Here is a 60,648-nt window from a genome sequence, read left to right as displayed (position 1 = left end):
GGGTCTTTGAAAATTAACAACAGCATTTGATATATAAAAATTTGATATATAAAAACATCGATCGGAACTAAAATGCAAGCGTGTTTGTTTTTTCTGGGTGTTAACCAGGAATTATAGTCCAAGACCAAACAGATTAGTGGGTTCCAAAACAGATTAACACGATTATCTCTTTCACTCGGATTCAGCACATGTCCTCTCCTAGGCTAGACATGCCAAAAACACTTAGCTCTTGTTGATAAAGTGCGCGGATATATTTTTAAACTAAACGGAACAAAACCTCAACAATAAAATAATGTGTGCACGGACCGGATCTTGACAAATGGATTATTCTTAAAAGACGAAATCAAAAAAAACAGCAGCAAATAGACCCGTTCGGCAAAAGGAAGATCAAACCAAACAAAAATATTTCAACGTTCATATCTTTGCGCCCAATGCAGTTATATGGTCCCATTAGTATCCTTCTATTTCAGTAAAATGCCTGTTATTTATTTCAATTTGCAACGATATTTAAACATGTTTTAAATGCGTCCGTATTATCGGAGTGTGCGTATTATAGACCGTGTTCTCGAGGCGACAGTTGACTGCAGTATAGAGATTATACAAACTTGCCTTTTAGGCAGGTTTTCAAACCTATGACGAAGGTCTGAGTTTAACATCGCATTGATAATACATCGTTTACAACAAATATATTCATTTTTTCATTATTATTTGATCTTTCTCATTCTTGCTCTCGTCATCTCGTAAGGATAAGAGCTGCTGTTTCTTTTCATTTATTTTGCCTCGTGCCGTTAATTTTCCTCTTTTCTTCTTTTCGTAATTCCCCAGTACTCCGATACCAAGAGAACTGTCCACAAAAAGAAAAAAAAAACAGTGGACAGGACAGTAGGCAGCGAGATGTCTTCTTTGCCCTTTGTCGCCGGAAAAGGAAAAATGGTACACCCGATTTAGTGAGAAGGAGGTGTGAGCGGGGAGGGGAGGGGCAGGGGCGACTGATTCGTCCGTCTGGGGCCCTTCTGATCTTAATTTCCAGTTTATATTATCAACATTTTATTTTGGAAGGGAACCGATTAAAGACTTGCTCACTCTCATTTTTACATGAAACACTTGGCTTGTTCTTAAAATGGATTCGATATAGGAGTACTCTCAAAACATCTTTGAGTGGCGCCGCACTGGCAAACGAAGGCAGGTGGAGTTCACATGATAATTTTATGCTTGCTTCTCCTACGCAATACGTCCAAACGGTAAAGAACATACTGAACATACATCCTTTCTTCTCTCGTTCCCTATAAGCAACAGCTCAAACATGTAGTTGCACAAAGGTCTGTTAATCATTCAAAATAGCGCTAATATACTTATCGACATACTAAATGACACAATCGAGAACACAAAATGATGAATTTGACATGAGCTTCTAGTCGCTCTCAAACGAACAAATAAAATTAAAAATAGAACACATCGGCATTTAATTTGTGAAAAGTTCTGACCTCCACCCGTTACCTGCTTCGTTTTCTGAAATGTTTTATTTCAAACGCTTGTGGAGAGAATTTTATTCAAAACGTCTCTCTTGTGGCCCAAGATAAACACGTGGCATAAGAAAGCAGCTACACGTTAGGCCATAACATTTTAGGGGGAGTTTATGTTTTAATATCCTTGCGGAGAATTAGCCAGAAGTCGGAAAGGAATTTATTGATTAGTTACTGAAACTTTCAAGAATCTAAGTAGGGTGAAGTACGTGCATATCAAGACGTCCATTTTACATTACGGCGACAACAATCAGCACAATGACGGCACTTTATACTGAAGCTTACTGAATACTAATTTAAACTTGGGGGCGTGTGCATAGTAAAGATCCATTTACCTTCAGTTGCTGACAAAGTCTTTAGCAGTAGTATCAATTGTCGCCCGGAAATTCGTCTTTCTCCGTCGCAGAGTACTCCGAGTCTAATGGATGATTATAGCAGCATTTAAATAACATGCGGGAATCGACGGCAGTATTGTCGTAAACAAGTGATATTTGATATTTTACTCCGCGTTCCTTCACGACCTTTTGTCGCATCAGGTCATCAGTTAAAACACAGGCAGCCCAAGCTCAGTCGACAGTATGAGAGTTCAATGATAAATACGCTACATCTCTTATTGCGTAATCCTCAAAATGGCCGTAAACATAAGGACAGGGGCACCCAACGAGAATTTAGCTCAAAACCACTTATATTTTGAACATCGCATTGTTGAATGTATTTTAGTATTTAAACGGTAGATATAGGCATATTTTTATCCCCTAAAAATTTTTCATCTGTTCGGATTCCCTAACTGAAAGTCTAGTGATCCGAAAATTATAGGGATTAAAACTTACCTTTTCGAAAATTTCAGCCAGAAAAAAGGCTCCCGAAAACTCATTTACCTTTTTAAGGTAAAAATCCGTTAAAAATGAGCAATTATACCATTTTTTAGATGTTCGAAAATCCTAGGAGAGGCAGGCAAGCAAGAAATTTTACCAACCTCGTCCCCAGGGCTTTTCCCTTAAAAAATGGGTGGGGCGGGAAAAGGCCCTGGCATCGGCTGGTCACGTGTACAGCCTAAATATTCCTGAGAAGCTAATTTATATGCAACCCGCTGGTTTTGCGCTGACAGAAGTCGAACGGAGCAACAATGGAAAATAATATTTTAAATGGACCCAAGTCTTTCTTTGTTACCAGTCGTTTGATACCCTGGGTGCCAGAGACTATTCATGCGCGGTTTCCGGTTTCGGTCAAGTCTCGCAGAGGTCAATGAATTTTTTAAAAATACAGTCATACAAGATAAGTCTAAACCAACGCGTATCGCTATGATGATATGGCTGAGAGTTAAGGTGAATGGAACTAGGTTGTGTATGGCGGTCTACTTCGCAAGAAATAAAATAAAATATCAAAAGAAGTCGCGAAAACGAACTTTTCCGGTGAACTTTATGCATGTACGATAGCTTGTTTGTCATTTATATCGCTCTATAAAGGAAGTTTTACAAATGTTACCACTCCCCGTCCTCTTCATAGAAATCGGAGGAAAGCAAAAAATTACCATAGCCAGTATCTGTGACAAAAAGGAAACCTTGTAAAACTTTTCGTTAATCGTCAAGAGATATAAAAGGCCGCCCAAGATCGCGCGCTGTGAGGTTACGCATAATTTTGGCTTTTCACATAGCGCTAATTTATTACACCCAGGTTTTTAGGGTGTACGAGGGGACACGTGACCAGCCGATGCCAGGGCCTTTTTCCCGCCCCACCCATTTTTTAAGGGAAAAGCCCTGGGGACGAGGTTGGGAGAAAAGCCGAGGAGGCTCCTGCCGCGGAGAGAGACCCTGGTTTTCGGTCCGGTTAGACCCCCCACCCCCCACCGTGACAGCGCTGCATCAACTTGAAAACGGAATCAGACCCAAAGGGAAAAATAACCTTGTGTGTTTTTGTTATATCTGCATAAAGCAAATGATTTCATTTTGAATTCGGAACAAACACAACAAACATGCTTACCTAAGTCCCGTCCAGGCTTTTGTCAACTTTTCAAAAAGACGCCGCTATATTCGTGTTGATCAATGATAGGGATTTTGATAACGAAATTCATATCTTTTGTCCATCGCCTCTTCAGCTGACGCATACTTTGTTAGTTTCCTTGCTGTATTTCCTTTAAACAGTCCAGTTTTTCTTTAAAGTCACAGGCTGACATTCCCGTAGAAGTGACCTCGGCTGCTTGATCCTGAATTATGCTTTGCAACTGGGAAATAACAACAACGCTAGCAAAGACGGTTCTGGTCTTCGCAACTCAAAACAAATAACTGAAAAATTACACTTTCTCTAAACCCAATTGGTAACACTGCCAAGAAATCTTACCAAAAAGACGGCGCAATGCTTTTCGAAAATGAAAACCGAAATAAAAAATCTCTCCCAGCTAAGCCCTTAAAATAACTTCTTGCGAGCACGATTCAAACAGTTCTTAAGCCGCTGTCATGCCGTAAGTGTGTTATACAAGAAGACTTGAATTTCCATGGACTGACAAATAATGTATTGATGTGATAGAACAACTCCCAAGATGAGTTCTTAGCCAATGGCATTCTGCGCGCGCACCACCAGAGAACGTAGAAACGTAGAAAACAGCTCCTGAATTCAATGTTTGTGTATTTAATTATTATCATAATCGTGTTTTTTGTTTTAATTTTGCTCCTATTGTTGATTTTTGGTTTTGTTTTGACAGTTAAGTTACTACAGTCGTAGTTATTAAAGCATTTATAGTAACTAGCGACCGACACGTCTGCTTGGAGAGTTAGGTGCAGTAAAACTATACTATACTATACTATACCATAACCGCACCCTTCCGCACCGCAACGCACCGTGCAGTACCGCACCGTACCATACCATAGCATAGCATAGCATGCCATACCATACAATACCATTCCGTACCATAACGTAACCGTACCATACTATACCATATCGTTCCCTGCCATACCATATGCCGTAACGTCACCGTACTGTACCATACCATACTTATACCACGCCATACCATAACCGTACCATACCATACCTTATTATTCAACCTTACTCAGTCGAATACAAATAATTTTCAGGGGAAGAGGGTCATGTATGGGGGATTCGCTCTGTTAGATCATTCTCTCTTGACCATACCATACCATACCATACCATACTACACCACACTCAATTACACATTCACCGGGCAACTCACTTACTCAGTCACGGCCGTGAACTGAATGGCATTTTGCAGTGGTCTTTAGTAGTTTCCTTGGCAAAACGTCCTCTTATTGTTATTAAGAGATTGGTGCTTGCCCAAATGGAGATCATAACAATATTTACAACCGCCACTGCAATGTGCCGTTTCCATCGTCTTCGCCAAACGGCCATGACGGGCATATTCTGATAATGAGTTTCAATAGCTATAGAAACACTCGTGAAAAACCATTCGATGAACAGTGGAACGGAAGTGGTAAGTGCAAATGACTGAAGAAGTTCCAAAGGTGTATTATTAGCGATGTAAAAATACTGGTACAAATAGAGGAAGCCATTCACCGAGATTATTGCACTGGACTCATACAGCATGCTCATAATACAGATATCAGCTGCAAGTCTTTCTCGACGAGGTGTTCGGAAACCACCCCAAGGAAGTTTCCTTTTTTCAAGAGCTTGATGATAAAAATGATCAATGAAAACCATAGTGCTACGCTCAAAAACTTCCGCAATCCCATGAATGACTCCAATAAGTGCGACTGACTCTAGACTTTGAAGATCCACTTGTAATAGTCTCATCATTACCGCTGATCCACAATACAGAGGAACCAGCAGCACGAATGATGTTGCTGGATGACTGATTCTGCACCATAACCGTTGAACACAAATACGCGAGAACCCTTTAAGCAGAACTGTAATGAGAGGAGCAAATATCGCAATTATTATTTTGCCAGATATTTGCTGTTTGTTGTATGCAGGGTAAACGAAGTTGGCCACAAGTTCGGCAGAGAGTTGTGTGGAGACGCACACAAGCATCAGAACTAAAACAATCTTTATCTGCTTCTTTCTAGGCCTTGGATAAAAGTGTCTGGCCAACATACAAAGTTGTAAACAAACATTTGTATAGTACATTGCTTTGGGAGCAATTCGTTGCCAAGATGTCAAAAAAGAATGCGAGATTCCGAAAGCTTGCATGGTAATTCGATAAGCTGAATCCAGTAAGTAAAACCCAAGACACAAAAGGAACAATTTTGATCTTAACCCCCATATTTGGAATGACTGAAAATAACATAAGATATTCAGAACAAAGGACAGGTAAATAAACGAATTGGAAAATACTTTAGAAAGGGTCATACTCCATTGCAGTTTGAAAGGAATCGATTCTTTCGGAACAGACAGACAGATGAGTTGAATTTGAAAGCTGAAGTAAAAAGAGACGATTGAAGCCAGCCCAACAGTGAAGGCAGTCAAAATGGAAATAAATAATGCAAAGCTCAATGAAGAGCGAATTGTATTAACAATCGACGGTCTGAGCTGCTTCCACGCCATTGCTCTTTCATTGCTTACTTCCTGAGATTGCTCGCTATAATCTGTTGAGCTTGCATCTATAATTTTAACGTCAGGACGGTTTGACGTCAAATAATCCCTCGCAACAGCTTCGCTGTTGCTGTATTCTTGGTAGATGACTTCATCGGCAGGTTGAGAGTACCATTCTTTTCCCGTGTCGTCCAAGGTATTGTAGCCAAATATGGCTGACTGATTCTCGCCTTCGTGGAAATTGTAGTGCTCAGCGACACTACGTGTAAAGCTAAACAGGATGTGACCAAATACTTCTGCAATGGTTTGGCCAATCATATTTGCCAACACCTCTTAGTGTCAAATGCTCCAGTGTAAAATGCAGTTGGCTGTACTCTACAATCCTTTGTACTTCAGAGGTGTCGTTTCATCAGAAGTTGTGCGTTACTCCGTTTAGGCTTCAACCCACTTTAAAAAAATTTTGTTCGACTAATTGATTCAGTCTTAACCGTGTTTACAGTTCATGGATAGAAACCGCGAAACGTCAGTGTGCAATTATATACGTTCGATCCAATTATATGTACGTTCGAGCCACGTTCGTTTCCCGTATCGAATGTAAATAAAGTACTTAACTTTATTTATTGGCAATAGATTATGTACAATTAAAAAGTGAAGTTCTAGGGCTGAAGCATGGCTTTCACTCCAGTAGGTAGGGGCCACGTCGGCCAAACCAGTTTTGCTAACACCAACCAATATCAGTGAAGGACGGTCAATTGATTTTTTTTTCACTAGTAGATCAAGGTTTTCATCCATGGTTAAATGAACTGTAAGACATTTTAAAACTTTCGAAATCCTCCGGTGTTGCTGTTTCTGTTTAGTTTCAAAGTATAGTGTATTAATAAATTCCATCAAAACACTACAATACATTACAAAAATGAAATAGTCAAGGTTTCTTCCTCAGACAAGCGGAATTAGCTATGTTCCCGCATAATTGCTCATTCCTTAATAGCATAAAAGAAGAGTGTTTCAACGTCTGCGCCAGAGGCTAGATTACTCCAGCATGTTAAGGCATCACCTAGAGCCCAATCTGAAAAAAAGTCAGTAAAGAGTCGTAATTTTAACAAGATGTACCTTAACAGCATCATACTTTTGTAATAACATAAAACTTAATGTCCTAAGTTATTGTTCACTTTAAGTTTTGAATTTTTTGCTTCACGTCACCTTTTATAACAGTTGTTTTTACGAGAAAAAGAGAAAAGTGAAAATGGGTCACCGAGATGACATATGACAGCAGCCGAGTTTCTGTTGAAACACCAACATATTTCAAACGTTATCCCCTTTTAGAATCTGTCCTCAATGGCCAACTAAATTAATTTACCTTAACAGAAAAATTTTCAAATATAGGTCTCGTGAGTTTTTAATAGTTTACGGTCAGACTCAGAAAACCCTGAACACCTGAAAAGTTTCAGGAAAGTTGATTGTGTAGTAACCAGTCACAATTAAGTTCAGGACATGCGAACTAACCTCAAGACCACAAAATAATTACTTTTACTATTTGCTGTTTAGTTTTCTAACGCTTTATTGGCTTTTTCCTCGCAACACAATATCATTCCATAAATATATTTGGTGTTCACGGTTTTGTGAGTTTTATAATAATGAAATAAGATTCTTTTACATTCAGGACACGGATTGTATCTATGCATCAATACCTTAAATAAAATAAAGCATGCTTGTTTGACCGCCAAACTAAAAAGCCATTGGCCCATTTCAGAGGTCACTGTTTCCTTCATAGTGACGTCATCAGACACGTGACTGCTGTTGTTCGCTCTCTACTGACTTTTTTCAGTAGTGGTTAAAAATCAAAAGATCATCGCTTGTATGAACAAAAGACCTTGTCGCTGCGGGGGGTCTTAGATCGAAGGACAGGCAATGCCTTAACCGTGATGCTTGAGTAAACCAAAACCAACTGACAATTTTCAGATTCTCAAGACTAAAAGAAAATGCTTGGTCTAAGCCAGAATGATCGTTGCATTTAAAGCCATCCGGATTCTGGAATCAGGAAATCTTTGCCTTTTGAATCCGAAACCCTGGGCTTTGGAACATGGAATTCAGAACTTTGGATACGGAATCCTGCTAACTATTGGAAACAGGAATTTGGAATCCACAGCTTGAAATTCAGAATCCAAGATGTCTTGGATTACCTTAAAAGGGGCGAGAATAACTATTGACTATTCGATATACAACAATGGTCATGCACCCAGGAATGCCCTTTGGCAAGTAATAACTTGCTTGTATTCAAGTGTATTAAAGACTGAGGCCTACTGCGCTTTTTTCGAATAAATCCACCAATCACAAATCACAAACCATGACCTTTTGAACCCGTTAAAGTAAAGTACTGTTTTCTAAGAGGTCCGTTAAGACGATTGACGGCAGCGAAAAAGTCAGTTGGCTGTTGAACTTCAGAATTCGCATGTTTGAGAAAAAGGCAGTAAAGAAACGCAAACAACATTGAACCGTTTCTTTTAGCAGGTCATAAGTTTATTCATTTTTCTAAAATATTTGCTTCTTCAGTTACAAAGCCATAGTCTTTAGTCGCAAATGGACAGTAATTTAAGCCTGTTTTAATCATTCGTACTACAAAAGAATATTTAACAATATCGAACTCAGTAAACTCTAGCTGTAGGTGACTCTATCGAATCAAAAACAGTTCTTTATACTTTGTATAATTAACTACTTTGGTTCCTAATTGATCTAACTAACGACAGCCACTAGGATCACACACAAAAAAATTTGTATAAACTTGCTACGCTTAGCGCAAAGGAACGACCGGGAACTTTTGCCTTCAATTAACTGTGAAAAGCCATAATCAAAATATCGAATGCCTCTTCTAAAAATAGCGATCTCGTCTACCCTCCAACTAACGCTTTGAAAAAGCTGTCTTTATCGAATAAAGAAATCACCAAAGTTTTAAAAAGGACTAGGAATTAAATGTTTTATCTTGATAACAGATGGACTTGTAGTTCACTTCTCGACATTTTTAAGTAGACTTTGCAAACCTGCTATCATATATATCAACGCAAGAAATTAAACTTCTTCACTAATTTGTCTGGAGGGTGTCAGGAAACTATTCTGTCACTATTCTGACCAATCAAACACGCGCACACAGTTAAACTAACCAGTCAGAGCAAATAAATGCACAAACTGGCGCCAAGGCGGGAAAAATAAGTATGCATGCCGACAATTAACGACTAGTTTACCTCTGATTCGTTCACAAAGGGGCTAAAAATTCCAGCAAATATCAAAAGTAAAATAAATAAAATGATAAAAAAGCAGCCATGATTTCTCTTTACACACTTACATGATAAATTCAAATTGATTAGTAAATTCAAGACCACATTAAGACGGACGGTCTTCTGTGAGCCTGACGACAATTTGGCGGGAAACCCGATGAAAGATCATTTGCCACCCTTGTGTAATCGTTAAAGATCAAGTCTGTAACCACATGTCCCTTTTGCTGCTTTGGCTGAATATTTTCCGCCAGCGTAATATATCCTTCACATACGTGAATATACAAAAGTAAAAAAGGAAAAGAAAATAAGCATAAGAAGCAAGGAAAAAAGAAATTGATAAAATGAATGTGGTAAAATATTTTCGCTCAAAACGTTTCCAGTTCAGAGACAAGCTATTCACAATTTATCATCTTTCTCTTCAATAGCACCATTGCTCACAGCGTTGGCCTCCACATCATCATATGGCACCTGTTTCAAAGAGAAAATTTGTAATTAGTTTAAGTTAAAACGTATCCCTGAGCACCTAAGGTGCGTCTCACCCACGTGCTAACAGGGTAGGGTGTTCCGATAAAATGCAGTCACCTAAAAATATAATATAGTAGAATCCCGGTTACTCGAACTCTGAAGGGAAAAGAAAAACAGTTCAAGTTAGCGGGGAGTGCGCGTTATTGGGGTAAATTTCAGCAAAATTATGATAGGAAAAGGAAATTTAGTTTGCGTTAGCGGGGAATTTGAGTTATCCGAGTTCCAGTTATCGAGGTTCTACTGTACATCAAATAAATGTTTATAAGTCCAGCTAAGTATGTATACAAGACAATTTCGTCGAAAGGATATCTTACCTCAGTAAGAGTAGCCGATGAAAAGGCTAACTATGAAGATAACATCTTTTCATTTCTAGTTAGGTCTGTTTAAGAATATAGTAGACTAAAAGTGGACTCTTATTTTCCCTCAGGTATTGCGGAACGAGTGAATTACGCGAGCGCGCGTGAAAATCGCCACACGCGAGGAAGGTGGTACGGGGAGTCAACACTAAGAGAGGCTTGTTTAACCAGAGTGATGGTGGTGCTAGGTTTTGAATGTCACGTTGACATCGATCGTTCAAACTTGTAAAATGCATTGAGATCTTACCTCCCAGAAATCTTCATCATCATACATCTGCTCCTTGGTGGGCGGATCAAAGATCTTCAACCTCACAATAAAACCTACAAGGAGACGACAAAACGGTGAAAAACAAAACATACAATCATTATCATACAATAAATCATTTAAATCGTTCCTTTTATGAGTTTTTATGGACTGAGACGAAAAGAGCCTGACCAATATCCAGCCATCTTGACCTCACGCTTGGTCAAAAACGTATATTTATTATATGGCTAAATCCGCGAGAGGACAAGATGAAGCGAATCCTGCGTTCTAATTGGCTACACAAGCGGGCAAGATGGGCCCACGTCCCGTAAGAAAACATTTTCTTTATGGCCATATAATAAATCCCTTATTGACCAAGCTTGTTCGGTCAAGATAGCTGGATATCCCGTCATCTTGATCTCACGCTTGGTCAATAGAGATAATTAGAGTCACGTTTACGGTAAACGTCAGACTCAAGTTGAGAATTTCTCAAAATAGAAAATACGCAGACAAAATAGTTCAAAACAATTCTTGGGGATAAGACTGGCGTGAAACAAATAACCTTTTTGTAGAAGTAATGAACGGTAAACGACCAGAGAGGGGAAAACTTGGTCGCGTGATACAAAATTCACGTTTGCCGTTTTCCTTTTCCGAAGTTCCAACGAATTATTTTTTATTCTCTTCACCTCTTTCAAACGGTCTAGTGCAACAGGTCGCACTGGGTATGGCGTCAAGTGGCCGTTAACTTTTTTTCCTTTTGGCCCAAGAAGAGGTAGAAACAGGTGGAGGTCAGTTTATCGTGGGATAGATATTTCAATCCGCTCTTTGACTACCTTCATTTCTTGAATAACTCTCACTTTTGTCAAACCTGTAGTATAACGGTCAACCTGAGGTTTTATCATTTACACAAACCACCGACCTGGGTGGAAATCTTGTGCATAAACATAAAACCATAAAATTTGACGTAGCAGACTAGAGAATAAACTGCTAGGGAGTGTATCAAAATCAGCTGAACAAGGGTAGAAACATTTTATCACTGCAAATCGCAGCCCATATTTTCTGAAGGTTCTTAAATGGAATTACCTTGGGTGCCAGAGGCTTTTCATGCGCGGTTTCCTGCTTCGGTCAAGTCTTAAAAATTGACCCTTCTCGCGGCTTCGCCGCTTGTGTCTTCGGCCTGCGGCCGACGAAACGAAGCTCCCCGTCGCAAGCGAGAAAAAACCTCTGGTACCCAGGGTAAAATGGAATAGAAAGAACCACTTGATTTTCCAACCAGGATTTCCCGTTTTCCCAAGTAAATGGTTAGTACCCCCGTATATAACGGTCAATAAGCCAATCCTAAAGGGTGACCGCTTATTACAGGTTTGACTGTACTACAACAAAGATTTTACCAGTCACGATTCCACCGATGACAGCGATGCCAAGAGCGACCGCGAGACCAGCGATCTGGTAACCAGCCTGGGCCTTTGCAGATCGACCGTCTCCACTGACAGTCACACCCAAGTTCATCAGCTTAAGATGCTCTGTTGAATTCTTCTCAGGAGCCATCCCAGGCCAAATATTGTACATGCTGAAAATTGTCAACACAACAATATCCAATTAATAATGGTGAAAGGGCTGAGTGGAATCCAGTTTGGTCAAACTTTAGTTTGTCTAATTCGGAAGCATGGTTACAGTCGACTCTCTCTTAACAGAAACCTCTATAAGACGGACACCTAGAGTTGGTCCCTGCGTTTCTTTACTCCCTTTATTTGACTCTCTATAAGACGGACATCTCCCTAAGACGGACACTTACTGCCGGTCCCAAAGGTGTCCGTCTCAGAGGGAGTTGACTGTATTTCCAATAGACCCTTCTCCACAGTCTTTTCAGCTTATGAGTGCTACCAGCTGGTAAGAACGCCTTAAAACCAGTAAAGTTGCCAAGTTCGAAAACTATTTGTTGAAAACTAACGAACATATAGCAGGGGCGGATCCAGGATTTTTATTAGGAGGGGGTGCACTCGTCTCTTGCTCTACTTCAACACCAGTAGTTTTTTTTGCAGAATACCAGTTGTATTAGAAAACCGCAGGTCATCTTGGGGGGGGGGGGTGCGCACCCCCTGCCCCCTCCCCCTAGATCCGCCCCTGTATAGTTCCACAAAGTGGCAGAATTTTACAGACATTTGTAAGGTGGAGCGCAAGTTCGTGCCTCCCCCCGCCCTGCCCCGCCCTGCCACCATACTAGGCGTCTGTAAAACTTCGCGACTTTGCTCTCTTTGGACGAATCCTCTTAAACTTGGTAAGCTACGTTATTCTAATACCCTCTTTGACTTTCCGGCAGTATCGATGGATATTCGCTTACTTTTCTTTATCAAAAGTTGAAAAAAATTTATAATAAAAACAACAATAATAATAATTATAACAACAACAACAACAACAACCGTGAAAGGGATATTCTTAAACTATCCAATGGAACACAGTATTAGCATAAAAACAAGCATCATCTTACCCATCATATCCGTATTTGTCAGCGTTTGCATTTGCAGCAGCTATTGCACCCGCGATGGCACCGAGGATTCCCGGCATTCCATGCAAGTTGTTCACACCACAGGTGTCATGGGTCTTGGTGTACTTCGTCAGGAATGGCTGAGAAATAAATCATAAATTTTGCATACTTTTAAGTCGAACCAATGCAGATAAAACTTTAAAGAATACGATGGAGCAAAACGAGAAAGAGGAAAAATAATGGCTACGCAAATGATTAAGGGCGCAAATAGAAGAGGCACCCTTACTTCTAGCCTTTCACGGCATTGGCGCTTGGTGGCGTGCCACCCCACAAATTCTAATACCAAATAAGACACTGTTTGAAGTCTTAAAATGGCCAGTCCACGGGGTGAGTTGTACAACAATACAGGCAATGTATCCGTTACGGAAGAGTCACTTAATGGATAACACTTTAGTTCGTGGCCATGATGGCTAGAAAGGCAAGCAGTGTGGTTTGTAGTTATCAAACACGTTCTTTGGAGGAAGATCTCGTTTACTTACAGTTACATAGGCGTATCCCACGGTGCTCAGTGCGCCGGCACAGCAGCCAATCAGAAGAGCTCCCCAAGGGCTGATTGACATGTTAGATGCGGTTCCGATGGCAACGCCTCCTGCCAGGGTCGCGTTTTGCACGTGGACCTTTGAAAAACATAATCGAACAATTAGCTAATACCTTCTTTTTTAAATGCATTTCAGTACTACTTGCAAGTCTCTGAATGAAATTCCATGGCTGAAAATTAAGTCCTCATGTAGTTCTGTAGTTTACTTTTTGCACATGGTTTTCCCATCTCGTAAGTGTCTCTGAACATTTTTGCGAATTCTTGAATTTTGCGCTCGAGCAGCGACTTTCTTGGCAATAAGAGAGGTTAGCCTGTGCTCTCTCCACTGTACCATTCTTGCCCCTCTAACCCAAACCTTACCCCCACCCCCCTCCCATAAAATAAAAACGGAAAGTTAGTAATTTTCTCACCATACTCAATCTCCACTTGCCACCTTCTCGTTGAAAGACTGGTGAGAGAGCGAAAGTCGTGACACAAGCGGCAGCCAGTGAAAAGTAGGTGTTGATAACAGATCGATGCTGGGCAACATAATCAGGAGCCACAAGGGCCGCATTAAAGCTGGGCCAGTACATCCACAGGAAAACGGTACCTGTTGGTAAGGACACATCAATATGCACAAAAGTACTTTCCCCAGAGAGTGATTAGAAATCAGCTTACCTGCGTAGCTGGCAGAATTTATCGCGCGCAATTGATTCATTCAAAGGTTTGATTTGACGAGTAAGCCGCGAGAAAAATGATGACGGAATTTTTCCCACGCGAATTCGCCTCTAACTTCGCGCATAATCTCCCCGCCAAAAAGTATAAACCCACGCTGATCTCCGACCAGCTATACCAGGCTAATATAGGAACGAACCATAGCCTTAAGGTTAGGGGGAGTGGTTATTCTGACGAAAGCGTAGATACAGATTGTGTACGCAGCGCCTAGAATGATACACATTGACTAGCGCAAAACTTAAATGCATGCATTTACTGTTTTCGTTTACTCGCAAACCATGTAGGTAGGTACGTTTGTTAACGTAAAAAATGTCGTTCTTCAGTAGACTCGTCTGATCTATCATATACCACTAAGAATGCATGCGCACTTGTCAAATAGCAAGGGTAGTAAGGATAGTAAAAAGCTTATAAGCTCAAGACGATCAACTTTGATTTTTACTGAAACTGGTGTTTGAATGCTTTTACGTTGTTCCAACTTTTCGGCCTATGGACAAAATGTTATGGTGGATGTACGCAAAATAAAGATAAACTTTCTTTATATTGATTCTTTTCATGCTCCTTTTCTATAATCCTTTTTTTTTATCAGTTCGCGCATGTAACAAAATTGCTCCTTGTTAATTATCGGATTAAGGCTTCCCTTCTGAATAAGGCTCAAAAATTTGTGATCAAGAACTCACCAATCATAGCAAACAAATCGGAATGGTAGTTTGATCCCTCTTTAGGACTGTCCAAAGCTTTCTTGGTATAAAGAGTTCGAGACAAAGCCAGTCCAAAATAAGCCCCAAAAGCGTGGATAATAATGGAACCACCAGCGTCGGAAAACTTCAGAAACTCGACAGCAATTAATTCGTTGATGGCGTAGAAGATAATCTCCAGCACGCCGATGACTAACAATTGTAGACGGCTTACTTTTCCCAAAACAGCTCCATAGGTGATTAGAACTGTAGCGGCGGCAAATTCTGCGGTGACCAAACTGCAAGAGAAAGGAACTGTTAGAGACGCTTAGATTCTAAGACGAGGACGACAACGAGAACGAGATTTTCTCAGTACTAAGTAGTTCGCGCGCGTGAGCGAGCCAGCGTAATTTTGTCGGGAAAACACAATTGCCGTCTGCGTCCTTCTACTACGGGTTTAGCGAGATAAGGAGTTTTAGCATCGACGACGGCGAAGGCTGCAAAAAACGTCAGTTTTAAAATGAATTCGCGTTGTTTTGAAACTTTGTCGCGTTAATTCCAATTCGCTGAAAATGTCAAATGTAGGTCTATTTCCCTGGAGTTGATTTCTTGGGGAGCGCACTCAAGTTTAGAAAGAGAAAGAAAGATTCTTCGACGCTTGTCTACGTCTTCCATAAAAGACCCATAAAATGTGAAATTAGGCATTTTCACGTCGTCGTCGTGCAGTGACGTCAAAGAAAGGTACAAAAAAGTGTGATGCACGTGCAAAGTTGTCGCTTTACTAATTAAACCTATTGCATTTTTGCCGTTCTCGTCACCGTCACCGTCGCCGTCGCCGTCTCCGTCGCCGTGTACCGCCGTCGCTCCTTGCTTTTAACCGCTATAGGGACGTTTCGCCTGGAGGGACGGCGTTACTCCTGGCGAAACGACCCAAGCGGCGAGGACAAGGAGAAATGGCTGTGTTCGCAGGCTACTCCTTTTTGAGAGCGTGTAGTTCTAGCCAGTGTAGCCCAGTCTTAGCAGAATGCAGGATGCCACATGAACCAAGTTTAGTATCTTTGCTCCTACGAGTTTCCTGTATAGCTTAGTGGTAGCGCCTCTGGACTAGTAACCAGCGACGGTCATAGGTTCGACTTGTGAGCCCAGTTGTTCGAAAGCCGATTAGTGCTCAACCCAGTGTTAAATTTAACCCGGGTTTCTTCTTCTTTTGATCAAAAGTATTTTCTCGGGTATTTTGGTCTGTTATATTAAGAGCATCCAATCATCAACTTGTTGACAAAAAGGATTAAACTGAATTTACTTTTTAAGCCTTCATATCTGTTCAAATTTCACATTAACCATGGGTTATCTCAACCCAGCTTTGAACAAACCCGGCCCTGTATGTTAGGATTACTCGGATTTTTTTTTCCGAGCCGCTTATGTCACTTACTGAAAAGAAACAAGCAAACAAAAACACAACAAAATGAAACTAGGCTAAAATCCAGACAAGCTGCAACACTTTCGAGTAGTTGAAGGACGCGAAAAAGCAAAATAAAAATACTCACGATTGAATGCTAAGTTCAATATGGCTGTGTCCCTCGGCGTAAATCTGATTGAAGCAGCCTGATATAATGGTTCCCCATTGTGTAATAAGAGCAGCGATAAAGAAGTTGTACCCTACTGCTCCATAGCCATACTTCTTTAGGAAGGTCATCAGAAATCCGAAACCGATATAGATCATAACATGGACATCTTGGAACACTGGAAGAACAAAGAAAAATTTAATGAGCCATGTCGCGGAATTCAGCCAAATCCAGCCATGAGGAATTGGCCACCGCATTAATCTACGACCGCCCACTGTCCCAGTAAAACCGCGTTCATAAAAAAAAAAAACAGGTATAGGCCACGAACCTTTATATCTGGTCGTGTTAACGAAGTTGTCCGAAAAGGGAACAGTACAATCTTGCTCGGACCAGAAAGGGACCGCTGTTAGCTTAAATCATAGTTATGAATTGCTTATAAGGATGCCTTTTCAACCGCTTGCAATGCTTCGAAAAATATTTTTAAAAAAAAGTAAAAACAAAACTACACAAAACAAAAGAAAAACAATGTAAGAATCTCAACCGGGTCACTTCAAATTAATCGGCCAATCAGAGCCAGTTCTACAAAAAAGGAAACTGACTTTCTACGTTCGTAGGTCAGTCAAAAACGAGCTCGAAGGTAATTGTTTAATTCAAAGTGTTGGCAATCCAATCCCAGTGAGTTCGAAGCCCTGTAAACACGGTGTAGTGTGAAGGAAGACCATTCAAGTGGCGTAACTGTCATCAAGAAGAAGAGTGGAATGTGACCCTACCAAGCTTGATTTTTTAAATTCCGCCAGCGCCCCTGATAATATTTCTTTCTTTAACAACAAAAGACCGCTATTTCATATTCATTGCGAAATTAGTGCATATAAACAAGGCATATAACAATGGTCGCGGGCTATTGATTTCAAAATGCAGAATACGTCTTCAAACTCCCACCATACTGCCCTTTTAAAGGAAAAAGAATTCTATCAATTGTTGCGTGTCATTGCCTTCTGAACTATCCCTACTGGCGATAAAGATTTTTTTAAATTAACCACATCCTGAGAAGAATACTAGATTTGATTAAGATTACAAAGGGCTAAATGTGTTTGATTTGTTTTGCAGATTTTTGGTGTATTTTTACGAGAAGGCACCAACGAGGAGAAAAAGGCGAACTTGCGGAGTGGTTTATCCGGACAACGTACAACTATGTTGAAAGAAAGTGGCGAAAAATTGTTTCTGGATATCGAATATTAGAAAATTTTATAACTGCAAGAAAAGAAAGTGTTTTCTATATACTATCGTGCACACTATCACGTAATCAACTTTATTCTGGCTAACATGGGATGAATTTTCTCATACAAACCACAAACCGGGCTGGATCTGTCATCAAAAGCCAGCCCGGACTCTCGAGCACACTTGTACAGGCCCTTCAGAGACACACCTCCGACCGTTCCCATTTCGTTAAGTTTGTATGTTAATTCGCTGCAATTAATTAAGAATACTTTCTTTTTCACTAAATCAAAATTAACGCGTCATTCTTAAGCGAGAAATAAATAAATAAATAAGTTGTTAACATTGCAGGTATCACGAGTATCGATATCAACTAAACGAGGAATTTCGCCACTAGATCAAGTTGTGAGCAAAATAAGCGGTTTAGTCGTGGTTCGAGTATGTATTTCCATCTTGGTCAGTTGAGTCACACTTTCCTGACTCTTTCTGCTTGAGCTGAACGTCTCCTATCGTCTTCGCTTATACTTTCAAAGAGAGCGCGATGAATAGCGGGAGTGACTCAAGAAGTCGGATAAGGCAAGTATTTCAACTCGCCACAGGTTGTTTGACCTTTGACTTAGTTTCCGAGCATTTTTCCGAGCTTTTAATCCTTAAGAGTAAACAGCACGGGCAAGCGAAATATGTTGTTTTTCTTAGAGGAAGTTTGCTAACTGCTCATAGAATTGAAAGTAATTTGACATAGCCACATAGGCTTGCAAGAGATCTGTAAGCTAAGCTAATTTGTCCTAAAGTTTATTTCAAGGACCTTTATCAAAGTTCAAAAAAAGGAGGTATTCTTCTGCTCATGTGATATATACAATTCAATACTGCTTTTGCAACAACAAAGTTTAACGAAAGTGAAAAATACTATTAAGCGATAAGCTACTTACTCGGGTAATAAACCGTCACATCGTTGACTTCCAAGCTGGGATTAGACGCTGATGCGTTTTGATTAGCCCCTTTGCGTTTATGAGGGGGCAAAGCATGATCACCATACTCCACCAATGCGCCGTAGAGGATGATTATCAAGATTTGAAATAAAGCTGCGACTATACAAAACTTCATAGCTCAAAGTCGAGTATTTTTGGTTACACCCAGATAGAAAATGGCCACAGTAGCTTCGACGACTTGGCTGGTGGGTTTTAGCAATGGCTAGTTTTCTTTTCACCGACCTTGTATTTATTTATGGATCGGCATGTTTGAAACGAATTGCTATTGGCTAGACATCTGTCATTAGCTTTGTTAATATGGTTAACATCTGTGCCATTGTTCAAAGCAAAAGTCTATTGTAAATGCATCGTATTTCGTAACGAAGTTACTCCACGGATAATCCATGCACGCGAGCCGCGATAAACGAGGGCGTCTCGTCTCGTCCTAATCTCTCATTGTATAACGTCGTCGTTTGCAATCTTGCTGGCTCGGATAAGAAGTGGACGGATTTTAAGAGAAAAGGTGGACTGCAGGCAGTCTATATGCTACACAAGAGCCCTTGAGGTGCCAAATAGGGGATTCTGTACTTACGCAATGTACAAATTTAAATTCAATTCAATTCGTTCATTGAATTTAGTTCAGATTGCATAATTTGAATGGATTCAACGAGATTTCCAATTTCTATTCTACTTGTCTTGATTGCCCAATAAATGCAAGACCTTCGTTTGTTTGAACTCCGAACTTTCAGACACTATTGTTTTGAGCACAAAGAATTAAATGATAACTAACCTAAAGCAATACTAGTCATAGTACTCAACAGAAAAATGTAGTGGCAAATGGTATAGTAAATCATGATAAAATTAAAAAAAAAATACATAAATGAATAAAATATTTAAAAAACGTGCTGTATATGTTTTGCTCTTTCTTTTATCACTTTATAAGAATCAAAAGATCTCTTGAAAAAGTTAACCCAGTGGGTTAAAACCGTGATGCAAATTAAACTAAAAGTAAAACTTAATGCGGAAAAATATTCATTCGTCATAACTCGAAAGAAAGCAAAGAGTGTAATATATTTCCACGAAACGGAATAGTTGTTTATTTGAGGAGGTCAGGAAAGTATTTTTCGCCCTTTTTTAATGGCTTGGGAAACGAAATTCGACATCAAAGACGTGAGCTATGCTTGTTTGACATTCAACCTTTGTATAGACTACAAAGGAACTGTAAATACAATACATAACAATACAATTTTATTTATTGCATTGCTAACAGACCTAACAGAGGAGACCATAGATATAGTTACGCACAACTGCAGAAAAAATGGCGCGAAAAGAAAGGAAATCGTCTGATGGAGATGCCAAAAGTACTGACGTTAAAGGGCAAATTCAGAAATGTTCCTCTTATTTTATTTATTTATTTTTCTTGAAAAAACGACCATTGCAACGTTTTCCTTGTGACTGAATTCAGCCTGCACGAAAATTGTACGTTTTCAAGAATGAACCAACACAGTAAATCTAGAAATGAATGTAATATAAGTTGAATGAAAATACAAATTGAGGAAACCAAAAAATGGTGGTAGTAAAGAACTTTTTTTAAGAAGGATTTGTTCGTTTCTGTGGTAGAATTGCTGGATGATGTAACAAGTGGAAAATTGATTCGGTAGATGGTTACACCCCCCGCCTCATCCAACCCCTCGTTTGTGTGCAGTTGCCTGTGTGTCCCCTGTTCGTAAGGACGTTGATGTGTTTTCGACCCCGGCCTTGACCGGTCTGTCTACTAAGTCTCTTAACCTTAAAAATTCCAATTTTTCTTAAGGTTGGAAGTTTTACTACATTTGTAAATTAACGTTTTGGCAAGTAGGTTTATTTGTCGATTTTCCAACGACGGCGTGCCACATGACCAACTTGAGTGCGCATGTTAGTGATTTTGCTGCTGTACTATATGTTTCTTTGGGTAGTTTCTGATAAAAAATTACAGTATATTGTCTTCCTTATGAATTAACCAGCAAACTTCGAAAAAATTCTGATTGACATGACCTATTCAGTCAAAGGATCGATAATCCAAATTTCAGACATGTATGTTGCGTGGCGTGTTGATGGAGTGATGACTTTATGGAAATGAACTTTTCAACCAATCAGGTCGCCAGAATTTTCATCATGAATGTCGTTCAAGACATATGAACACCTCGATCCACGTGGCTACCTAAACACTTAAACGACTTCAACGCTTTATTTTATTTAGTTTTCTTCCAGTTAATTGTATTTCGTGTTTCTCATTTTGAGCTTTTTAATGATTAAACTTCCATGTCTGTTTCCCATTTCTTCCCAAAATTACTGAAGTGTGGTAATCAGTCTTGTGGAACTACAGTAGAACAACAACCTGAGTAGCGTCGTTGGACTTGTATAAATTAATTTGATAACTTCAAAATATTAAGGCTTAAGCAGTCGTGCTGGTGATTGGCGTACACAGCCTCGGCAATTGCCGATTTAATTCGTTTTTTCTGGCTCTTTTTTCACTGCAGTGCGATGTTCATACAAGTTCAAGACACAATTATCGATTTAGTTATGTTTTTGTACTTAACAATATAACTGGATAACAGCTAGAGGTTTTCAGCTTACCCTCGTGGCGGAGGTTTTCTATTCTTTCCTAATTTCTGATGGGTCGCAAGCAGCGAAAACGTTTTAGAGCAAGGACTATCCGATCCTAGGTATTTTGAGAACGGACCGCTGGTCGGAGCCAGGGTAAATGGAGTCAGGGTCTGCAGCACCGAAACATACTTGAAATAAAAACACTGCCTGACATGATCTGAGACACTTACTTGGATAATAGATCGATATGTCATTGAAGGCCCGTTCGTTTTCGTCTCTGTTTCCTGCACTTTTGTCGCTTTTAGCCATCGGGCGCTGGCCGATTGGAGATGGAAGGGATTGTTCACCATAGTCGACTAGCACCATAAACATTACAATAAGGCTAAACTGAAAAACCAAACTAACAAATGTGAATTTTATCTGGGTGCCGTTGACTGGGCGTCTGCATGTTGGCCTACAGGTAGTGGTTTCGACAGTAAGCGGCTCACGCACAGAGGAATGCAGCGAATCGTCCGCCATCTTGAATCAGAAATCTTGGACACCCGTGGACTTCGAGGCGGAAAAAAATTTGTTTACGTACCGCCACTACCACATTGCCCATAATACACCTTGTTTGCCCTCCAGAATTTTGCATAAGTATTGTTTTTAATTTCTCGTAAGACAACTGTAATACCCAGGAGAAATATGAAAACAATAGTTATAAAAAATTCTGGGGGGCAAAAATAAATAAGGTGCATTTCAGACAATGCGAAAGTGGATCATAGTATAGTCAAAGCTGTTGGCACACGCTTTCTCTTTTCGGGTGCTTACTCGATGTAAATACTCAACTATGTAAATAGAATGTTTGCGATTTTAAAAACAATTTAGATGCAAATTGGTAGGGAGGCAAGAATCTCACGCAATGCTAATCAATATCGGGGCAATTGAACTGTTCAGGCAAATATCAGACATTTCAAGTGCTCGATAATTCCTGACTGACGCTTGGAAATTTACGTTTGACCATGATAACAAGTTATGTTAGCTACCGCAGGTAACTGGGATTTAAGGATCGGTGCAATGTAATAGTGATCCTTAAGATATTTGAAAGGTCAGAATATTAAGTGAATTGTGGTTATCAAGGGTATTGTTGAATGTGAGACACGCGTGGGGTGACGGAGAAAGGCGGGGTGGGGGCGTGTAATTTGGTGTGATCAAAATGTGATCTGAGATTTTGTTGCATGAAATGAGACTAATCTTTACAAATTTTTGTTAACTAGTCTTAACGGTTGTAGGTGTGGACGTAGGCAGTTTGAATATAAAAGCGACAACCAAAAAAAGTGTAATAATAACAAAAATAATCCCCTTTATTTCTTATGGACACGCGCGGCACCCACCCTAACTGTCATTCGATATCAATTCATACATTGTGATGGTCGACAGTAGTAAATAGTTTCTTGGCGCATGAAGAGTCAAAATAGTCTTCAAGCATGCTTGTTACAACTTTTCAATCAAAGGCATGTAAACTTTTTTCTCTTGTTATAAACGTCTAAGCTAATTCAACGACCTGCTCCCAGTTGGCTTGTTAGCTTTTAAAATTGGTAGAGCGCTGCATCGGTATCGCACAGGTCAAGGGTTCGAATCCCATACAAGCCTGATTTTTTTTTTCAGGCTATCTTTTCGTAACCGCAAAAGTCGCGTATATAACTGCGATGATCTTCCTTCGTATAATCCTTCTTCACTCCGCGGTTCACATATATGATTTTCATATATTCCATGATAACTTCCCCAAGCTCTTTGTTGCATATGTCAAGATGGGTAAACAATCTCTCACCTCTACCCTTGAAGAATTCATCATTGACAGGAATTCTATTTTATGTAAATAATCTTTTCAACAAAACGTGCTATGGACCTGACAAGAGCGGAGGCTTGAGAATTACCTCAATACGAACAGGCGTCTTGCATTACTAGCCGATCAGAGTGTAGCGTAAGTATTTTTGATGACATTGCATGTAAATATATCGCAAAGTATATCTCGAGTATTTCTAATATTCAAAATAAAACCCCGGAGATGTAGGTATACTTCGAATCCGCAAGCGAATAAAGCAACTATTACAAGTAAAACACACAATCTTACTTGGATAGTAGACAGATACATCGTTCACATGGAGTGTCTCGGTCGTAACGTTCACATCTCCTGAGGCTCCTTTTCGAGAATGCGATGGTAAAGCATGGTCGGAATAATCCACAAGGACTGCAAAAAGTATTATTAGCAAGGCCTGGAAGAGAAGCCCTGTAATTGTGAATTTTAGCCCCATCGCTTACTTCGAGAGCAGAATGTGATGTCTTTTCAATTCAAGCAACCGAAGTGCCAACGGCGCAAATCAACAAACACCGCCCCGCAATAAAGTAAGTGTGAAATTCGACCCCGTTAATCCTGTACCCACCACAATAGCCCCCCACATAGCCTGGATGACAGGTGCTTTATGAGCCAAGCGGAATATCGCGTTCGTCCCGCTTGGCTCATAAAGCGCCTGTCATGCAGGCTACCCCCCACATAATTGAGAACGAAACGTACATGTAAAAATGTATGTAAATGTAAATGTATGTGTAAGTTTCTATTTTGCTGCATTTTATCAACGCTGTTGTGCAGTGTTTTCTGTTAGTACGGCCCGGACGGTAAGCTTTTCTAAACCCAAGGGCAGGGGTTTCTCAAATTGGAATTCACAACCCTTTTATTTCTTATGTTGTTTTCGACATTTTCGGGCAATAATCCAAGAATAATATATAGGAAGTATTAGGCCATCCGCGCTGAAAATTTGTGTCTGAGTTTCGTTTTTCATGGCCCGACCGGAGCGAGACATTTTTGGGGAAAAAAAAGCGATAAACATTTTCTCTGTAATTATCCAATAACACAGAAATTACCATTGGCTTTCATGGTACTACAGATTTTAAAATCGCGATCATTTCACGTTTAATCACGTGTTAGCTTAAGGTATCCAGGGGGAAGGGCAGGGGGTGCTGGGAATTCTTATCGTCTCTCGCAATCAGACAGGTAAAAAGGAGACTCAAAGAAAGATGATAGTTCTACTCATACAGATCTTGTCTAGTGTAAAGAAGAAGCTCTGAAAGTAAACAAGAGCTCTGAAGTGGTTTTTGGAATTGGTTGCCTGTTGTTTTTCTTTTTTTCTTTCTTTTTTTCAATTTGCGCGCAGCACCCATTCGCCAGTAGTCAGCTCCACAACCGTTCTTTGTGTCGTCACGCAACGCTCCTCCGTTGCGTGAAGACACAAAGAACGACTGTGAAGCAGACTATCGCCAGCGGACGTTGACCGGAAATTCTTCTTACTGTCTTCAATATCTATTTAAAGATACATTTATTTGGTTTTTTTCTCTATTTTCAAATTCACCTCAAAAAACTTATTTAAAACGGTTCATGATCACCCTCGGTTGACTACAAATTAAACTGAAGTCACGGAAATGTTGAAAAGAGAAAAATCACGGTTAGCTCCTTAGGGATTCGTCACGCATTCCTCGTCAAGGAAAGCGAGAAACGGGTGATGACTTCCAAGAATGTCTGCCTGCAGGGCTACGGCCATGCTCCTTTAAAATTTTACATCTACTTAGGAGATTACTTGAAGCTCAAGGGAATCTAAGGCATAAGATATTGAATATTTCAGGCATTTGATTTAATGATCATCAATACCCTTTCCCCACCCTACCCCCGCTCCCTAATCATGCCAGCCATGATTCCCGGCACGTGACTGATCTAAACGAATACTCATTTGTCATAAGCTTCACTTGTGACAGGCAATAAATAGGCCAAATAAGTGGCTCTTTAAAAGATAATCGTAATGAAGCATTTTTATTCTTAGCCTTTTGGTCCAGGCGCTTAAAAAAACGAGGAGAAAGGAGTAAGGAAAAAGGCCTCTCCTTGTTTCGCTACGATTACAAGAGTACTGACCATCTGATCACTTGGATGGATCACTGTCAGGCCAATTTTCATCCTTGCTATGAAGAGGCTTATGTTCTTTAATGTTATAAATGATAATTTCAAGGTTCTCTTGCCGCGGCGTGTTGCATAATCGCATGCCTTAGTAAATATTTATATAGCTCATAAATCTACATTGATTCTTTAATTGAAAATCTACCAATAGTGAACGCGTTTGACTTAATTTGGACGCGTTCTGGCAAATTAACGTGCGCAGGTTTTTTTTAGATATTTTCATTAAACCGCGCTCTTGAAATTTTACGATAGATTTTGATGCTGCATTGGGATCGCAGAGTTAAGAAATTCTCCCTGACTAACTTGAAAAAAACTGCAAAAAATTAATAAAATAAAAAGGTACATAAATTGACTTACTTGAATAATAAACTGAAATGTGGTTGTTGCCTGGGTGTGCGTCAGCGGACACGTTATCCGGTCCTCCTACAGCATCTTTACGTAGATGGGGAGGTAAGGCTTGGTCTCCATATCTCGTAATTGTTCCAAATAATATAATAAGTAGTAGCTGAAACGCGGCCGCGACGGAGGAAAATTTTAGACTCATCTTTTCCTCTTCTTGTTGCACTGGTTTTTGCTGTTTTGGAACCAGCGGAGTGGATTCTGTGAGAGACGGGGGCATAGGGAACGAATGATCGTTCTAAGGCAAAATCCATGGTGAAAGATCAGTTATATGGGCTCAAACTTAAGTGGACTATGAACTGCCCGTCGCTAGGACAACGCCCTGATCTCACAGAAATCATACGGTGCATGGCTGAACTCGTGTTCTTCCTGTGTCCCGCGATGGGTGTGCTTTTTTCCCACCAAAACATGGGCACTAAACATCTCATATGAACGGCTCACCCGGAACGTCAGCCGTCTTATCTTTTTCCTACGTTGGACAGTTTACTTTATTTCCTTAGCTGGTACAAAACCATTTTTTTGGATGAGTTTCACTAGAACGACGGCTTCTTTAAAAACTTGTTACGTGCCTTCTTTACAAACTTGTTACGCCTACACTGACAGCAGCTAAAATCACGTGTAACAAATATATTTCGTATCCTGTTTTGTTGCCCGTCTTCTCAAGGTCACGTAAGTAATTCGAATAAAACACTATGGCACAAAATAATGGCTGAGAAAAGAATTATATGCAAACAGACTTTATCTTGACGGGTAAAGGGAAACCCACCTTTTGCTATTTTCTCAGTTTACGTGTCGCGTATTCTGTTTTGTTAGATACGGTTTTAGACGTACTTATACCCCTTGGGTGGGTGGGTAAGTGCGTTTGTATGGTCTCAAGTACAAACGTTTTTTGAGAGAAAAACTACTCATTAAGCTAAATTTAACTTTCCTTAGTGTATTCTTTTTTCTTTCTTTATTTTATATTATTTTAATGAAGTAATAAATAACAAAACACTTGTTTAAAAAAGTAATAACGATCATCTTTCCGCTTTGCCTGCATGTGAGGTTTGACCCACCGGAAGTCACGTAAACTGTTCGGCGAAACTCGAACCGGAAACCACGCGATAAATGTTCGTCACTTATTAATTATGTTATTCGTTAGTCGATTTTATTGTAAACAAAATAAAATGTATAGTTTTCCAGTGTCAGAAGCTTTGAAGAATCTTGCGCTGTCTCGCATACTACTAGTGACCATTCACCACTCTTTTCAAAGTGACTTCAGTAAACTTCAGTGATTTTGTGACCATGGCATGCATTCTCTTTTACAAACCGTGCGACCAATGATCCAATAATGTTTCCGCTTTCTTTGCGCGGTTTTTTCCTCCTCGTTCTATCTTACATCATGTAAAATCATACAGTTCTTACTCTCAAGCTCCTGGATAAAGTTTATCAAATCACTTGTTTGAAGTAGATTTTTTGCAGTAGTACCCTAAACCCCTTTTCTACTCAACGATATATACCACTTGGGTGGTTGTCATATAATTCCCAAGTGAAGAATGGTATCGTTTTCGAAGAGGAGGCCCTGTGAACCTTTCTCTGTAAAAAGTACTGCGGCACAGTCTGAAAATTACTTGTGGAAAAAATAAAACAGAAATAGAAGAAGACGATGACCACTAATTGCACTGAAAGGAAAATCTCCAGCACTTGGGCATTAAGTGGACTTTGGAACGGCGTGTGCTGCCGATCCGAGAGCACACTCCGCGGCTGTTGTCAACGATTCAGCCTGATGTTTTCACGATGAAACCTGGCCTGCATACTCACTCCAAAATTTCGAAGACAAGTCATTGCAGATAAAACCAAATAAGAAAACAAACAAAGAATAGCATGCTATGTTTTCACGAAAACACCGAGAGTTTGGTTTTTTTTTTTCATGGCGACACGATGTGACGGATTGATCTCACTGTTTCTTCAGAGATTCATTGGACTATATATATATCCTCTTTTCTCACAAAACATTCAACCAAAATGCATCGTTAGGTTTCTTTGATGAACAGAAGTTTTGCACAGAGAAGAAATGGGAATTGGGTCACTGAAGTCGTGAGTCTGAGAAACAGCGTCATTTGGACTTTGGACCTGAATGGTGAACAACCGGGGCAGAGCAACCTGAACGATTATGACAACGTTCATTTGGTTTTTTTTTTTCGGAAATCACTGTCATATTTATTACAGTTTTAATAATAAGTTTGGTCTTTGACAGACTTCAGTTGTTTTTCAGAAGAAGCTCTCCTTTTTTGTTTTGTCATTGTTGTAGTTCGGTCAAGTTTCAATCGGCTACTTTCTAGTTTTTGTTTCATTCTCAATGTAACAATAAAAAAAAAATAAAATAAAAATAATAACTGTGTTATATAATACAGTTCATTAGGGTTTATTATCCATGTCAGATGGACGTGGATAACATGTGGAGAAGTGAAGCATCTGTTTTTACTTTTTTCAAATAAATCTCTACTTTGATTCTCAGTTGGACTTAGTACTCACAGAATCATGGCGTTGAGGTGAACCTTAAAACTGCTCTTTTAACCCTTCTTGGCGTCGGTTATGACTAAAAACTGGCGGATACAGATCATATGTAGCAACAACAGACGAAAAAAGCCATTACTGGATGTAACTCTTCATTTTTAATCCCTTATTGACTATAGCACTTTCTGTGTTAGCACAGAAAGATATAAAGAGCAGAGTAATCTAATTAAAATGTTCAATGATAAAGATTTTAAATGTCTTTTAAGTGCACTCTCAACTTTTGAATGGCATTTCTTCCATTCTCCACACCCTTTGATACAGGCCAACAAGAAAAACAGTGATGGTAATTGATCAAACTTAATCTCCGCCCTAGAATTCCTCTATCCAGATGTACAAAAATATAATTAGAAACATTTGCTTATACTTGCATCCCTTTTTTTATTTTTTTGTTTTGTTTTGTTTTGTGTTTTATTTATCGTTTGACCCGATCTGTCATTTGTACTTTGAACCAACGTTTCAGATACTGGGAAAGCGAGTAGAAGCACATTTTTTTCAAAGCGTTTCGCCTCATTCTTTTGACTCTTGGAAGGCTTTTAAACGACGGGTAATATTAGTCACGGAGATGATCATTAGACATACGTGTAACATGTAACGTATACCAAGCAGCAGAAGATTGAAGAAGCTTCATAAAGTTTCATATACTTGAAACGCGGGAAAAACATTTACCTCGTGAAAACGGATTATTTTAATGTACGCAAGTAAAGCAGACGCAAAAAGAACGCCATATTATTATAATTTTTTTTTCTTTCAGGTTTTTTCATTAGTTGCGTGTTTTATAACTACGATGATCAGTTTTACACGTTTTTTCTTTCTCTCACGTTTCCAATGTATAGAATTTCATATATTCACATTCATGTCTTCAGGTATTTTACAAACGCACGATCCCGTTCAAGCCTGTATATTTTTTAAAATTTTCAGGCTTTTTCAGCATCTACGTCAGACCTTGTGTGCATAAGTGCAACGTTGTTGTCAGGGTGTATTTAAAGAACTCACAATCCGGCCGTTTTTGTTGCTGTTGTTTTTTGTTTTGTTTTGTTTTGTTTTGTTTTGTTTTGTTTTTTTTCCAGGTTTTTTTTATTTTCGGAACTAACTGTCTAAAGTGCAAAATCAGGGAGATATATAGGCAGTACCAAACTTCCAAAAGTTTTACACAAAAGTCAGGCAGTTCATGTATAATCAAATAAATACCTTGAAATAAAATGGATCTCTTAGGAGGTGTATTTTTTTATTTATTTATTTATTTTATTTTCTCTTCAAATAGTATTCTGGAGGAGTCAGTCCTTAAAAGTGTTATAAAACCACAGGGACACCCAGCGACGGCTTCCTCCCACATGCATTGAAAACACTTTTTAGGCTATCCAAAGTACTTTTAGATCTCTAGAAATGAATTCTAAGCGGTGCTATAAAATTTGTATCCGTTCGGTCATAATAGGGCCCGAACTTGAGTCTGTTCGAAATTATCAGCGCTCCAGTATTTCTTTCCCGAAAATTTTAGATGCAATTTAACGTTTCAAATGATAAAATAAAAAGGTTATTGTGAAGAGGGTCAAGATGAAGCTAATCTATACACTCGAAAACCATTGTCCTGTTGAAAACAGATTTCTTTCATTGCAAGGTCAATGGTCAACCTGATCTATGGGCTCAACGCGACTCGAATTCGTATACCGTGGTAACGATCAATCGTCCAGTATGTCAGAATGAAGCGATTTTGGGGTCTAGAGATCAGAGGTCAGTAAGTTGAATTAAAGAACACGGTGCTAACTATGGATATAATACAAAGATGACTTGTTCATTCCCTTCTTTCCACGGCATAGAAAAAACTGGTAACTAATTGTCGACAACTGTAGTGAAAAAAGGAAGTATATTCAAGTATATTCATGGCTAGTACATTTTAGTAGTATAAATTTTATTGCATATTTTGAATGTAAAATATTGACAATATTCACATTGAAATGTACTAGCCATGGAGCTAATTTGGAAAAATTAGCTAAAAATTAGCATAACGTCAAAACAGTGAATGTTGAAACGCGGATTTTCGGCCGGTTCGTTGGCTAGGTTCGTCTTGAAATTTCAAGGTGTTGCAGTGATTCAGTCTTAAGGAAAGTTTCAGACATCATGAAGATTATGTGATGAAGTTTAAAAAAAATTCTGTAGAGCCTTTTAGAGATATTCAGGGCGCTCAAAGTCAAATTTAGAGCAAAGTTGCACTTAGACAGGTGGTGAAAAAACAAATTAGTTTTCACAGTAATCGGCTCCTGGTTTTCAGGATCGCAAGAAAGAAAATACACCAAAATTTGATTCCTGACATCGAAATATGATGTTAGGCAGCCTTCTGAAGCTACTTAAGATTAATTTGAGTTATTTACAACTCTTTTATTGAACATTTTATCACGGCTACTAAAAATATAAGGTTTGAAATATATTTGCGTTTTATTTGAATTCAAACATACAGAATTTTACTTCTCCGACGGAGGTTATTTGCTAAACACCACACTTTAAGTTCAGCTAAGTTCCTGGTGTCGGATTTTCAGAAGCAGGTCTAAATCGCGAAAAAATTTATAAGTCTGATTTTATCGATTACAAAGTTTTTTGTATATTGTTGTCATAGTGACATCAATTTTACTAAAAACTGCATTTTGACAAACTTCAATCACTGGTGAGAATTTTGTAGCGATCGGACAAGGACAAAAAAAAACATCGATATGGTCCCCGAAAAACTGTATCGAAACACCTTATGAGAAGTTTTTCTAATTATCATCATGACTTTTCCAGGTGTGAAATAAGTCAGGTGAAGGAATGGCCTTTGGCGCAAAATCTTTAACTCAGCAACCGCATCTTCGGACTTTGGAATGGTACAACGGTGCACCCGATTGGTGGTATAAACGATTGAAATAACGTTCCATTGTATTGTTTATTTTTTTATTTATTATTTTTTTTCTTAGTATCACTATGATACACTCGTCAAGTTTTGGAAGGCTTGCTTGTTATTACTGATAACGCACTGAATAAAGAAACGGTTTTTGCATATTTTTGTGTTTCAAGTTTTCCCTCGGTTCAATTTTCATTTTCGTTAATTTGTGCTCAGTACTCGTTCACTTACAAAATAAAGTTGCGCGGTAATAAGCTGTATCCGATGATTGTATCCATATTGAAAAGACGCGCATGAGGCGTCTGTTTTCATTTATTTTTTATTACCTTTTTTCAAGTGCGACCTTTACTCACTGACTTGGAGACGTAGCCGCGAACCTTAGAAATACCCGTGGCACCTGAACAAATGAAAGAAAATGCCATGTGAATATTTCAGTTAAGGTTTTAAATTTTTGCTTTCTTTCGTTTCACATGCTCTGAGCGCCTCGATCCTTAGGTTGGCAAAGGAAACTATATTAAGAGATATCTTTAGAAGTGGTTATTTTAAATTTTCATTGATAAAGTTTTTGTTTCTTTTTCTTTTCTTTTTTTAAAAAAAATCACCCTTACTGACTTAATTAACCCCTACCATCCCATACAATCCACACCCACTCCTGGCAAAAGCCAAGTAAAATGACTTCATGCTAATTACAGGCTTATTGTAACCATATGTAAAAAAAAAACAAAAACAAAAACAAAATGGAAACATTTGTTACTTTTATGCATTTGATACATTTATGAATTGTTAAATTTTAGTTATGGTGTGAGGCGTGAATAAAAATAAAGTTGTCAGGCTTGAACGGGACTCGAACCCATGACCCTTTTGAAACCAATGCAGTGTGTATTTATTTTTCAATCATAGTACAGTGAAACCCCGCCTTACGGTCACCTCATTATTACGGCCATTTTTTATTTGGCCGCCTGGCAAAACGGACATACATTTTCTTATAAAAAAAACCCTCGTTAATACGGCCACCCGTTAATACGGCCAATTTTTTTTGGCCCATTGGTGACCTTATTAACGGGGTTCCACGGTATAAATAAAACATGTGTTGATCCCCAAAACACGATACGAGTCGAGGCAGGACCACAGACCGAAAAAATAAATGCATGAAAGCAATAAGATAAATATATAAATAAATTAATAACGCACCGAAGACAATTGTGTTCAAACGCCTAACCTTAAAGCAAACTGGGATCTATGTTTACTTTGTGAGTTCAAATCTTTAACGCTGACTTCCTTATTTGCCTTTACAACTTAACCCATAGAAATTCAGTTTTGGAGGCGAGGACTGACATGACAACGAAGAGGAGCACCGGGTCCCAATAAAGGACCTTAACAGCTATAAAAACAAAAACAAGGGTAAAAAGCAGGGATGACTTGAACATTGAGGAGGAATGTAGTTGCCAATATTTCCAATTTATTTTTTTCAGGGTCTTACAAACTTTCTAAGACTTATAATTTACCCAAATGAAGCCCGGGAAGTTAAAACAAATCCAAAAGTTTAAAGAAAGGTCTAATGCTACTTGCAAACTGATCCAAACTTGAAATTGTTAGCCAACAACTCCCAACATTTTTGAATGTTACATGTTGCGTCCGTTTACACATCCTGTTGCATGTTGTTGCGTGTTGTTGGGAGTTGTTGTTCAAAGTTTGAAACCGGTCAAACTTCAATCTTTGAAAACTTCCTAGTTTTTAAAAGAGAATTTCTCCGGAAATATTTGGCATATCGGGGTGTTAAAATATTCATAGATGGTATTATAATAAGAAAATGTTAGAATAAGCAATTTAACAAATCGACCACAATTTTTCGTAGTCTTCACTCTTATCGTCATAAAAATGACGTCATAAAATTTGCAAAACTCAAGTGGAACCACAAGCCGCCGGCGAGTGGTTTCACTGCAAAGTTTTCAACACTTTATGGCGTCATTTCTATGGTCTTTTAGAGTGTAAACCTTGGAAAATTGTCGTCGATTTGTTTTTTACAATAACATTTATTTTTAGTTTTTTAAGGAAAATCACTCGTGACATGTTACAACTTTTCCATGGTATATACTCTCATAGACAATAGATTTCGACCAATCAGCGCGCGAGGATTCGCTCAGTTATTGTAAAAATGTTACCCTAGAGGCGCAAAAAGTGTAAGCAAAGACTCGCCCATATCCATAGATACGATATAACGAAGATATAACGTGAATATATTACATTATCGAATTTATGCATGCAACGTTAAGCCCCATGCAAACGGACGCAACATTGTTGGCCAACAACTCTCAGGATTGTTGGGAGTTGTTGCGTCTGTTTGCACATAGCTAAAAGTTTGACCGGTTTCAAACTTTGCGCGACAACTCCCAACAACACGCAAGAACATGCAGGATGTGCAAACGGACGCAACACGTAACATCCTTCAATGTTGGGATTTGTTGGCCAACAATGTTGCGTCCGTTTTCACGGGATTTTAGCTGAACGCCTGAACTTACAGAGGGCAAAATGCAATGCTGAAGGGCTCTTCTTCTTTTAAATTCGGTTCTGAAAGTGCTTTCAGTTAAGACTTTCTGGATAGCTGGAAAACACCTCTGTCCTTTGTTTTTATCTATTTACTCATTTCAGATCTTAATGTTTTTGGAAAAATCTTTCATACTTCGTTTATATAGACAACTCCCTAATTCAACCTAAAGTGGGCTCCCTGTGAATGCGCGACGGTGCGTTACTTTGATCAGCGGCAACAAGATGTAAGGCTTGGTATCCACCCCTTTTTGGTAATGTCCTTGGCAACGAAACAAACTGAGGAGACCATGTTTTCTGCTCCAGTCATCAACAGTCTATTCACTGCAACATTTGGAAATCTTACGGACATTTGAGGACAGCTTTTTACTTTTCACGCTTGGAAAAAGACATTGTTAAGCCATCTGGCTTGTTTATAGACCCGATCGGGAATTTAACACTAATATTTTACGTTTGAAGGCGCTCTGACAAAATGTCGATTGCTGTGGCTACTCCAAGGCATTGCTTCGGCTTGAAAGCCGATGTTGCAGACAATATTTGCTATCTGGACGAGCAAACGATCATCTATCCATCTGGATCGAATTGCATTTTATTCAACATCGACCAGAAATCTCAACGATTTATTCCCGGGACAGATAAAAGTTCGGGTATGACTGCGATGGCGGTTAGTCCTAATCGAAGATACGTCGCTATTGCAGAAAAAGGAGAAAAGGCTACCATTACTATTTATGATCTTAACACGCTTCGGAAGAAGAAAGTGCTTAGCTCACCAGAAGTTCAATCCAACGAATTTGTTAGCTTGGCATTCTCGCCTGATTCTAAGTATCTTGTGTCGCAAGGAGGGAGACCTGATTGGACGTTGTTATACTGGACTTGGGAGAAAGCTAAAGTTATGGCTGTCACGAAATCTACCAATCAAATGAACTCTCCAGTATATCAGGTACAGGGTTTATTTTTTTCGCTTGCAACAGAACAAAGTTTTGTCCAAATAATTGCTATTAGCCTGTGCAAATTGCACTAGTAACTATATATTGCTGCAGACTCAGTATTACTGTAGTATAATACTTTCTTTCTTATTTACCAATGTTCATATAAAAACAGTTGATTCCCTAGTAAGTATGCCAGGGGTATTTTGCAGAATACAGAACGTGGAATGACTCTAAGGTTAATGATTAGGGTAAGGAAACCAAGCGAGCCGGCTTCCATCTAGGGTTGTCATACTAGGGAAACAGACCTGAAAATTGATTCACTCTGTTTCCTAACCCTAATCACTAAACTTCAGGGTAATTAAATGTTCTGCATTCTCTAAAAGCCGAATGCAAAATGCCAGATGACTCTGAAGTTTAGTGATTGGGGTTTATTTAACTGAGTGCATCAGGTTCCATTTAGGGTCATTATACTGGGAAAACTGACCTGAAACTTATTTAGGCCCGGTTCAAACGTCGAATTTCACATGTGCTGAACTTAACGCCAGAGTTAAATGCATGTGAAGTGCGATGTTTGAATCAATTAAATTTGACTGTTTAAAGTAAATGTAACTTTTGCCTTATCTGCGACTGAAACAGTTGAAGATTCGACTTAGGTTTGACTTTTGACTCAAACGTCGCCTTTCACATGTGCCGAACTTAATGAATGAACTTTAGTAAATTATTATTATATTACTGGGAATATTGACAGCCAAGAGAGTTAAATTCGACAGAGTTCAGTGAGATAAATTCGATGTTCGAATCAAATGCTGTATTTCACTATTTTAGTCGACTAAAATAGCAATTAAATTCGGCACATGTGAAATTCGACGTTTGAACTGGGCCTTAGTCAGTTTCCTAACCGTAATTACTAAACAACAGAGTCATTTGGCATTATACATTCTGTGTTTGGTGTTCTGCAAAAACACCCCTGCCGCTAGTAAGTGACTCCCCTTGTGCAATGGACAACTGGCCGCTTAATTGAAGGTCACTCAAAGACATTGTCCAGTGAAGTACAGTGTATAGTTTATTTTGATATAACTACCTTTACTACTAACAACTGACAAAAAGTCTGGAATAAAGAAAACTAGACAATGTGATTGTTTCAAAGAAAATACTACAATGAATCGTTACCCTGTCTCCTTGTACTGAACAGGCTAAGCTGAAATTGAACATCAAGTGCAGGTTTATACAATCTTACTTACTTTTCACATGTTTTCAAAAGCAAGACAAGATATAAATCAATAGCTAATGCTTAACATTGACCAGCAATCAAAACCAATCTTTGTGTTCAACAAAATTAATCTTGAACACTTGGATGAAAGGACTCACTGGGTATTGTTGGGAATTAGCCAAGATAATAGATCATCACAAATAATCAGATTTACCTAACCAATCAATCAATGTTTATCAGAAAAAAAAAATATTTATATGAAAATGCCATTTACTTTTTACTTGATTGCAAGTCAGATAATATAAACTTTTGAGTTTTTCTTTTTTACTCCAGACTGCTTGCATTATTGTCAATTATCATAATTTTTGTGGATGGAGCAAAATCCTTATAAACCAATTTAGGGAGTCAAGTAGGGTACGGTGTAATATCGTTGTGTTTTAGAACTCAGAAAAAGCATACAAAAATGTGTCAGGAAAGGGCAATAAAATTTAAAAGATGCAAGTTTCAGCATTTTTTAAGTACTCTGTGTCACAGATGAAACTAAACTCTGGTTAAGTCTGTCTCCAAAACAGCACGGAAATCCTTGTTTTGGGTTTCCACCTGTGTACCAGGATTTGAGTGCGCGTCATGATTGGCCTGTTAAAAAGCCATTATGGTTTTTCTAATCAGGATGAAAGGAAAATCAAAACACACTTCCAGTAATTAATTTTGCTGAGTACATTGGGAGCCCAGAACATTAGGATACCACTGCTGCTTTGCAGACATTACTCACCAATGGTAAATTACGTCTGTGATGCAGGCTAAGAAATAGTGGCAAACCAAATGAATATGAATTTCTTAATTTGACTTGTTTGTCGTTTAGGTGACATTCAATCCCCAAGACAATACTCAGCTTTGTGTGGTCGGAAATGGAATTTTCAAGTTGTTCCGCTACAGTGAAGGGAATCTTAAGCAGTTTGCTTTCCAGAAAATGGAACCACAAAACTTCTTATGCCAGGCTTGGGTCTCTGATGAAAGAATTATTGCTGGGACTGACACAGGAAGACTGCTGCTGTTTGAATCAGGAGAACTAAAGAATGAATTTCATGTTAGAAATGCTTCTGCTCCAACGAGGTTTGTGCTGACCTAACTCAAACACTAAGTAAGGATGGGTCTTTATATATTACATGGCAACAAACTCAATGAGGCCATTTGACATCTGCACTTTGAAATTGAAACAAAAAGTTTTCATTTTTTATTGGCTTGATAGCAAAAACGTCAGCTCAAAATACACCTTGCCATTTGGGAAAGCTGTAGCTAGCACATACACATGCATACTAGCCCAAGAGACATTTTAACTAGCCCATACTAATTTTTTTTTAGATAAGTAAGATTGATTAGAGTCCTTCTGTAATTTGAAGGCCCCCCCTCCCCCCCCCCCCCCCCCCCCAAAAAAAAAAAAATGTTCTACTGGGCAAGTTAAGAACAGAATCCCCAAGGCCAATAACAAAATCTGCTAGTTAACCCTGGACTATCGGACGCAAATTTCTTTGCACACTGCTGAGAAAGTAATGAAGTCAGATAGACTTTATTGTTGTGGAGTTGACTCATAAAGTTTTTTGCAAATGTGAGAGGTGGCATAGACTATGAATTCAGTAGCGAAAAATAAAATATATGCTGGCTCTCATTATTTTACAGACAAAGCATGGCAAGTGTTCCTGAAAGTGGCATTAGCCAAGATGCTCCACCACAAGTCACCTGTATCATTGCATTCTCCAAAGGCTTCATTTGCTCAGGTGGTGCTGGCACTGTGCATCTCTTTGAAAAAACAGAAGAAAAGGACTTCTATAAAAAGGCCAGAGAAATTAAGATACCTGTCGACTCGCAAAGCCCTGACCTGCAAACATCAGAAAACCAGGAGATTGTGAATCTTACTGTGAGTCCTTCAGAGGAGACGCTTGTTTGCAGCACCAAGTCCAGTCAACTCTACTGTATTACCATGTCAACTGCTGATCTTGGAAAGGTAAAAAATAATTATTAATAACCTTCACTGAAGGGCTCCATGTTATAAAAGTGGCAGGGCTGTCTTGAAAGAGTTAGCATAATAATTCATGCTAACATGTAACTCATGATAAAACAAATCCTGGCATATTTCAAAATATTATTATTATGTAGTATGCCCAAGTTCATTTTATCCTCACAAATTTAAGCTGTATAACAATTAATTCTTTAGAGATCATGCTGCTCTAAAATTAACTATACTAAAGAAAAAATAATGATAGGTCTAAAAAATACTGACTGGCAAATACAGTGCACTCATAAAGGTAAAGTCAAGTTTGTGTAACGTTGAATAAATTTTAAAAAGTAGGTAAAACTTTTCTTTTGCTTGGAATAGCATTCTAGTGAAAAGTAGCTTCTAAATTTGAAATGATAATTATAATATTAAAACTTTACTCCCAAGTGGGTTTAATTCTTAAGTCAGAATAATCTGACTGTTAGTTTTGATATCATGTTGTCATGGTGTCATTAAATAAAATTACTGGTATATGTATATCTAAATTTCTAAAATTTGTATTGGTTCTTATGTCAAAATTCTTTAAAGTTAAATAATCTTTAGTTGATAAAAAAAATAAACAATAATATTTAGCTTGATCATTTATGTATTGAGAATTGCTTTGTCATTATTTAAAAGTTAAAACTTTAAAAAATTTGACAATAATAACATTTCAAATGATACAAACAATACTCAATGGTAAATGCAAATAACAAAAAAAGTTACAAAGTTATAATCTTAAATGATATAAAAAATAAAAGATAAAATAATTAAATGTGAGAAACTAAATAATAAATGAAATAAATGCTAAAATTATTATTGCTGACCTTGCCTTATTTACTTACAGAAAGGAAAGAAAGGAAAACGGCCACAGAGAAAAATAACAGTTATTGTTAGTACATGGTGTTCTGCTCTCAATATTTTGTACATTATAGTAATCTAGTGAGCACATATGAATATAATGTACATGTGTGCAATAACAACATAAAACCTCTTAAACTGCACGTGAGAAATAAAAAATAAATGATTATTAAGAAAATTTAAGACATTATTTTTTTTTTTTGTGCTAATACAAATAATTGATGTTTGATGTTTTTGCCTATGTATAAATTAAGTGGGTTCTAGGGATTTCTCTCAATTAAAAATTCTAACACTCAGAAACCATCTTGGGTGGAAGACTAGTAAAATGCCATTTAGGATCTTAACATAGATATGTGGTGGGCACTTCATGATCTTTGTGTAACACCAGCTCACTAATAGGAGTTGTGTCATGTCTGTGTTAATATAGTTTGCCAATTACACCTCCTTATGGCTATGGAACTGAACATTCAAGAATAAATTTCTTTTACTTGTAAATGACAAAATCATAGCTTCTTGTATAACAAATATAACTAACTCTCTTGCATTATTGCAAATGTTACAAACAACAAAACTGAACATGAAAAAACTTTTAGGCTAGCAAGTTTTAAAAGAACCCACAATTGTAGCAATTTGTTTCAGTCTTCTTGAAGTTCATTCATCCATACCTTCTTTGTATTTGCTGTGTTAGTTAAACATAATTCTTTTGATGTTTTGAGCTGTTATTTTAATGTATCACTCAATGTGGTGTCAGTTCCCACTGACTATTAAAATTTTGATAAATTTCATGACACAGCTACTGTTATAGCCATTTCCAATGGTTTACACGTACATGTATAATACAGTTAAACTCACTGTATTTTATGGACCACTAATAGTTAACAAACTCAAGCACATATTACAGTAAAAAACCTCAAGTAATAAGAACCTAAAGAAGAATTTGCCAGTTACTCATTCAACCCCCTATACACACAAACTTGGTTAGCCTGAAATTTGAAACAGATTCTTTACTAAAATCAAGTACATGTAGATATTGTGTTCTTCTTTAAGTACAAATTTAGAATTCATGTGATCAGTGCTTCACTTTTTCATATCAAGTCATTTTTACAGCCGGTTTGTCAAAAGGAAATTAAAGCTCCCACTATGTGAAGTGTTTTAATTAGTTTCTCAAAGTGTGAACTATAATTCTGGAAGAAATTGCAATATTTATAGTGATTGGATTCTATTTTCAAACCTTCTTCACTGTAAGTTCTATACTTTGTTTTTTTTTTATTATTTTGGTAGTTTCTTGGTACTTGCTATTAAACTAGCATTAATGACTGTAAGTTATGCTATGAATCAGCTTTTTACATTTTACACTCTTTTTATTTCTAAACAGGGTGACATTGCCACATTTGAGCTTTTGTCACAGGCCTTCCATCACGGTGTAATAACTGGTATGGATGTTTGCATAAGGAAGCCACTTATTGCAACATGTGGCCTGGACAGATCAGTGAGGATATGGAACTATGAAGCTTGGTGAGTAGACCTATCAAAATAAAAAAAAAATCGAAAAAAAATGCAGCAGAACTTGTATTAAAGCAACACCTATCATAACCTACCACCTTTCCAAGATTGATGCTAAGAACATCTTGGGTGATGATCCCATGATGCCATGATTCCCGTCATGTTTGTTTGTTTAACTGCAATCACACCACAGTAGAACTGGAATCAAGGTCAAACATAACTCTGCTATTCCCCACGCTGCATGTAATGTTGAACACAACCCAAAGTACATGTATGTTCCTGCTCATGATTTTTTTCTCTAGAGCACAACTACTGGGAAATTCTATCATATGACCACTCTACTTTTGCTTTTCCTGCCGATACAACCTCTTTTATTATTTATTTATTTATTTTTTTTTTTTTGAACTGCTGCCTCCCTCCGGCCTTTTCAAGACCTTTGCCTTCACTTTCCTCTTTTATTAACTAAAATATCCTCAAATACGCGATTACTAGCTGCTAGAGATACATGTATTGTAGTTGTTTGGGACTGATTTGATAATGGCTTGATTGTTAAAGCCTCGCCTCTTGATAGCTAACTATAACCAATAAGTGTTCTCTTGCCCTTGGAGATAAGGCAGTTGGTTGGAAATGTGATAAGGAATAACAGACTGTTAGTTCAGTCTGTCTGAGTAGCTGACGGAATCGTTTTTGCGCGTGTGATAGCGTTCGCATTCAGCACCAGCTCCTCTACCAAAACTTTACCCACGCTAAAGATGCTGCTGGCTACTAAAAAACCTCTTTTTGTGCTTCTAATATCTAACAAAGCTTTTTTATTTCCTTATAGCTCTTTAGAACAGTACAAAGAGTTTCAAGAAGAATGCTACAGCATTGCTCTTCATCCTTCCGGTCTTTACATCTTGGTTGGGTTCAGCGATAAACTGCGACTTATGAATCTGTTAATTGATGACATCAGGTCTTTCAAAGAGTTTACCATCCGTGGCTGCAGGGAGGTGAGTTCTTGAAAGGTGGCCGCAAAGGTATAGATTTGTCTGCAAATTGACTTTTTTGAGAAGAAGTTGCGATAAACAAACCAAAACGGACTTCAGAGAGTTTTTAATTGTACTTCCTTAATCTTAATAAATTTCCCGCAAAGCCATCTTTCACAAAAAATTGGGAACTGTATTTCATGAGTAAAATTGTAATTTTCTTGATTCCCTGAAAAAGGCTAAATTTGACTGCTTTGCCCTTGTTTTAATTTCCCAAACCTTAATTGAAGGACCTCGTTTCACAAGAAGGGAATCTCCAAGAATTAACGAGACAATATCTGTAGCAGGGAATTTACGTGTCGTTTCGAAGGGCTCTTCGTTAGATAACAAAAAATGCATTCTGTGTGAGTGTTTTGAAGTGTTTTAAGGCTGTTTTGAAGATTTCGTGTCATGCGGTATAGTTATTTGATGTTTGTTTTGTAATTGAATTTTCACCCGTGCCTAGAGTCTCATTATGGTTAGATTTACAGTTCAAGGTTAATCTGATCATGGAAATGGGTGGGGATCGGAAGGAAGGAAAAAAGAGAGGCTTAAATGTATAAGCTGTTGTTTGAAGAGCTTGCTTTTTAAGCGAAGAGGTGCCGTGAATCTAGATCCAAATCTTCCAATACTTCATTCCTGTCTGCAACTAACAGCAACTAATAACAACTGACTGCATCTCTAACTACATCTCACCAACTAGCTAAGTATTGGCGACCTAAATAGCCCAACTGTAGACATTATTTTACTCCCTCCGTGGCAGAAGCTGGTTAGTTTTTTGGGTTAGTTCTTATAGTGCGCGCGAGAGAAACACGCGAAGCTTCTCTCCTTTTCTCCCCTTCTGCTTGCGCTCGTGCACATGCTCTAAATATCTCCTATCGCCTTAAAAAAAAACAAATTTTAAAAAACGACGCTTGCCTTGTAGGATCGACATGTTTGGGCTTGCTGTTCACTGGGGTTCTTGGTGCTTTTCCTGTTGATCACCAATTCTAATAACTTGACTAATGAAAATTTGACAACAGCTCTTTGTAGTTGATCTTGACACTCTGATGTAGGTAATATAACACAACATCCAAGGTCAGCTTCAAGAGCTTCAAGAGCTGACAATCAAATTCAGTTCAGCAATAAAACTCATGACGCTCAAAAACCCGTCAAACGTAATTGTGGATTAACCTTGAACCGCAAACCTGATCATAATGAGACTCTAGGCACGAGTGAAACTTCAGGCCGAGGTACAAACATAAAATCAACTAAATATCGCATGACAAAAATCTTTCAAAAACTTTATTTAAATACTTCCTGCTTCCTGACATAAGTTCAAAAAGCCCCCCCCCCCCCCCAAAAAAAAAAAAAAGGAAAAGGAAAGTCGGATTAAGAATGAGTACCAGGCTCCGGTTGTTCAAACGCTGGATAGACCCATCCACCGGATGTATCATTGTTGAGCGCCATCGTCAAGATGGCGTCGAAAACCGTGACAAGTTCTATTTTTCTTGTATGATGTGGCAAAAGTTGCGCGTATTTTAATTTTCATGATTATTTCCAACCGAAATTTACGAAAAAAATCAGTATAGGGTTAGGTGTTCGCGTGTACAAAGCAAGAATAACATCGCTGTATTGATTTGTGATTGAAATGAAGTGAAATGAAATGAATGAAGAGTGATGAGTCGTGGATGAGACGACAACAGACGTGCCCTCTTACAATACATTTTAACATGTGAACAGGAAGCTCGGACGTCTGCATACAAAGGCGCCAATGGCAGCCGCTCTCGGTCCATTTATGAGCTTACTGTACCCACCCAACCCGTGATGTGAATGATGTGATGTGTGAAGGCTGACCACAACACCGGGGTCTACGTCCCCTACTCTTTTCAAAAAAGTGGTGTGGGTTCTTTTACGTCCCACAAGAACCAGATAAGTGTAAGTGCTGTGAGACGGGACCTACGGTTTCTCGTCCTTATCCCAGAAGACCAGAAAGTCTAACCGTTTGCAGATGTCATTAGAAAGGCAGCACTTTCTTCTCAGTTATTTAAAGACCCTGAGTGTCGGTCCGGCCGGAGTTCGAACCCGTGACCTCCCGCTCAGCAGACCGGCGCTCTCCCAACTGAGCTGACCAGGCGGCAGTTATTTATGATGATAAATTTCGTCTTTTAGTGTTCATTCAGTAATGGAGGACATCTCTTTGCTGCAGTTCATGGTAATGTGATCCAACTGTATTCCTCAACAACTTTCGAGAATGTTGGCAACTTGAAAGGACACAACGGCAAGGTAAAAATCTTTGAAAGGTTTTCCTATTTAACGGTTTAAATTCTGTGTAGTTTGTATCAAGGGCGCCTACCATTCGATATTCCTGTGTTCCAGTCAGTGAATTGAAAGCTCTAGCTCGAGGACTGGTTAGAAAAAATACAATGATTTCTCCCATAAATACTGCTTGCATTCTTCCAGCCATTTTCTTGTCCACAATTTGTATTTTGTCTGTTCTATTTCTCTTTAAGAGCTCGCAAAAATTTTGTAAGTTCTCTGGTCCTCGTAGTTGTCTTCGCCCTCGAATCTTGACGTCTCTAATAGGCGCGCTGGACGAGGCCAGGTGTAGGGATCAGTTTCTCGGAATTAGAAGAGTTTTCCTTGCGTCGAATGCAATTTAATTCTTTACCTTTATTTTCTTTTCTTTAACATAATAATTTCTTTTAAAACCTGCTTTTCTTTACTTAGGTTCGTCAAGTAATCTGGAGTCAAGATGACAGTAAGATCATTTCTTGTGGTATGGATGGCGCGGTGTATGAATGGAACGTGACCAGCTATAAGCGCGAAGGCGAGAGTGTCCTCAAGTCGTGTAGTTACACTAGTGTGGCTGTCTCACCCGACAGTAGAACCACTTTTGCAGTGGGCTCGGACAGAACGCTCAAGGAAATCTGTGATTCGCAGGTGAGAAATTCCTTATGAATTATTGAAATTGTACATATACAGGAGCCCATCAAATGGAGCCTCCATCTCCCATACAAGCCCTCGGAGTCAACCCTTTCTCGAGTAGATTTATAATTAGAACGGTTCCCAGGGGAGACTTCGCGCGCCGACGGTGGGAAGAGCCAATCACAACGACTAAATGACACTGCTATTGTACTTCATGAAACAGCAGGAAATCCGGTGCTGACAGGCCAAACAAAATCATAAGCTAGTGAAACGTGACTTTAATTTTGGTTGTTTGTCTCACATTTATAAGAGGCCATGAAGTATGAAGCTGTTCTGTTACATGCGTAATGATTAACTACTACCTGCAGTCTGTAGTTCTGACAGGATTCGTTTTCTTTAGCCAATTTTTTTTAGCGTTAAGGTTCTTATTTCGGCTAAATGACTCAATATTAATCAAATTTCTAGTTTTTCAAGTTTTTCTCCGAAATGCTTTTGTCTGAATAAATACTGTGGTTGTTTTGTCCGCCAGTTAGTGTGATGATTCCCTGCTTTGTTTTGTAAAGCGAAGCCCAGCCATTGTTTTCTCGCAAAAAAGTGATCTACAGATGCGAATTCGAAGGAAAGAATTGGCCTAAACTTCTACATTAATTGCTGAGAATTCTCCTGTTAGTCAGTCATAATTCTTTGGGCGTAGATACAATCCATTTTGTTTTTCTTGAGATAAGTGGGTCTTTGGACTGGAGCGCGATGTCGCAAATTCCACCGTTAGCAAATTACTTTTGAGTTAGCTTCACGGTCGAGCAACTGTTGTCTATTGTTCAACTTTTCAAGGGCCAGTTTTATCAGGCAACTCTCATGGTGATACAAGTCAGCTGTAAAGGAAGACTGCAATTTTTCTGAAGCATTCCTCCTTAGTTGCTACTTAGGTCATCGCTTTTGCACGCGGTGCTTAACTGGCGAAATCCACTCCACGGCGATGACAAAAATCAAATGATCCTGGCACTTTTTCGGCGCTGATCATCGAAAAGTTTCAAATCGTCCACAGAACGCTTAATCGTCGACTCTTTTCAAGGTGCATGCTTAAATGTGGGATGTATGACGGCAAAAAAAAAAACAAAAACAAAAACAAACACTCGCAAAGAACCTTTCCGTGATCTTCAGTTCGCTGCCTTTATCCCATCGCTTCATGCTCAGTCTCAGTCGGGTAATTGATTAACTTTTATTTCATCCCAGATCCCAGCGGCTGTAAAACTGTAAAAATGGACGTACAGTAATAAAGGAAAACGGTCGGAGGACGGGCTTCTGAGTTCGACCTCATCCAACTTCATTTTTTTCACGATGACATACGAGACTCACGGAAATATGACACTTTTCGCGAGAAACAAGCCGTTCTATTTATAAATCTACTCGGGAAAGGGTTGACTCAAGAAATTAATGGAGATGGAGGCTCCATTTGATGGGCTCCTGACATATATGTATTTGCTAAGACCCTTCGGGCATAGGAGAAGGAGGAGAGCTAGACCAATTTTTTCCCCTTTTCATTGTTGTTCAGTTACTGCATCAAAATTAGCCTTCGTAGCTGGCGGGATTTGCGGTCGAGAAAAGTGCTGAACTTTTTTTTCGCCGCTCGTTTCGCGTAGTGGCTCCGCAAACAAGAAAGTAGAGAGATTTAGATTTAAGGACGAGAAAGAGTGCGAGTACGAGATTTAACTTAAAGTTATTGCGCGTTCTCAAGAAAAAGAGATCCCGGAAAGCTTCATGTTACTTTTTTACGTTAGTATGGTTATTTATACAGAAGGAGTTAAGCCTTCTCCTGATACCAAAATGATAAGACTGCTTATTTTTGATAACTTGTTTCCGCCGCTACGACACCCTCTCTAAAACTCGTAGTAGAATGACGACGACTATCGCGTTTTTCCGCCAAAATGACGTTGGTTCGCGCGCGTGCACTACTTAGTATTGAGAAAATCTCGTACTCGTAGTCTTCCTCGTCTCAGAACCTAAAGCTTTCTAGTACCTCGGGCACAACAATCCTGCCAGCTACGCAGGCTCTATTCAAATAATCTGAATTCACTAGTACATGGGACTAGTACATGGGAACCTGGATTATCTAAAATGGAACATTACATGAAACATTCTTTGCCCGCAGATTCTTCGTGAAGTTCCTGCTAGTGAGATTGTGTTGACGCAGTGTGTTATGTCACGCTCCGGCCGAATGCTCTTTGCTGGCACCAGTTCAGGGACTCTGCGCGCCATGAAATTTCCGCTGACCGTTCCTGGGGAGTGGCAGGAACACCAAGTACATTCTGGAGCAATTACTAAGGTACGGAACTTAGTACAGTCAAGAGCCATAACGCTCACTAATGCCATTGGTACAGTCGAGCCTTCATGTCCAACCACCTCTGACCGCCTCCTGTAAGGAGCCACTTATCAAAAACATCATTATTTACCCAGTCAAAGCCTTATAGTTGGAGCCTCCGGTAAACAACCACCTCTCGTAAGCGATGGCGACCACTTTTAGTTTTAAAGATGACGGTTTTAGAATTTTCCATTATTCTTAACCTCTTCAAGGCGACCACCTGATACAATGGTGTAATCTCTGTGTTCACTACATATGTACTGCGCTGCCCAGAGTTACCTGTATTGTAACCTGGAAAGTGCATGCAGGACATTGTTCCCAAGACGTAGATGTGTCAGTTATTATGGTTAGTGTTCCCTGGTGTATTTTTTTATATCTTCTTTAAAACTCTACGTGGGTATTATGTGTATGGGTAAAAGCACTTAGTGATGACTTTAGCACAAAGTTGGCCTAAAAAAGTAATATTTTCGTAACGTAGTCAAGATTGTGATCGTAGTGACTTTTTTTCATTGCTCTTCAGATGCGCATGTCTTACGATGATCAGTACCTGTTCACAGTGTCCGAGGACGCGTCTTTGTTCATTTTCAAAGCGGTGGACAAAGAAGGAAGGGGAATGAAACGAGACAAGGAAGTGGGCTACGCTGAGGAAATCCTTATTACCAAATCTGACTTGGAAGAAAAGGTTAGTATAAAACTAGTCATAGTGTAGTTGAGTTAAACAATGCTAAGTTGCAGCGCTTTTTAGGGCGGCCTTGTTAAAGACTTAAGAGCGTTTTCACTTACGTGGCCCACACCTATGCAAATTTATTGGAACAAAAGAAAGCGTTTACTTAAAAAAAAAAAAAAAAAAGAGTTTAACTCCCACAGCATCTTTTTGGAAACCCCAACATGACCGTCGTTTCATTGTTTTAGAACATGACACTTATATGGCCGCCGTGACGTCATGTGAAACTCTCTATTGTTTTAGGGCGCTTTCCAAAAGTCAGAACTGACCATCCAGACCCGTAGGTAGCCTGAGAAATTAGCCGTCATTTTGTGACGCCACCACTAGTTTCCCCGCGAAATGACGTCTGAGAAATTCCGTACTTTTGACGCGTCAGCTCCCAGATCTGGGTTGTGCTTCTGATTAGTCGTGCCGTGTGGGAAATTTGCTTCAACCAATTAGAAGTACCACCCAGATCTGTGTAGTAACGCGTCATCAGTATGGACTTTCTGCAGTCGTTTCTCCGACGTCATTTCGCGGGGAATCCAGTGTTGGTGTGGCAAAATGTCGGCTGTTTTCTCAGACTATGAAATAGTGGGTCAGTCGTTACACCCAGTTTTCTGGTTAAAATTTGGTCATTAGAGTGTTCTTCGAAGTGGATTTATTACAAAAGGCTCTTCCTAATTGATTGCACAAGCGGGAATTAAGGCTTTTGACTGAATGAGTCGCGGTTTAATAGATAATGCGTTGATCTTACAGTCTTTTGGCTGCTATTCGAGGTCGACCGCCATGTGAACTACAATGGAGGACAAAAGAACTGGGACTGTGTGAAAATCCCTTCCAAGCAATTGTTACGTAGGACCCTTCTCCTAAGGACAATTTTTTGTTCGGCTTTGGGTTCTTCCCGTCGTCCCTTCACTTCCCCCTAGCAATGTTGTGGCCAAAAAAAGCATTCATTTTCACCCATTTTGCTCCAAATTCAACTTTGTTTGGGGTGGGAGGGGAGGGGTCGCTAGTTTTAGTAACATCACTGGAAAGGTCCCAACGCTTTTGACCTCCATTGTAGCTGTGGTTTGCATGGGAGCGGCTAATCGTTATTCGTTTTTTGCCATCTTAAATTAGAATTCCATGATGGCTGAGCTGAAAACACGCGTCGAGGAACTTAAAATGGAAAACGAATACCAGCTTCGCCTAAAGGACATGAACTACAATGAAAAGATCAAGGAATTAACTGAGAAGTTTATACAAGAGATGGAGTCGCTTAAGACCAAGAACCAAGTTCTTAAAACAGACAAGGACAAAGAAGAAGCAAAACACGAGGAGGAAATCGCCGATCTCCTTGAAAAACACAGCAAGGAGCACCAGGATCTGGAATCAGCTAACAACCAAAAGTTAATGTCCGAATACGAAAAGTATCAGGAGCTACAAGCAAAAAGTCAGAAAATGCAAGAGGATTATGAACGGCAGTTAACAGAGATGGAAGAATCCAAAGAACAAGCGTTGGAGGAGTTGACTGAATACTACGAGAACAAATTGACGGAGAAAAGCAATCAACTGGAACAGGTAAATATAGTATCGCACTGCAGAATGTTGTTTGCATGTAGAATAGTAGCCTAAAAAAGCAGCCGACATTTCGCGACGCTACCAATGGTTTCCCGCCGAAATGACGTCTGAGGAACGAAAGCAGAAATTCCATACCTGATGAAGTGTCACCACCCAGTACTCAGTGCAGGTAGTACTAATTGGTTGATAGGTTGAAAGTTTGTTTCAACCAATCAGAAGCACTACCAAGCTCTGGGTAGTGATGCGTCATCAGTATGGAATTTCTGCATGCGTTCCTCCGGTGTCAATTAGAGGGGAAACCAGTGGTGGCTTCGCGAGAAGTAGGTTGTTTTCTAAGGGTAGTACAGTAGCCTTATTTCATATTTGAGAGGTCCAATTATTGAAACGCTAGCAAAGAGCATGGTCAGATTTGATGGAATCAACGTCATTAATCACGGTGCTAAACATTCTAAAACCGTTAAAACATTGAATATTCGAACGAATTACAGCGATGTTACTTCGTTCACTACAAGAAAAATTACATTTACATCAAACGTGCTCGCGGGACAAATATGGTGTAAAAAAGTGCAAACTAACAGGACACCAAGGCCAAGGTAAATTATACCCCATTGTATTATGCCATTTGCGTCCTAGTTTACAGGAGGTTGTAAATTAGGGGGCAAATGCGGTATTTACCATTTTGGCTCTTATGTCCTCCTCGTTTGCCTGTTTTTGTATCAAATTTACCTCGAGCATGAAACTGATGTATAAATCTAATTATTTGTGGGGTGGTGTAGTCGTAGCTTTAGCATCAGTGAGAAAAGCAAACTTGACCACCATGCTTAGGCGATAGCCTAACGTGCGGTTGGAACGGACTGCAAATTCCTTGTTAAGTTTTTCGCTTCTTCCTCCACAGTCACAAGAGGAATCTCGCCAACAACTACGAGAATACGAAGAGACCAAGAAACAGATCGAAGAAGATGCTGATCGAGAAATCTTGGATATAAAAAACAAATACGAAAGGCGTCTAAGGGAAGAGAAGGAGGCTAACCTGAGACTGAAGGGTGAAACAGGCATCATGAGAAAGAAGGTTGGTCTGGTTGAGCGAGAATATTAATTTAAGCAACCCATTCCATGCAAGACACAACTTTTTGTGTGTGTGGGAAATTGTTATTGTTATCATTGTCGTTACCATTATCACATTATCATCATCATCATCATCATCATCATTATTGACGATCGGCATTTTTGAGTGTGAAACAGCTGAAGTAATTTTTTTCCCTCGTTGTTGGCACATAATGATATATTGCGTCATTTTTCACGATGTTAAAAGTCAGAGTTTTGAAGCAAGTTGTGGTTCCTTCTGTAGGTACCGAGGTACAGATTAGGTACAACGAAACAATAAAACCCTCAGGAGAACTCTAATGTTTGGTTCCTTTGTTTCTTTTGTGATGACTGTACCTGCAGAAAGACCCCAAGTTGTTCTTTAACCTATTATATATTGCAGTACAGATAGTCGTTTTACGCCTACCAAACGGACATTATCATCGACGTATTAGACTGATTTTTTTCTTTTTTCTTTTCGTTTGTTTATGCATATAATAAAAAAAAAAAACATCAACAACAACAAGACAAAGTAATACACTGTTAATTTTTCCATGTTTTTAGTTTACAAGCCTTCAAAAAGAGATCGACGATTATAAAGCTGAGATTCAACGACAGCAGAATGAAAACAACAAACTCCAAGGGGTGATCAAGTCTCTGGAGAAAGACATTTATGGACTGAAGAAAGAAATCCAGGAACGAGACGAAACCATTCAGGATAAGGTACATCCCCATGCATTGCTAAGTAAACAGTTACATGTAGTAAACAGTTGGGCGTGGCTGACACTTAGAACGCTGTAATAAGAATCAAAATGATGTGATTGTTACTTGCTGGGCCAATCATGACTTAATTGACCACTCAGGTCAATAACCTGAGTTTGATACCCGGAATCAACTGACGTGATACAGTTTACTTTGACTCTGAAGACGACTACCGCACAGGTTTTTGAAACATCAGTCACTGTCAACAACAGTACTTTTCAGGACCACACTCACCCGTACAATCATATTTCACCTCCTTATGAATTGAGTCCAGGTTTCAAACTACCTACTGCATTATAAATTCAGTAGTTCCCCTAGCAACCCTTGAGTCAAACACATGTGTTTCCCCCCCGCTTATAGAAGGGAGCTTAAGCAACGACGACGAGGGCGGCAACAAGAACGGCAAAAAAGAAATAGTTTTAGATTGGCAAAACAAGAACTTTGCACGTGTATCACGCTTTTTTGTACATTTCTTTGCCGTCGTTGCACGACTACGACGTGAAAATGTCTAAATTTACGTTTTGTCGAGGACGGGAGCGCAAGACAACAACTTTCTTTTTTTGTTTTCCTGAACTTTGTACAGTCTTTTAGAATTCACCTCCGAAAATATTTGCCAACATTTGACGAATTAAGCGAGATGGAACGACGGTCATAAAGTTTAAAGCAGCCAGCATTCACTTTTTAAGTGACGTTTTCGTAGCCGTCGCCGTCGCCGTCGTTGTTGTTTATTGATTAAGCTCCCTAAAACCAGTGGGTGCACAGCACTTTCCACGGAGACGTTTGTAGGAACGCTTAACGTCTTACGACATCAGTACCGTAAGTCACTTTGTGTAATGTTATTGCTATTGTCCTTTGAACGTCCATCTCCAATTCTTTTCTGATGGAATAATTAAACGATGGCATCCTTTTAGTGGGAATTAGCTGATTTCATTTAAAGGATTAAAGAAAGGCGTTCACAAGCCAATCTTAGACGTGGAAAGACTTTTTCTGTGATTCTGTTGTCACAAAGTCGCTAACTCCTTTCTTACGGAAGCGGTAACTTTTTTTTTCGTCTTTAGGAAAAGCGAATCTATGATTTAAAGAAGAAAAATCAAGAGTTGGAGAAGTTTAAGTTTGTGTTGGATTACAAAATAAAGGAGCTGAAAAAGCAAATCGAGCCCAGAGAAAATGACATCAAAGCCATGAAAGAACAGATACAAGAGGTAGGACAGTAATTAACATCTGCATTGACTGCGAAAGAATTAAGTGCTTGGATAATATATGAAATTTTTACATGGAGTAGAGCTTCGTCGTGGTCTATTACGAGTGCGCAAATATGATTGAGCCAATCGGCGTTGTCGTTCGGTTGATGAGCATGTATATCTTAACCAGTGATCCTCCATTAGGGTCAAGCTCGTCGCCGGGGACATACTGAAGCAATAAAATTAAAAGTAAAACCGTAATGGCACCGGTGCTGTATAAAATACAGTTCAACCTCTATACAACGGCCACCTTGGGGATAGAAGAAAGTGGCCGTTGTAAGAATTTTTTGTCCGCCGGGACGAAAAAAAGTGGTCGTTGTAGAGAGGCGGCCGTTACTGGAGGTTCGACTGTATGGCCATCGGTACTGTTGCGTAACGTTCAATTGTTTCTGTATGCTACGAATGTAAAAGGATTTAAATAAAAATCGGCTAACCTGGCTTAAGTTGTGTGTGGTTGCCGAGCCGATTTATGGCATTTATAGAGAGAGCAAACCGGTTCAAATAATGACATTAAATGGCCATAAATATTTTTCATATTTCGAGCTTGGGTAACCTGTGTAAAAACAAAGCTTTAAAGTTTGGCTGATTAAACTTTACGTTTTCCACTTTTTTTGTTTAGATGGAGAGCGAGTTAGAAAGATTCCACAAGCAGAACACGAGTTTGGAGCTTAACATCACGGAGCTAAGATTAAAACTGAAGGCAACTGATAAAGAAATGCATCTGGAAAGACAAAGGGTATTGATGTTGGCTAATGTGTTTTTTTAACTTTCGTTTAATAATGTGATTATTTAGCAAAATTGTAACGGCCGTTGTGCGGGTGCTTTGTTTTAGGTTCGTGACGTTGAAGCCGTCGTTAAACGATTTAAAACGGATCTTCACAACTGCGTCGGCTTCATTCAAGAACCAAAGAAACTTAAAGAGAACGTCAAGACGTTGTATCAGAAATATGTACAGGATGAAACGGTAAGGAGCTATGTACTTCTTGTTTAATTCATTACTATAGAAAGGAGAAGGCCCTGTAGCCGAAATGTGTCCCGCAAGAGACCTTTTTACCGATACGGAGGCCATATTGAATTTATTAGATTTAAGGAGTATTATGGGATGCCCAGGGGGCACGTGCTTAGTATTTACGCGCGCTTTTCGGACATAAAAGATAACTTCACTGTTTATTTCTCGGGAAAAAGGCGATCATTATTACATCCAAACACGGCACAACGACCTTTTTTTTCCCATTACAATCTTTTGCTAGGAAAACTTAAAGAAAAATTGGCCCGAAAAGCACGCGTAAACACTGAGCGAGTATATCGGATCGTGCTCATGCCCCCTGAGCATCCCATAATACTAAGTAAGGTAAAAAGGTCTATAGTTTGTTACGCGCCGGTCAGCCATTGCCCAGATTTTTTACCTGTCCCTAGCAACAGGAATTGAGTTGTATTAAAGTGTTTAGTGTGTTTTCTGTGTCTTACTTTGTCATCGTATCTTTTCAGCTTGATTCTGCGGGTGTAGATGCGGATATCCAAAGAGAGTATGCGCGTCAGAGAGAGCACTTAGAGAGAAGCGTTGCTTCACTGAGAAAGAAGCTTGCAAAGGATTCTGAAATCCACAGAGCTGATAACGTCCGAATCATGCAGGTTAGGAGTTTTACATGCGCTTTTGATAACCACGTCAAACGTTTCTTGAATCTGAACGGTTTTTGATCCCGAGTCTTGCCCTCATTTTCCATGACAATCCCGAATCCCGAGCTTTAATTAAAGGAAATTCCAGATCCCGAAAAACCTATTGGGAACCCTCCACAGGAGCGTTTTGTGCCTGTAGGTAAAGCCACTAAGTAATAACTGTGGCATAGAAGTGACCTAAAACGGTCATATCCTCGTGACATAACCCTGGGCAACTACTTATACTCAAAATGAAATATAGCTCAGAGTTTGCATTCTGCTTGGACGGATAATGGAAGGATGAAGTCCAGAACCTGTTGTGGTAATCTCATCTTATGTTAGACACCCTTACGCTCCATCTCTCCTGTATAATTTACAGCCTTAAAATTCCAACATTCTATTTAGGTTCTCTTTACAAAAAAAGGATAAAAAGTTCAAGAGAAGCTCTTAATAGCACTATCTTATCTAGCCCATAGCTGGGTTACCGCCTTTTAAAAACAGCCGACATTTCGCGGGGTGCACAGAAATTCCTTACTGGTGACGTGTCACCACCCGGATCTGGGTAGTACTTCTGATTGGTTTAAGCAAATTTCCCGCGCTGTACGACAAATAAAAAGCACTAGACAGATCTGGGTAGTGATACGTCATCACTTTGGAATTTCCACCTTCCTTCCTCCAACGTCATTTCGCGGGAAAACCAGCAATTGCGTCGCGAAACGTCGGTTGTTTTCTCACGCTACCTCCCATCTATGAACCGGTATTTACTTTACACTGCCTTGCCGTCTGTAGGAAAATGTGACCCTTATCAAGGAGATCAATGACTTAAGACGAGAACTCAAGATCGCCCGCACTCAAGTCCACGACTTGGAAACCGCCTTAGGTGTCATGCGCAAACAGCAGCAGTTCTCCGACGGAGAAGACTCCAAAAACGGAGACAACCAAGTCAAAATATCAGCTGAAAACATGGAAATGGAAAAGATGATCGACATGCAAAAGGGAGAGATCAGGAAATTACGTATTCAGATTAAAGAAATGGAGACCGTCATTAATTCTAGGCCGCCCTCGGGTCAGAGACTACCACCCGTACCTGTCATTTAATTTTTTATCATCATCATTTTTTTTCTGGAGAGAATTCATCTTGTGCTATCGAGGTATAGACTGTATTTAGAAGATTTTTTTCTGCCAATTTGCTACCTATCAGAGATCTTTATGAATCATTACTGTGTGTTAATAATTTTCTGGAATTTCGTCTTCTTGTACAACGGTCGTAAATCCGCTCATATCCATTCAAGAAGTATTTTATTGTTATTTTGTTACCGACATTTTTAGCGATATGTAAATAGACTTGTAGAACATCTTACACGAGTTAATCGTACTTAACAGTGTGTTAAGTAAGGTATATAAAATGAAGTCTGACCACCCTAGTAGTATGTCAAAAGCATTTATAACCAACCTTGTAAAATAAGCGATATTATCCGAAGTGGATGTAAATAAATCTGTATTTTGAATGTAGCAGTTGCAGCTCTTATATTTACTTTTTATCCCTTTTCGGTTTTTCTTCTTTTTTATACACTACGACAAACGAGACCAGTCAGGGCTGTGCAAGAGTGGAACCTCTACCCAGGGGACACCCCTCGGGACCAAGGCAAGTCCCTTCAATAGAAGTGGGGCTTTTATTAAGCATAAAGCAGTCTTGCCAGCTATTTTCGTGCATCCGAAACTTCCATCCCCTGAAAAGGGTGAGAGAAGGGGGGGGGGGGGGGGGTGCTTATTAGAGGGAGGGAGCTTATTTGAAAGGGGGGGTAATAATGGGGGTCTTATTTCCACTGCATTACAATGTTCAGTAGTACAGTCGAACCACTCTAATACGGACACCGAAGGGACAGAGCGAAGTGTCCGTAAAATTTACGCGCGTCAATAAAATAGAGGCAATATATGAAAGGCCTCGCGTAAACGTGACAGTTGAGCGAGGTTCAACTTTTACGTTTACGCGTGACCCTCCCTAGACTCTCCGTTGTCTCTATCTTATTTACGCGCGTGAAATTTACGTGCGTACGCACGCAAAAATTACGCTTCAGTGGAAATCCACCTTAACTGAGACGCAAGTGTTAATGTTGGCTTAGGGGAGGGGTAGGCGAGCAGTTTCCTAGAAACGTATAATGATCCAAAAATTTGATCCTTTAATTTCATACGGTTACTGCGTATCCATGCAGCCACGCGCCTTTGCCGTACAAACAATTAAGGCGGTTATGGAGGTTTCATGTAAACGTAACTCCTAATAAAGGCACGAATTTTAAAGGGACAGGTTCACGGTTCAGCGCATGCTCATTTATCAAAATGCTGTTTTTCTGCCGGGACATGTTGTATCGTCTATGCAGGCAATATGATCATGTCAAAAAGGTTATCAAAGAACCAATCTGCACACTCCCCTGGCAATCACTTGCACTTGATCAACTTAAATATTTGCAGATAGTTGTACATTAATCAACCATGGAATAAAACCTTCGGGTTAACAATAAATTCAACGTTGGTAGTGTTGGCATAATCCACTATTTTTTACTGCGGTACTCCGGGACCATCCTACTTCAGGTTACTCTTAAATACGCTTCTACTTTGAAATACACCCTGAGATCGCTGAGATACATGTGAATGGGATTATTAACCTATAGAATAAATAATAAATCGGAGAAAAGGAATTTAATTAATGAGCATACTCATACTCTTAACCGTGAACCTGTCCCTTAAAAGCGGTCGAAATTCGTCCGATGCCGTGTAAACATAGCGTTAATTATACAACGGTGGAGTAAATTCCCAATACAATACAATATATTTGATTAAGTCTCCCAATTGGGTTTTTCAGAATTAATTTACAGGACTCATTAGGCTAAGTAATGGTACGATATAACTAAAAATTACATGTTTAAAAGACAAACTTATAACAAGTTACAATTGTTAATTGTTAAATTAAGTTACAAAAGTTACAATTGAATTTGAATGCTGGTCAGGAACTACAATTATGAAAATTAAAAAGCTAATAAACAATTAATCAAAAAAGATCAACAAACTACGAGTAAATGAAGTGACTTTAAAATACAATACAATATTTCTCCAGTGACTTTAAAATACAACATTTGTTTTCCACTAGTTCTTTTACGAACTCACATAAATTTAGATTTTCCTTGACTTTCTGTTGAGATTCTCTCGGGCGGGATAGAAGTAATGTAGTAGTTAAGTTATTATTGACTTTTAGAGTTATGTAAACTATAACAGAACTGGAGAGCAAATTCATAATGAAATCGTAGATCAACATCTAGAGAGTGAAATAAAATCGATTGGGTAACTATCGTGGAGAAGAGTGCGGTTACGCATGTTTGTTGTACAGAAACATTTGATTTGAAAACCCTAGCTCGATACATAGCAGTGAGATTGCCCAATAACTTTATGCTAGTATCAAAATTAACGATCGGTATCAACTTCATATAAAAACCCAGTATCTGGCATTAAGACTCGGTTATACGATGTACTTTGCACAAATACCCTCCACTTATCAAAGGAAGTAGGTTTAATTCGGGCTGATCCTCCTGCACCAATCATTTCGCAGGCCTCCGGACCTGTAAACATATCACCAGAGACTTTATCAACTAGCACCACCTCCTTTTTGTCCGATACCTTCTCTGGCTTTGTGAATTCATAAAATCCCCGCCCTGTTTTGAATGAAAGGTCGTTCTTCTCGACGAAGGTACGAATGTCGCAGCGTTCGTCGACGTCCAAGATCTGAGAAAAAAATAAATAAACAAATAAATGTATAAGATTCGTAACATAGTGCTACCCTGAACCGACAATTTTCACTAAGACTCGAAAACTGGTCAACTCGGGTGAAACTCCTATGACAGTCCTTGAGTGCATACGGACAGCATATTTTAATATCGCCTACAAACTAGCGCGCTAGTGTTTTTAAAATAGAAGAATTGCACTTTCTAGGGATTTTTTTCTCGTGATGAAAGCTCTCCGGCGAAATAACTGAAAAATCGCGATTTTTTTCTGAGGGAGGGGGGACGTCTGTACACAGGCTACCCCCAACGCCAACTCCTTTTTTATTAATTTATGACGTCAGTGACTAACAGTTTGAAGAAAACTACGCGCAAACGTCCGCATGAGGAAAAGAACCTTAGTGTGCGCGGCCAGGAAAATGTAATTTTGTTAACCAGCGCTTAAGTGAAGATAAGGAGAAAACTTAAGTGCCGTTAGCTACCAAAAAATCACTCAAGAGGACGTCAAATACCTGAAATCGAGAGGGATTCACTGGTTCCAGTCCCCCATAGTCGGTTCCTCCGCTGTACGTACTGTTTGTTCTGCCGGCCAGGGTATCAAATAACGCGTGCAAATTACGGTTCATTCCAGAACCCTTGGATCTCGACTTCACTTCGGCTTCAAAAGCTTCAAGCTGTTCAACTCCCTGTTCACGGTAACATATAGCCGTCAGGAAGTCTACAATAGACGCGAACTGATCTAGTTTCAAATGCCAACCACATGTGAGTTCGGCGAGCTGACGGTAAAAAGTGTTCGAGCCACCATAATTGAGACACTGTACCGAGTAGATGCGCACTCCCATCTCGTTGTAGAGCTTCTTAGCTTCTTGACGCCAATCGATTTTTAGCGTGTTGAGGTGGTAGGAAGGAGGGTGGGGTGAGGCATCGCCGATCATCACCAGTGACCGCTGGGAATCTGGTGTCCAGGAAAGCTCTTCACGGACCTTGGATTAAGATACCAGAAAAGAGAATTTAGGATCACATAAATAAACACAGTAACCAGAAAGCTGCCGTGTAATAACCATCACTTGACTCAAAAGCGAGGTCACGGATGACGAGATACCACGTGCTCTCCCAACAGAAATCGGCGGGAGAAAAATCGTCATTTTGGCAGTTTCTTGGCTTCGCATATAGTGCGATAACTAATGTGACGTGAAACTGAGTTTCTGGAAAGAGGGTAATAATGAAGAGTCTACAATACTCGAGAAAGGAATACATGTGGAATATAATTTTTTTTTCAATGAATAAGTGGAAATTGCAAGAACGTATATAAAATAACAAGAATTAAAAACGAGCAAAAAAAATCAGTTGAAAAAAGGTCAGAAACGCGATACAAATATTCCGGGAGCAAAGGAACACCTAAAAAGGTAGTCCTGTTTTTTCGATTTGATTGTTCGGACAATTCGCGTTACATTTCTTCAAAGCCATCATTGATACCTGTTTTAGGCTTTCCGGCCGTTTTTCAGTAAATGGAACTAATTTGTGCCGGGAATGGAAAACGCGATTCCGGGACGAAATTTATCAGTCCTGAAATTTGCTTACCATTTAGCCAAAACGTGAACCGACCGCCGGGTTTGCCATGTAAATTGTAAGCAAACACTGTATTTATTCCCAGTAGAGATTTGAGCGATACAAAATCGTGAGCATGTCGCCTAGAGTTCACCAATTTATGCAAAAGAGCGGCAAAATATTAGTTATTCATAAATAAGTTAAAATACGTTTTAAAGACGCAAGAAGTTGCACTTTTCATGGAGGTTGAAGCTCGGTTGTCATTCGTTTGACGTTTACAGTTCAAGGTAAGAAAATGTAATGGCGAATACATAAAAAAAAAGTATATCCTTAGTCAAGCTTTCTTTAAAATGTTGAAGTGAGTGGTAAATGTTTAACGTGTTTAGGAAAGTTGAAACGTAGTAAACACGTTGCACCTCAATCAGTTTGGTAAGATTTCCGTATAACCCCATACAGCATTATGCATACAGCAGTCTCAAACTATTTCACACAACAAGTTTATAAGAAAAGAGTCCTAACATGCATGCATAAGAAATGTATGGGGTTATACGGAAATCTTACCATCAGTTTTAAGCTTTAGGTATTTTTTTGTAGCGCACCTTGTAAATTTTCTATTTTTTCTTTATTGTATCTTACGACTGTTCACTATTCTTCGCCGTTTAAACATGCCTTATGGAAGAAAAATGGAGGACCCGTTTTACACGTGTTCGTGCATTCAAGGTCGAATTATAATTTAAAGAGAAAGAAAAGCGGAGTAGGCGGAAAGAGCAAAACAAAGAAACAAACAAAAAGTTAACAAAACACAAACAAACAAACTCAGGGTAAGGAAAAACAAAAGACTCGACCCGCATTAAGCATCGACTCCGAGATACGAGCCCGGGACGTACAATGACATTAGTGGCTTAAACATCTCTACCCTGCAAGCAGAGGCCCTTCGACATCTAGGAAGATCGAAGGGCCTCGGCTCGCAGGGTAAAACATCTCGTGCGTACACCTTTACCACCCAGTTTTATTCTCTACGGGGAAGGATACGGTACAAAGAAATATTCAAAGCTCAGCTGGACAGACTAAAAAGTAAATGGGCACAGGTTGATTCTGCTCTCAAGCCAAGTAGCCCATAAAGCCGGTGAAAGCTAAACCCGGTTTCTTCATCCCCCTCCCCCCGCCCGCCTAGACGGAAGACAGTGGTTTCGCCCCATAGTGAGTTAGCCTCCTACTAGTTAGCCCCGTAAGAAATCGAGTTCGGCCCAAAGTGAATGAGCTCCATAATCCATGGCAAACGAGCGACGAAAGCGCGCACCCGCAGGTACATATACCCTGATAGAGAGACTTACAGAGGAAACCGTTCGTTTCGATACAGAGTCGTTTCCATACAAGTCATTTCGATACGAACTTAAGCAGTGAAACTAGATGACAACTTCGATGACTTCAAGTACAGTTTGCCCGAGAACATAAAAAACATTTAGGGTGAACATTCCTCATTCTTTGAGCCAAGTACGGGAAACTATTAACACCTCCGGACTGAATCACCTTGTATCGAAACGACCGCAGATAATTGTCACAAATCTTACCTGCCTAAGAACAAGCTCATAGCACTCGTCAGAATCAAATCCACAGGTCGAGGATACATTCTTGATGAAATCACATACTTTCTTCTTATCAGAAGTGAAGTCCACCCACTTTGTGTCATATGTCTCTGGTTTATCTTGATAGTCGCCATGTGCAAACACAGCAATGCGAATGCCGGGAATCTCGCGAAACAGACGAGTAGCTGTTTGTTCCACACGTTTCCTCACCTATCATAAAAAAAGTTTAATGTTATAAGCTAAAATTGTGACTTAAAAAAGTTCAAAGATACTTGTAAATTGTATACAGTCTCTTGTTAAATTTTAGTGGTTTCTAGAGAAAATGGACAGGGATGCATGGTGAAACCTGTACTAATAAGACC

At 39.3% G+C, this 60,648-nt stretch overlaps 4 protein-coding genes across 7 annotated transcripts in view; 1 reads left to right on the top strand and 3 right to left on the bottom strand.

Annotated features, from left to right (window-relative positions):
• Nucleotides 1-4,715: 4,715 nt before the first annotated feature.
• LOC140953681 (uncharacterized) lies at nt 4,716-6,518 on the bottom strand. Its single transcript, XM_073403091.1, has one exon. It carries the CDS (start codon nt 6,339-6,341, stop codon nt 4,716-4,718), a length of 1,626 nt encoding a protein of 541 aa, XP_073259192.1. The 5' UTR covers nt 6,342-6,518.
• Nucleotides 6,519-8,518: 2,000 nt separating this feature from the next.
• LOC140954052 (ammonium transporter Rh type B-B-like) lies at nt 8,519-25,848 on the bottom strand. Of its 4 annotated transcripts, none has more exons than XM_073403451.1 (9): nt 25,559-25,848; nt 16,433-16,628; nt 14,892-15,187; nt 13,911-14,089; nt 13,442-13,579; nt 12,906-13,042; nt 11,809-11,987; nt 10,421-10,494; nt 8,519-9,760 (listed from the first exon to the last, which is right to left on the bottom strand). In XM_073403451.1, exons 1-9 carry the CDS (start codon nt 25,818-25,820, stop codon nt 9,689-9,691), a joined length of 1,533 nt encoding a protein of 510 aa, XP_073259552.1. In that variant the 5' UTR covers nt 25,821-25,848; the 3' UTR covers nt 8,519-9,688. The 4 variants fall into 4 exon arrangements, with proteins under 4 accessions (XP_073259552.1, XP_073259553.1, XP_073259551.1 ...); XM_073403452.1 differs by lacking the exon at nt 25,559-25,848 and adding an exon at nt 23,333-23,543; XM_073403450.1 differs by lacking the exon at nt 25,559-25,848 and adding an exon at nt 21,450-21,784.
• Nucleotides 25,849-33,843: 7,995 nt separating this feature from the next.
• Nucleotides 33,844-54,894, top strand: LOC140954087 (cilia- and flagella-associated protein 57-like). Its single transcript, XM_073403489.1, has 17 exons — nt 33,844-34,509; nt 36,571-36,821; nt 37,386-37,710; nt 39,977-40,116; nt 40,928-41,093; nt 43,260-43,373; nt 43,818-44,030; nt 46,165-46,338; nt 46,895-47,056; nt 48,200-48,640; nt 49,536-49,709; nt 50,288-50,446; nt 51,544-51,687; nt 52,346-52,462; nt 52,559-52,690; nt 53,215-53,358; nt 54,172-54,894. The coding sequence occupies exons 1-17, from the start codon at nt 34,042-34,044 to the stop codon at nt 54,478-54,480; spliced, it is 3,633 nt and encodes a 1,210-aa protein (XP_073259590.1). The 5' UTR covers nt 33,844-34,041; the 3' UTR covers nt 54,481-54,894.
• A 343-nt stretch (nt 54,895-55,237) lies between these two features.
• Nucleotides 55,238-60,648, bottom strand: part of LOC140921553 (uncharacterized) — a 9,762-nt gene continuing 4,351 nt past the window's right edge. The window contains exons 4-6 of the mRNA XM_073371557.1: nt 60,272-60,496; nt 57,665-58,135; nt 55,238-57,156 (exon numbers count right to left, since the gene is read on the bottom strand). Of these exons, the coding sequence (XP_073227658.1) occupies nt 56,839-57,156; nt 57,665-58,135; nt 60,272-60,496 (1,014 nt within the window). The 3' untranslated portion in view covers nt 55,238-56,838. The remainder of the gene's footprint in view (nt 57,157-57,664; nt 58,136-60,271; nt 60,497-60,648) is intronic.

This window comes from Porites lutea, chromosome 12, assembly GCF_958299795.1.
Source record: "Porites lutea chromosome 12, jaPorLute2.1, whole genome shotgun sequence".
NCBI classification, from domain to species: domain Eukaryota; kingdom Metazoa; phylum Cnidaria; class Anthozoa; order Scleractinia; family Poritidae; genus Porites; species Porites lutea.
Note: the sequence above shows the minus strand (reverse complement) of the source record. Positions and strands in the feature narration are given on the sequence as shown.

Excerpts from the sequence above, each read along its gene's own strand:
- LOC140953681 (XM_073403091.1), bottom strand. The coding sequence starts at position 6,341 with ATGATTGGCCAAACCATTGCAGAAGTATTTGGTCACATCCTGTTTAGC.
- LOC140954052 (XM_073403450.1), bottom strand. The coding sequence starts at position 21,738 with ATGGCGGACGATTCGCTGCATTCCTCTGTGCGTGAGCCGCTTACTGTC. Across the intron at positions 14,090-14,891 it reads CGATTTGTTTGCTATGATTG|GTACCGTTTTCCTGTGGATG; the intron begins GTGAGTTCTTGA and ends CCTTACCAACAG. Across the intron at positions 13,580-13,910 it reads GCAAGTGGAGATTGAGTATG|GTCCACGTGCAAAACGCGAC; the intron begins GTGAGAAAATTA and ends TGTTTTTCAAAG.
- LOC140954087 (XM_073403489.1), top strand. The coding sequence starts at position 34,042 with ATGTCGATTGCTGTGGCTACTCCAAGGCATTGCTTCGGCTTGAAAGCC. Across the intron at positions 34,510-36,570 it reads TGAACTCTCCAGTATATCAG|GTGACATTCAATCCCCAAGA; the intron begins GTACAGGGTTTA and ends TTTGTCGTTTAG. Across the intron at positions 44,031-46,164 it reads AGGAAATCTGTGATTCGCAG|ATTCTTCGTGAAGTTCCTGC; the intron begins GTGAGAAATTCC and ends CTTTGCCCGCAG.